This window comes from Haliotis asinina, chromosome 3, assembly GCF_037392515.1.
Source record: "Haliotis asinina isolate JCU_RB_2024 chromosome 3, JCU_Hal_asi_v2, whole genome shotgun sequence".
In the NCBI taxonomy this organism is placed as follows: Eukaryota; Metazoa; Mollusca; class Gastropoda; order Lepetellida; family Haliotidae; genus Haliotis; species Haliotis asinina.
The window spans coordinates 26105552-26177640 of NC_090282.1; the positions used below are offsets into that span (position 1 = coordinate 26105552).

The 72089-nt window shown below is 39.5% G+C and overlaps 1 protein-coding gene across 1 annotated transcript; it reads right to left on the bottom strand.

The window, feature by feature from the left end:
* Window positions 1–19611: 19611 nt before the first annotated feature.
* Window positions 19612–49111, bottom strand: LOC137276704 (neuropeptide receptor 15-like). The gene is made up of 2 exons (XM_067808324.1): window positions 48611–49111; window positions 19612–20650 (listed from the first exon to the last, which is right to left on the bottom strand). Exons 1-2 carry the CDS (start codon window positions 49084–49086, stop codon window positions 19927–19929), a joined length of 1200 nt encoding a protein of 399 aa, XP_067664425.1. The 5' UTR covers window positions 49087–49111; the 3' UTR covers window positions 19612–19926.
* Between the last annotated feature and the right edge of the window lie 22978 nt (window positions 49112–72089).

A 72089-nucleotide genomic window follows, 5' to 3' on the forward strand; every position in this document is an offset into this window, starting at 1 on the left:
TATCTGGCGGAGCAAGAGAGCACTCGAAACCATTATTTCCCGATCCATGATACTTATCAAGAACCATATGCATCTCCCCGTGTAAAAACGTGATTCGAACAAACAGTATCGGTCTACGCCTCTTAATTGTAAACCTTTTGGAAATGAAACGGGGCTTTATCAGATTGGACGAACGCATGCTTGGATATGGGGAATAAACACTATATCTTATGGAGTTTTTTTGATAAGCGCTGGTGACACAAACAAAGTTACTTCACGAGTTGCACTTGGTTTCTTTTCTAGCTGCAGGTTATTTTTAGAAACGTCCATGTGTTTGCTAATTAAGTGCGATCGGATATTGCTTCAGAAAGATAACCATTACTCGTTAATAAACATGGGTCTTGTTAATAGACATCGGTCTTGTTAATAAACATGGGTCCTCCTGATAGTCTTCTTGCAATATCTTCTTGCTGACGTCAATGAAGTATGTAAAATATTACAATAGTGGCGGCTAAATGTTTACTAGGGTAAGTCAGTTTCACTGAAAGCATGCACAATGGTTCTCATTACAACTAGAGAACATTATCTTGTTATTGACGTAAATCAGTGCTTACATAATAGCCATGATTGTACAACAGACTTTTAAGGAATATTTCTTCGAAACAGAGACAGCGCTTTGTAGTCGACCTTTGTCCTTCGGCTTGACCCGAGGTAGACTACAGTGCGTGCCTTTGAACCCTGTGCTGATCGTAAGAGTCAAGCACCTTAGGCTATCCGTCAACAACGGGTTACAAGTCATCTTCAGAAACCCATGCTTGCCGAATGGCGACTTGTGGGATATGGTGGTTAGGTTCGGCGACTTGGTTTATGCATGTCATCGTTTGCCATTTGTGCTGACAAACTTTATGTCATTCCGGTCGTGAATTGAAAGCCAGCAAAGAAAATAACAAAACAAATCCAACCTGAAAGGTGAAGCTATTGGTAACACTATTTCTTCGAAACATGTACAACTGAATGTTTAAAAACTGTCTTAAAAGTATCGCAAAACATATCATTATTACGTTCTTTAATGTCCGATACGTTCTGGCACATTTTTAATCATATGGAAATATGTTAATATCGAAATCCTCCTTTCCACGGAAAGTGGCGAGCAGTACATATGCATATTCTTTTTCACTGTCGTTCAGTTTGAAATCACTGCTTAAAATGAGACGTTTTTGATACTTGCTGAAAGTGGTCACGCTCTAGGCCTTTTGGAATCAAGTCAAACTCAGCGGCACGTTGCTGCCTGCTTTAATGTTACTCAGAGTGTTGTTAATGGATTGTGGCAGAGATATCAAGCCAGTGAGTCCGTGTGATATGCAGGTCGACCAGGTCGTCCCAGAGTCACAACAGTCCGAGATGACATGCACACGATTAACACTGCATTACGTAACATATACCTTTTCCAGCAGATCTTCGGACAGAACGCTTCATTGTTAACAATGTAAGAACATCCAGCAACACCGTCCATCGACGTCTAAAGACAACCGGATTCCACTGTAGGCGACATGCAGTTCGTTCACAACTAACACCATGTCACAGGCATGCGCATTTGTGATGGAGTAGACATCATGGCCGATGGAAGCAACGTCAGTGATCCTCACAGATGAAAGCTGGGTGTCGAGTGGATGGAGCGGTCAACATGGTCGCCAGACATCAACCCACATGAGCATGAGTGGGATGACCGCACGTCACCCAACACAAGGGGATCTCTTAGGACTCCATAGACTTCTAGTAGAAGAATGTAAAGCGATTCCGCAAGCTGTCATTATGAACTGAGAGAACATTAAGAACAAAGTGCACCTGTCTTGGACATGCGAGGAGGGTAATTAGGTTCTGAATGACCGATCGCATAATGTTTCTCATTTTCACTTCTGTGGTTGGTCTATACAACTGCTGTTTGCTAGTGCTGTTTAATCTTGTCTGTATGTTACCATGTGTCACGCTTGTTAACACATTAAACATAGTGATGAAACTCTTAGTTTTATGATTTCTGAGAAAGCTTTCTGCACATGTGCTGTATATCATTTCACCCTGAATTAATTACGCCTAATATACAAGCCAAAATGCACCAATGCATCACTTACTAGCCTTAAAATACGGTAACAAGGATATAAATACACACGTTATCACATGCACTGATCGAAATGTATGTCACAAAATATTGGCCAACAATTCTAACGTAATTTTCAGTACATTATGGCTGTCAATTGCTGCCCGTGGTTTCTCGGATCTTCCCGTGATTTCCCGATATACCGACTGCTTCTCTACCTGTACCTTCTTGCCCGTACTTTCGTTGATGCCCTTTACCACATGTCACCTTCCTGAGAGAACCCGTCAATAATTTGTTGTTATCTGTGACTTTCTGACGCCGTCTGTAACCTAGTCTGTCCGTTGTTGTCCATGGCTTAACTTTATGTCAAAACATTGATGCTTTGTCGTTAACATAGGTGTCCTGTAGCAGCTTCAAGTAATTTACTTCTGGTCATCGTGCCTCTAATTTAACTCAACTTGAGTTCCCTGAAGTGCATGAAGTCGGAAGCTGCTTCCTGATCGTTCGATATTATTTTGTCCAAACATGAAATAAGCTATAAGTGGATTTAACTATGATAAAATATCAAATAATTCACTCATGTAGTACGCAGTGCACAGTTGTGAAAATAATCACGACAGATGTGTCTGAAAACAAATTTCCGCTAAAAATTAAATAGCCTCTCCGAAATGCAATCATAGATGTAATTCGACATTTCTGACATTTTTTCAGAGCAATCATCGGGAGCAACATGCTCTCCTCGCTATGAAGAAGTCTCGCTGCTGTTCTTGTGTTAGAATAAACTATATTAGATTCGTGTAAATCCATTCCAAATCCATTATAACATTCGATTGCATGAAACGTTTTATACATTTCTAAATGTATAGTTTAGGTTTCATCTTTTTATGTTCTAGGCGGGAAAAGAAAAGCGTTATTTTCGGCCATGGTTATCGAATATGCTTCATCGCAACGTTTAGAATAGATTATTTGTCTCCTAGTCTCTAAATCGGCCAACTCAAAGACATTTGACAATGTCATTCTGTGCCACACAGATATATCTACCCGTTATATATTTTAAACATGCACTGGTGAAAAAGCAAAGATATACATTTCGAGTGTCACACAATATTATCATCGTGATATCTAGGTGTAATGATGAGGGAGGAAGAAATACAGCTAAAAGCACAGATCAGCCACATGTGCGTTTTACGTGTTTTTGCACTTATGATATACGACAACGGCCTCCGAACATTCGACAATGCAACAGACAACCGACATATGCAAGGGAAATACCTACAGGCTGGTGCGTACTCAGAATGCTTGCACAATGACATAACTGACATTTTAGGTATCGGGGAACGCATGTTATTGAAATAATAATGAATGTTACAAATAAACAGAAGGCTTCACTCACACCAGTTTTTCAAAGAGAACTGTCTGCATTTGTGACAATATCAGTTTTCCAACTTTGCTGTATCAAATACGGAAAATGGTTATCGGTAATGGTAAGTCAGTGTCAAACAAATTGGAATCTAACAAGTCAAACACACCAACGAATCTGACAGTTTTCGAATACACATCAGAACAATACGCTACATGAAGATGCTTCTAGATCAGTCCGTAATGGCCTGATGTCAATATTGGACATGAAATCTCTGAACATGAAATACAACGTAAAATTCGGAAACCGAATTGTTACTGACGGGGGATCTTTGAAACAAATCTATGCTTTCCCGGTGTCAGAATTTAATAAGATCTACACAGTGAGTGGTAAATGTAAATGCTGAAAATGCCGTCTGTGCCGCAGAGGCAAAATAATATCTGACAAACTTGTTTGACTGCAAGAGCAGGTCCATGTCTCTGGGCAAGGGTGGCACGAACTGCCGCAGAGGGGGTTTATGTGTAGTCGTCTGAAATCTGCCTGCCTGGATCGCCTAGCGAAGAACATTTCATATCCTCCTATGTGTGAAGAAAGATGTAGCGTAGTGGATGGGTAGCCTAGTGGTTAAAGTGATCGTCCGACACGCGGAAGATCCGAGTTCGGTTCCCCACGTGGGTACAAAGTGTCAAGCCCATTTCTGTTCCCGACTTCATAGTAATAATGATAATATTAGTGCACATTTATAATGCGCTCTTTTCCACGCTTGGAGCATTGCTCAATCAAAAGGTACAATAGAAGGGATGACGACAGAGTTAGTATGATTCGTAGAACTGGCGCGAAAGAGTTTGGTTTTGAGACTTTGAATGAATCCAACGGAGGAGAAAGTTTTAGGTCTTGGGAAAGAAAGTTCCACATGTAAGGGGCATAGTGTTAAGAAAATCTCTGACTTATGGACTTGAGTTTTTATTGTGGCACATAGGCTGATAACAGCTCTGATATGTATGGAGGAGATTGCTCGTGCAGTGACTTATATGTCAGACAGACTTTTGAACTGGATTCTTGCTCTTTTTGGAAGCCAGTGGAGACTTCTAAGAACAGGAGCCATGTGTGATTTCTTGGGTCACGATTCGTGCTGCCGTATTTTGCACCTTCCGAAGTTTGCACGTTTTGGAGCTTCTGCTTGGTTCCTAAAAGGATCGAATCAGTTTTATTACTGTTCAGTTTGAGTTGTTTGTGGTCATCCGAGATTTCAAGGACTTGGTGCAATCGAGAGCGGAGAGCTTCAGGTGAATTCCGAGGATGAAATTGGTTGTAGAATTGACAGTCGTCAACATAGGCATGATGAAGGAGAATGATGTTGTGAGATCATTGTTGAAATTCTGCCACAGTAGAGGACGAATGGCACTGGACCTAGAACAGATCCATGAGGGACACCATACCGCAAGTTAACTGTGGATAACCTGTCATTTCCAATCAGTAAAAGTTGTGATCATTGTATATGAAGATATCCACCGCAGCGCTGTCCCGTCGATACCACACTGATGCTGGAGTTTGTCAAGAAGAAATTTGTGATCGATCGTATGGAAAGCTGAAGACCAGTTCAGTAGCACAAGGACTCCAATGTTGCCGTGATCAACGGCAAATGTCAGTGATGACTCTTAGCAAGGCTGTTTCAGTGCTATGGAACTTACGATCAGCTGACTGAAAGTTTTCTGGAAGAGTATTATTTGCAAGGTGACGTTTGATATGAATATGAAAAGCTTTCTCAATGATTTTAGACAGGAACACCAGGTTTGAGACATGTCTGAAGTTTTTCAAGTTTGATGAAGTCAGTTTGTGCTTCTTGCGGAGAGGCTTGACAAGAGCAGTTCTAAGAATTTCAAGAAATGCTCCACATTCAAGATTCTTGTTCACGATGCTTGTCATACGTGGACGAAGTACGTGCGCTTAAGAATAATTTTGGTTGGCACCGGGTCTACGGTGCAAGTAGTGGGCTTCGATGAAGTGATAACCTGACGTATCTCTGCGTTCGTGAATGAGTGAGATCAGTTAGGGGGTGCATACTGTACTGATCGCCGTTGCACACGACGTCTGGGGACACTGTGACACTATAATGTCCATCTTTGTCAAGGAAGAAGTTATTAGCGGAGTCAGCAAAAGCCTTATTAGACCTTCGCCCCTTGTAGTTTGTTCAAGAAGGTAAATGTTCTTTTGGGGTTTTCATTGATATTGGAGAGTTCTTGGAGGCAGTAGTCCTTCTTGCAGTTACGAATAACAGTTGTGGTTGAATTCCGGGTTTGTAAAGTTGACAGTAATGACTTCTCTTTCGAGTTCTTTCACCTTATTTCATTTTTTGTGTGTTACGCGCAGTGCGTGTTACATTTCTATGACTTGAGCGTATCCAACACATGCGTGCAGTCAGTATGGAGACACAGCTTAATCAGATATTTTCATTGGTAGATCTGATATATCAACCACTTTAAAATGGACCCGCTGGTAGTACATCTATGCAAACGAATTATGTTTTGCAAAAACTGCATCGTTCGAACATAATTTACTGACACGCTGTAATTATTTAATTTTCTTCAGTAGAATATGCGAAATATCAACCTTTTAAACATAGGCCAACTGGTAATAGAGCTATGGAAACGAATTGTCGTTTATAGACGCTGCATTGCTGTAGTTTTGATAGAAGTCGCTTTCAAATGTATTTGAACATACCAGATATCCGAAACGGGGCTACTCATAGTCATTAGTATCGCAAAGGTTCCGAGTTTGATTTGAAACACAGCCAAATATATAAACCCATTTTCCCTTGTGTCCCCGCACTGGCTGCTGCAATGAGCTTCGTAAATCACCCAGTTGCACTTATGTTGGTCAGCGAGTTCAATCAGTGTTCAAAGTAGCGTTAAACCCTAATAACCGACTGACCAGTGTCAGAATGTAGGACAGGTCACGAACCCCCTCTTTCATGTATGATTACCGTGAATCAAAGTCATCCTCAATCAGGCTGCCGTCGGCACTCACTAATCACATTCCAAACAAAAAGCGCACCGACTCTGTCTCTGGTGTGTAATAAGCGCTATACCAACACACATGAAACACGAGCAGTCTCGGACATTCAGGTTAATGATCCAATATATGCCTCTTTCAGACATGTACTATGTACACACAGTGCGTGGGATGCATCGTAATGTCTTCGCTGTAACATGTAATACACATGTAGTAACCAATAATTCTAGAAGACGTCCTTCCGTGGGCATTGTCCAATGCATCGCTGACAAACATTGTTAATGTGCCGTTATAGATACAGATTGAATATTGTTATGTATACTGAGATATTCTACTCCCCGCAACTGATGTATGGAATTTTATATCGCAAACTTAACTGCAAGCATGTATTTCATTTAGTCAACATTAAAACTGTGTTACAGTGTTGATGTTCATATAATAACAATAGCTTGCTTGTAATGCGCTTTCAATGTATAACATGCTCAAAGCGCAAGACATAGAAGTATATACAAAACAGACACTAGGAGACAATAACAGACTATTCAGTTAATTATTGTTTGATAGGCTTATCTGAAGAAGTGGTTCTTTAGCAAGGATTAAAAAGTAGGAAGTTCTGTACAGTCACGTAGATATAGAGGTGGCAGGTTGCGGTTTGTATACGTTCACCGTTCACCAGTCCTGAGGATAACGAGGTGACGTTTATCCTGAGAAAGTAGGGAGCGAGATAAGCGGTGCTGTCTGAGGGACTGGGCCAGATACGAAGGGATACAGACGGCAGAAAGTGAGGTACAGAAGCGTAAATTAAATTCTTGAAATTGACTGGGCAGCCAGTGTAAAGAATGAAGGAGTGGAATAGTCATCAGAGTTACGTGACCGGGTCACTACTTGTGCAGCGGCGTTCTGTACAGGCTGTAGGTTCCCTATCTTAGTGGTACTAGCTAATCAATCCTGCTAATGGTTAAAGTCAGGAGAAGAGTGGTGGCATATTCTGCGGTGAGATATGGTCGGATATGTCTAATAGTACGCATTTGAGCAGAGCAGCTCTGAATACGTTTTGAAACATGGTCATCACGTGACACATCTGAGTCGATAATGATAATATTTGACCTTGTCAGCAATGTGGATGTTTGTATTATAGAACTCAAAACATGAAAGACCACACTGTGATCTATTTTTCTGTGGCCCTTGGACAGTGCATTTTTTATCACTATTTACGTTTTGTTTGATGTAATACAACTACGCCTTGATGTCCTAACAACATGTCCTAATTTCCGTCAAAGCGCTATGCGCCAAAAGTGGCCTTGACTCGATGGATCTGTAGACGTGAGAGTCACCAGTGTAATGGTGTCAATCCGCTTCATGTCTTTCCACGACACTCCCAAGCTCTTTCATGTACAAGGTGAACAGAACTGGTCCCAAGACGGATCCTTGTGGAACCCCGTGCGTAAGGTATGTTGGGTCAGATGACAACATATCCATGTTTACACATGACTCCTATTGGACAGGTACGATTTGCTGTGATAGCTGCCGTAGGGGGTCTGGAGGGGATCATGAAAATCATGTTTGTCTAAATGTTCAAAAAGCTGTGTGCATACTGCACTCTCAACTAACATAACTGAGATTGGATACTGGCCAGTGGTCGGTCAGCAGATCAAAGTTTCAGTTGGGCCTTTTCGGGAAGGGCTGACTTAAAGGAAGGCGGCACTATTTCATATTCAAGACTAGTGTTTTTGGATTTTTGTAAGAAACGGAATTAAAATATCGATGTTATCAAGGATGATGGGTGTTGGCACAGGGTCCAAATCACAGGAAGTAGGATTGGACTTCCTGAAATTTTCAGCACTTCATCGCAGGTGAATTCGTTGAAGGTCACCAGTTTCTCCGAACAAGTATCATATAGTTGATCAGAAGGCTAATTTGTGTCCGTCTAATTTTCGCCTGAAGAAAGTGCACTGTATAGCTGTATAGCTGTATTACACATTTTGATGTAAAATCACATAAAATGACGACTAATGTCCTTCTTCATTAGCGTTGGAATGAACTCGCAAAACACGCGTAATATCCTTTTATACTGCTGATTTTTCAAAGATCAACGGCCGATATGTTCGTACGTGATCCTGTATTCTAAAATAAAGATGCTGGTAATTATTCTCGTTAATCATTTACTTCCGTTACAAATATATGCCGATGAAATTACGCTTGTAACAGCTTCTGGATCTTTGAAACGTGACGTAAATGATTGGTGTATCTGACGGATGATCACATAGCTTCTGTCTGACATGACATTGTGCTAAAATCAATCCGAAAATGTAGGTGTTAGAACTAACTCACTTCAACAGCTGAAGCAAAGCGTAAAATGCTTGCTGAATTATGAAGCCATGCACTAATATTTAAAGGGCGAAACGCATCACTAATGCTCTTTTTAAGATTTATAAATGTCCACGTGTCAATCAGATTATGCCCAGAACATATACGAAATTTATTTATACGAATACAGTCAATAAAGCACCATGTGATTTGATGGAAGTATATCATTGTTAATTCTCTGTTTGCATGAGACACTCTGGATGGGTGATCACTTAGCACCAGCCGCTTCCAGTGACGACGGTTTCGTAGTAAGTAGGACCTTTCGATGTTCCGGTGCCGATTTTGTCTTATGGTTCACATTTGAGTTGCACCTATAAACATCGCAAACATATCGTTACATAATGTATGTTTATCTCGGGAAGACACAACGTAGCTCATATGGACGTCACCTTTTGTGTTTTAAATTTTGAAATATAAATGATGTGTAATGTTCTACTTTGTAGGAAGCTTTTTCCAAATAAGCTTTTTGATCGGTAGTTTACTGATCATACCAAAGAATTGACTTTCATTCACGAAATAGGTACAAGCTAATGTACTATTTGTATCAAACACCGTGAAATATTTGTACACTGTACAATACCATGGTATAATCCATATACGGGATCAAGGGAACCATAATACATGGGCTATAAGATCATGATGCTATTAACTGAAAGCAATCTAAATGATTACACTGCCTGCACTATCTCTGACATTCAACGTGCCTCACAACAGATCCCTGTAAAAAAGCTTCCTTCCCAGACTAAACAAAGAACTTTGTGAAAACATGTTTTTTGAAAACGATTGTGTCTTGACTCGATGGGAACATTCTTCGTGTACATGTCCGACCAACACCTACCCGCTCTCTGATTTATGGGGACACATAAACGCTGGCGGAAATATTGGTATTTTCAATTTACGAGCAAGTCCTGAGAAGACCGCCCGGCTGATGTTCAATGCTAAGCAATATTCCCTATCAATAACCTAAATGGATGTAGCATCATGATTGTGGGAATCAGCGCCTCGTGTTTTTTTACCCATGGTTGGGCAGAAACTAGCTAATGATGTTTGCACACCCCTGGATCTGTCGTTGGAAATGAGGAATTTTAGATCTCTCTGTCAGGTTTATAGCCCAGCTGCCGGATATAGCGGACGTTCACGTAATGAAATGAAGTAATGCCGGATTAGCCCGGTCTACTTGCCTCTAAGAACTCTCGGTTAGATTACGTGCACTTCCAACGTAGCATGGGCTCCTGCTTGAAGCAGGGGTTAATGCGTCGTCGTCATTTGTCTGACAAAAACCAATATCGGACCGTCCCCCTTTGTTGCGCTGACTGTCGTGTTCATGTCGATTGTCATAAAACTCTAATAGCTGATGCTCTCATATTGGCAAACATGATCAATCTGAAAAATATGTTCTTGACGTAAGGAATTTATTAGAAATAGGTGTGATGCTTCATAATCTTTATCATGATGTAAACAGGCGTTTTCCGAAAGGAAAAAAAACACATCTTAGAAGTAATAAAATAGATGCCACTTCCGTTCCTCTGAATCATATGGATATGGATGTTTATGCTTATGTTTTGGCTGAGTATCTTGGAAATGTGTCGTCATAATGTATAATCAGTCTAATCACTTTTATCCCACTGTACCAAGTTTAATCAGAGTGAAATAATATTATGCCAAACCACTTATTGACAAGATCACGCAGATTGTAATCCTCAACAGATCCAACGAAACAAATGAGAAGACATGTGGTGCTCTTCGGCTCTCGTTGATACGCTAGTTAGGAGTCCAGTCCCCAAGTGTTTTGTGTCATTTCATTCCTCGTTACTGGAATGCTCCAATACGAACGAAAGCTTGAAATTTCCAAAGGTTTTTTTTCTTCTTTTTTTATTGCTGAAAAAGATCTGGGTCATCCTTGATTGATACCTAATGTCATTTGAATAGCCTGGACCTATGTCATGTCATGATTTACATGATAGACCAAGGCCTAATTTACTGCTGGGACAAGGCGCGTCAATTAAACATGGCGTCTTTAACACGACCCATTAAAATCACTGCGTTTCCTGTCTATATAACAATATAGCAAATATTGTTGAAATTGCATCCGCAATGTATGAAGATTACCATTGCTTTCAAAATCCGATTATGAGATTAATTTTCAAACGAATATAACCTACACGTGTTAAAAAGTCAGTGCCAGAGAACACACTTTGTGGGTTATACGGCGAAACAGATGACGTTAGACGAAACAGTTAGAATGATAACTGTTAAAATGAATTAGTGAAAGTCAGTGGTGATACCAGGTGTTTACGAAAAGGGCAAACAAGTCCTCCTAACGGGTGTCCCTAGCCACTCGCCACGACAAAATCATATGAACCTGTTGCTTGACACCGCACAGATGATTTGTGATAAAGCTGAAATCGAGCTTTTTGATTTTTTTTCTGGGTTTGTTTATAGATGTGTCACTGGGCATCGTAAAGGCTTTGTACCATTCAAAAATAGGGGATGTTCCAGTTTGCGGGCATACCACTGGCCAATGCCAATGCATATGAGAAACAGTAATATATATCCATACATAGAAATATGGTGACCTACCTTCAATCGTTGGAAATCTATAGCCCGTGTTTTATATTGTATTCTGCTTTAATTACTAGAATATTTTGCTTTTCCATGCTAGCTTTACACCCATGTATGTGATACCCTACGATTGTTACTGTCCATTGTGACAGGTTTCATTCTTCAATGTTTTCATTTCATGTCTCTTACATAAATTGTTTTCCTCAAGACATGGCTGAGATATTGCCGATTTTAATTCATTCACTCACTCACTCACTCACTCAGAGAAAACATTTCCAAACGAATGAAATAAACTCTCACATATTCCGTAATTTCTGTTCAAAATCTGTTTCCTCCTAGATTTCACCATTTGCAACTTACCAATCTTGTAAACTGCAGTACATGATGTAATATGCAAACTGAAAAGCAAATGACAAGTTCAGGTTGTTTGTGCTCGTTGTCCGTCAGGAGCACGATGACTAGGTAGCGAATAGCTGTCATTCACCTCAAACTAACGCCGATTTGCCACTCTTTCGGATTTGCCACTCTTTCGGATTTGCCACTCTTTCGGATTTGCCACTCTTTCGGATTTGCCACTCTCTTACTTAAGACGTCACTATGTAGGCGTGATCACACGGTCGAACTGCACATTGTCTTTCAAAAGATATTGTCGAGATTTTTCAGTGTAATGGAAGTACAGATGACGAGAAATAGCGGCCATACATTGTGACGTAAAGATTTGCAGAGTTAACACGTTCGATAATGTTTTCATGTTGCTCGTTCAATAGCATGGCATCGTTTCTGTTGTGTTAAAGCGTGGCAATCCTACGTATGTCACTGACAGGAAAAATCAGGTTTCTGTCATAGTAATGTGCTATTTTCTGTGGAAGCTAGGGATTTAATGAGATTGTTCTACCTTCCATTCAGGTGATTGTTACAAATAATTACTGAAGTGACACTCCATAAACAAGAGACACAATCATAAACAAGAGACACAATCATAAACAAGAGACACCCATATAGATGTAATGGACATGGAGGACGGAGATGAATAGGGGGATGACCCACTTGTCACCTGATGTCAAAGTGCAGGAACCCATCATGGCGATTTAATGGCGATGCATAGACATCCATAATGCCGAGGAGAATGGAACAGGCCAATTTTCTGGAATAAATGCAGTTATCTGTACTTTTCCTTGATATGAACGAGGGTAAGATCAATCGCTGCATTACCATTGATTTCCTTTTACATTAGGATCCGCTCCCAGGAACTCTAGATCCGTCTGCCGAAGTATCTCAGATACTGATCCTTAAGAAATACTTTAAGGGCTGCATGATCGTATGAGGTGCTGCTTGTCACGGTGCCAAAGAGGGTTCTGGTACTTCCTGAGAAGATTTCAGATTTAGCTGAAGTGCGAAAACACAGTCGATGAAATGTAAACTAAATGAAACGAAACATTCAGTTCCAAGAATCAACGGTGCCCAGGAAATCCAACACCAAAGAAACAAAAGCCTTCTATCTTGTTTGCGTATTTGTTAGGTTACTTGCTAAACTCTGATATTAACCACCAAGCGCCAGGCTATATTTGTTTTTGAAATACCTTTGTCTAACCAGAGATAAAATGTTTCGTATATGCTCATAATGGTTAGCAACAGTTATCACGCACACAAGGGCCATGTATTTTCCTTCGTTAAACCGTAGTCCGTCATTTCCATTATAACATACAGCAAGTGGTCCTGACAAAGCTGAAGTAATATTTCAGTCAGTTCGTTATTAAGTTTAGTCGGACCTACAGCACACACAGGTAGTGCTAGTTTTGCAAATCAAAACTGGGTGTCAATCCGTCGACGAGACGACACTGGCACCCGTTAAACTCGAAACCGTGTTTTTTGTATGCATTTGAATCGACATATATGCCCATACTGGGAAAATCTGAAAAATCGAATTTGGCCAAGATGTTTCATTTAACAGCGTGAGGTATATCGATGATATCAGATCAGCCCATAATGGTCGAACAACCAATTTCCTCTACAAACTCACTCACATGAACTAGGAATAAAATAATGCACGTGAATCAGTCCCCTTCGTTTCAGATTTAAGAAATACAGTTCGTTCTACCACCATGTATAGTGTAATAAACCACACTTTCGCCCTGTACTATTATATGGACGCTTACGTCCGAGTGCTTTAACGATATAATAGTACAGGGCGAAAGTGTGCTTTATAACACTATACATGGTGGTAGAACGAACTGTATTTCTTTTCTAAGATGCCGTATTTAATAATTTCTAAGCCTAATTTCGAACAATGTATGACAAACAAACGCGGGTGTCTGTGGCCTAAATTAAGAATCCGCTCACAGGGCTAACTGACGCGCTGTTCTTTTGACGTGTCAGCCCACTGCGTTAAGACAAACGTTACGAGAAAAACAGCTGATGAACAGTTTGGTGAAGATTTATGTTCGGGTTAAATATTTTCTCTAGATCATTTTAATTACATCTGTGATTCCCTTAAACCATACAAGGCAATATGACCCTCTCATTTCTACTACCAACGAAAGTGTAGATCAGTACATTCAACTGAAGCTGACTAGTCATGAGACATTCCACGATTGCATTGTGGGAATGTAAACATTACAAACATGACCGTGTCTCTATAAAGTTTTGAGTCGAACTATGAGACATTTTATCCTTCGGAAAACACAAACGTAATGTTTCCACCAGTGATGTTGCTGTTTGATGCAACTGCAAATCAAGAAACGGGATGCAACGAAGCAGTTTACTGTGGGAGGCTGTATGAGGCGATAGCAATTGACATCCATCGTGACGTCGGTTACATTGTGACGTAATGCAAAAAGGTTCGATTACGAGGGGGCAAACTGGAATGGCGCAGTGACGTCAACACACTGTGACGTAAAGCAAAAAGTGCACATTATCGTTTGATAAAGTATTGTCGGCGCCTTTGATCTTTCACCGAACCATCTTAGAATTGTATACTAGTATGTGGTATATGGCTGCAATACTGCCGATGTGATGTTAAATATTAACTCACTCACTCACGTATATGTGGTTAGAACAACCCAAATATTGTCTGTCTGACATGAATATTCCCAGGAATATTTCAAAAGGTGTTATATGACTCCGTGGCAAAAGTTTGATCAAGTATACCACACTCAAATCCTGAGGTTTCGAAATGTTAAATGGTTTAATGTGGAGACCACTTCCACACTTGACCAGTCCGTAGCACGTTGAAGTCTTTGTAATTCCTACTTTGGATTGTACTATATGTTCCCCCGTTTTCTCCTGGCTGACAGTGACCTGCATCGGCGTTAGTTTGTGGTGAATGACACTTGTCGGGAAGAATAAGGCAGCTATTCGCTACCTAGTCATAGTATTACTGGTTACTTAGAGACACATGACCCGTGAAGGTCCCGGGGTAGAATAGGCCTTCAGCAACCCATGCTTGCCATAACAGGTGACTATGCTTGTCGTAAGAGGCGACTAACGGGATCGGGTGGTCAGACTAGCTGACTTGGTTGACACATGTCATCGGTTCCCAATTGCGCAGATCGATGCTCATGTTGTTGATCACTGGATTGTCTGGTCCAGACTCGATTATTTACAGACCGTCGCCATATAGCTGGAATATTGCTAAGTGCGACGTAAAACTAAACTCACTCACTCACTTAGAGACACATGCATATGAAAGAAGCGGCATCTTCCTAGCGACACTGCCTTAAGAGAATACCATGAAAAAACTACACCCACTGACAATTTCTTTAATTATATTAAGCAAAATTATTATTTATATTGCAAGTGAGTGCAACATTCCAGCGATATGGCAGCATTTCGTAAATATTCGAGTCTGACCAGATAATCCAGTCGTCAACATCATAAGGATCGATCAACGATTGGGTTACTATCCCGATCATATCGCCTCTTACGACATGCATGGGTTCCTGAAGATCAATTCGAACACGAATCTTCTATGATCGTTCTTTATTGTAGCTCCAATATGTATTGTAAAAGCTGCGTAAAACCATACCTACTCAATCACCCAATCGATCATTCAGTCAGTTCTTTATCATGCTTGAAAGTAGTATTTCTCTTTAAAGCTATGGCAAATGAGAATGTGTTAACGGACGAAATCAATAATCATTATGGCATTCCATGTGAAGAACATTTCCAAATTTGATGCATCAGTGACTAACGTGACATGTCCAAAGAAGTTTACCGTGGTTTTTTTTCAACAATTGCCCTGCCCCTGCTTGAGCATGTAAGAGATATCGTCGGGAAAATTGGATACGTTCAGAGACAGCTTACTGTTTCACTGACAGTGCTGATTATGGAAAGGTTTTGATGTTTTTCATACTTGATATTCCCGAAATGGGATGTCCTTTGTAGTTCTGTTTCGCAACATACAGTGTCTAAATCGGATCTTGCGATCTATCTATGACCATTGATAACTCCATTGTGTTCAGAGTTTCCAACATCAGCAAACGTATGCCCAGACAAACGATGATCTGATAATCTGATGATCTGTTGGAATGTGTGACGCACGTTATGCGTTGAGTCCCTCGAACCCGATGGGTTAGGCACCTGATAGGCATAACCAGTCCACAAAGTCGGGTATCTAACCCACTAAGCCACCTTAACAACTATGCACAACTGGTAGTCTAGATCACGCTCTTTGTGAGCACCTTCAGACACGTACAAACAGTCCCCTTTCCCAAGACCGAAGGCTTACAGTTGTAGGTAGTATTTGTATAAAATATGTCGTAAATAAAACTAAAGATGTCATGGTTTCCACAAACTCTGAAACATGTCTTTGTGTGCAATGTAAAGCCATGTCATACATGAAAATCAGTTTGAATGCTGTGCTGAAAACCTCTATGGTTTAAATTTGGAATATGTCAAATAGTAACCTGTGTAAATAATCTGGGGCTTGACAGTTATATCCATTTGGGTTCCTGTTCTGGCGAGAAACCACGCTCTGGCAATATCGATTACGAGACAGAATTCAAAGCTTGTCTAGACTTTAGATTTGTTATGTTCAGGGCGCATTTACAAGAATTTTGTCTCGGGTGAAATTGTGGTATTGTGTCATTGTTGAAACATTTCATGTCCTTCTTGCCAGTTTACTTCAATATTTGTCAGCCTAAGTAACTTTTTCAGAGCGGCACCGTGACATGAGACATGTAAATCAATCTGATGTGGAACATAATACCCTACTTACTGTGATAGAACGTATTAATGTTTCGAACCAATAGTGAAAACTAGAGCTTACATAAGGCGCCCATTCTTTGAATATCGATTTAGGCGAATGCTCATAATTCGGTTGGCGGTTGTACATGTAGGTCGAGTGTTACTGAGACACATGTCAATTCGTAATAGTCAGAGTTTGGAACTGCCAATTATAACACTAATATATCCTAAATTGAATTCGAAGTCTTGCTATCTTCCTGATTAGGAATTCGATCCGGCCCAAGAGACTACTAATGAATTAGAAACCACATAAACAAATTATGGAAAACGGAACCTATACATTCATCTGTGCATTACTAAATTGCATGCAGACCAAACCACAGCGTTAGAAATATGTCCTATCATAGCATCGTCAGTGTAGGTTCACTAAATTTTCAGACCCTTCTTACATTCAACTCATCAGTAGGTTTTACGCACATACAAGTGAACCCCATAATGTATTTTTTCATTTTCACATTACATTTTAATTGTGAGAAATACATCGAACACCTGGAGCATGCAAATTACACAATTTCAGCAATGCTTCCAACATTATTACGTCGGTAAGGTGCCTTGTTCAATGCCCAAAAGAGTCTGGTGTCTGTTGATGTTGATGAAATAAAGCTAAAGGCGGTGTAAATTCTCACTCACTCAATCTTGTGGATTATATGTCAAAGGTAACTGAGCGAGCGGGGATGCCTGGTTGCGATAAGCCGGCCCTTTCATGAAAGTCACTCCATTTTGCTATGGAGTCCCATGAAAGCGTGTCAGAGATCTATGGTCATTGATTCGAATCCGCTTGATTCCGATTATGTTGCTGGTATGTAAATTTTATTTTAGAACCGTGATCGTACCTTTCACTGACGCGTTGACATGCAGGACCTCCATCGGGCCTTTTCCGTAACTATATTCAGCTGCAGGAATTGGAAAATGTTCAAAGCATCCATAAATCAATCTCAATCACTCCTAAATAATTATGGTGTGATCAGTTTCTCTGACAAAGCTCACAGGGAGTTATCATTGTACACCAATGGCATGGAGCGTCGCGCTTGCTTTCAGGCAAAGGCCTTCTCCGGGTTTTTACGTTTTGCGACTATTTAAGCGGAATTAATGGCACTGATTGACTATGATATCCGGTATGGTTTCATAAATCTTGTTGTGAAGGCGTACCTGTATTTAAGGACACGACATATCTGTGGTATTCTAGTATTTTACTGTCCATCGTCGACAGGTTTTTATAGTGTTCATATGTTCCATTTTAGTGTTAAATATTCTCGTCACGATATGGCTGAAATATTGCCGATGTGACGTTAAATATGAACTCACTCACGCACTCACTCACTAAGGACACGACTCTGGTTGTCCGTTTACAACGCTATTCCGATATTAAGAAGGTTCACGAGACCAACGGTTGCACTAACTTGAACTGTTGTATAGCATAACCAACAGTAAAAGAGAATCTGGTGCTGTGGTAATCACGACATAAAAGTATCACTATGTGAATCTATGTGAATGATTGAACATTTCTGAAAAATAACTGAGATAAACACATCAAATACTTTTCGTTTCTTTTAAATCTTTTCATATTGATAGACTTTTCCCAACATCTTGTAGGGAATATATCCCAGGTTCGTAGACGTGCAAAAAGTAATCCAAAACTGCTCTGAGCTTATTGCTTTCGCCAGAGCTTCCTTCATGTTTGCGTACATGTTGAATTCTGATGGAGCGACTTCCAAACAGACATGCTGGTTATATAGGAAGACATGCGGAGTTTGCACTGATTTATACGCTGGTACATTGTCCTGGTGGAGGAATACACCTTTTCCCTTTGTCTTAATCCCGTAACTGACTGAAAATTGCGTCATTGTTTTCTCTATCATGACAACTACGAATTCCATAAGTTAAATATTCCAATGATGGGACATTCTTTATCTTCTTTGGCTGATGAGATCGCGACTTCTTCATTCAGAGACTGGCTGGGAGATTTGAAACGAACCTTCATCCATACTCACAAATTGTTGCAAGGCCTCCTGGCTATGCTATCACAGAGCTGGATTAACAAAAGACATATTGTACCGGGTGTCTTTTTACCAGGATCTTTTGACCCCAGCGTGTCGATCTCTGAATGTACCACAGATTAGTCCAAATTCTATAAGTGATTAATGTTCTTCACAGTTCAAAGAACATGTGTAGATAAACTTGAATCACATCACTTTAGGTCCACAGTCTAAGATTAAATGGTTCCCCGAGTCCATGTGAAGCTCAGATCGTATAAACACGAGGGTCCCATTTCACTAAACGATCGCATCACTGCGACTGTCTTAAGTCTAACATAGCGGAGTAGCTCTACGATATCTTTTTGAAATAGGGTCTTGAAATAGGGTCTGTAAATGTAATGTTCTAACACGTAAGGTTCATGGAAATGATGTTGAAAGGGTTACTGTTAAGACTGAAGTCACATAAACCCGACGCAGGTCGATACACTGACGCATTTATGTAGGTGTCATGGCCGTCAATGGGAAGCTTCGTCTGTTTAATGTAACGTGACCATCAACACATTTATCATTTAAGCTACACAAGTGAGGTGTTTGACTTGTGCACTCAAAAACACAGATGAATAATGTCGTATGTCAAAAATGTTTCATGCCATTTTAATGTGCTTAAATCAGAATAATTTGTTAAATCACGATATGTTAATGTTTGTATTTCCTGAAACATAAACACAATACATGCGACTATACATTGGTACTGAGGCCACACAAAACACATTTGATATAGGACAAAACACTTTTGAAAGTTTTGTATACTTTTATAAATTTCCCTTTCTCAAAGCAAAAGCACGTCAGGATAAATTATTTTCAAATGACACCATTATCTATTGAATATGTGCGTCATATTCGACTGAAGTGTCTAAGTATGAAGAGCACAAAAAATATAATTTTACATTCATAACTAGACAAACATAACAAAATCGATGATATTTTAGCTTATCACAAGTCAGTCTCGTGCATGAATTGTGCTTGCAAATCGGCTACCACACAACAACTATAACATTGTCCAAATATTGCACTATAATTACACGTTCATTCATTTTCGAAATAGATAAATCATACAACATACAAGAATAATGTATTTCTAATGATATACCTTTAAACACTAACATGACAATCCCTGCTGACAAATGGTGTAAGCTACACCAGACTGACCCATTTATCGTTGTGTTCAAAGTATGTTAATAACACAACAGTAAACATGATCAGATTTCATTGTGTGTCTCGAAGATGCGTCCTCCAATTTCTCATTATGTACAATCTTGTCCACGTGAAATCTACACTCTAGACATAGTGGTGCGAGATGTGCTGTTTCTTCTAGAAACAGCACGGGAGTCGAAGGAATCAAATCTTGTCCTCCGGTATGCCTTCCGCTCCATCCGATAGCAAATAAAACACAGACATCGCTTGAAGTTCCGACGGAAGTTCTGGCTAAATATGCTGTAAAGCACGGGGTTAGCTGCGGAATTCACGTGGGTTATAATCATAACAAAAACAAGGAATGGCCAACTTTCTGGAAACGGAGTTCTCGAGAACGTGTTGTATAAAAGGTGAATTTGTTGCGGCGAGTAGCTGATGAAATAGATAAGCACACTTGCAATAAGCATCTTCACAACGCCCTTTCTTGCCTTTATTGTGTCAGCGGATCTTTCTGTTTTTGAATGTGCATCCGGGCGCATCTGGAATCGAGTGTTCAGTTCTTCTGTACTTGCGTACAGCCTTCGACCTATCACTGCGTACAGAACTATTTGTATGATCATGGGTTGAAAATAAAATAACACCGATTCAAGATATTTGAAAATAATGAAGAACTGGAAGTTATTTCCTGGAAAGATGATCCGACACAATGAAAGTCCTGGTACTACTGGTGTGACTTGGTTGAAGAGTAATGTCGGCAGTCCACAGCCTATAGCGACGGGCCAAATGAAAGCTATGACGCACAGGATCTTCTTCCGTGTACACACAATATGCGCCTTAATGGGAAACACTATCGCCACAAACCTGAAATAGACAAAAACAAAAGTATTTGATATGAATTATACGATTGTTTGTTATTTTGTGCCGTTCTCTGCAAAAGTCTTATCAAATGACCTTTAAAATATCCAGTCTGTACCCTACAATTCTGTGCTTGACACCATGAGCATCGATCTACGTGACTAAACTTATGATACGCTGAAATGCATCAGCCAAAACAGCAACGCTGATCACCCGATCAGGTCAGTCGTTACTTAAAACAAGCTTGTAATTCTTGTAATGCATTCATGATTTCACCACACACTTGATCAGAATATAAAGAGCTTTACAAAGTAGATCATTATTCAGTGTGACATATCATATATATTAACAAAATACTACGAGCAAGGATCCTGTATAACTTTCATCTACTTGCTTTGCGGACATACAGTCTATACGCTTGCCAAAATCAATCTTTGAGGGTTTCGAAGGCAGGTTGCCCCGACTATCGCGCCAAGTTTGCCAACGCATTCCACCTGTCTGTAGGTGTATGCAAAGTGGTGCACTTCGAAGATCTGTCCTGTTTCAGGCTTTCCACCATGACACGCCATATGTACTTGTCATTATGGTATATGCCATACAGTGTTCGTTGATATAATACTATGCTTTGAACAATAAAGGACGACATATAGAAAGGTAAAGAAAGTGTACATAGATACAGATTGATCTTCGTTCTGAACCAATGAAAGAGACAGGTGGCGTTTGGGAGGAGGGATAGTGGTGCTGAGTTTAATGTCACAGGGATATTGGTAATCACATTCCCAGTAACCAAGGAACAGTGTCCACCACCAGTCGTGTCCATGTCAACAGTAACTTTCGTACTGAATGGACGCATACAGACGCTGTACATCTACACATCGTACGATGTCGTATTAATCTGGTTTGAAGCATTAGAGAGAGCCTTAATATACCCTGAAATGATATTTGAAGAAATTACAATGACTATGTAAACATGGGATTTGGAAACGCAGTTACTTGGCGCTGAATGCATTAAATGTATGCTGAACCAAGCAATTACATTCGCGAAAGTTGACACGATTTGTGAATACTTCACGGAAAATCTGCATTACCATTATAATACGATGGTCTCTTGGATCCTCTCTTCCGTGACTAGAATGCCTTTGTTGTCTCCGTTTTATTATCTTACTCTCCAGTAACACATTAGCAAAGTACGTGATATGGCCAGGGATTACTGGGTCCACCGCGTTGTCCTACATTACTGGCAATTACGCCAAGATGTCTATCCATTTATTACATACGGCTGCGAGTAGGGAAACAAGAGGAGTGGAAGGAGTCCGTTATAAACGAAATATGGTTATGTAACAATTTTTGTTTAGATTCGATTCTACAGGGACTGCCCTTTCCCCATTACAGAATCATTTGATTCATGCAACATGCCATTTAATGTCTACCTAAATATAAGTTATGTTCAATGAGAGTCATAAGAGTAGACATTGCATATATCTTCTGTACAAATACATAAATACATAAACACATCGATCGAGGGGATAAGACATAGGGCAAAATGTATAGTGTTAAAATATAGATCTTTTCAAAGTGGAATATGTATGTGTTCAGTTGTTGTTTCTCAGTCTGAAATGAGTGCATGAGTGAGTGGGAATAGGTTAAGCTTTTAACATTATTCTAGCGATATCACGGCGAGGGACACCAGATATGGGATTTACACACTATGTGGGGAATAGAAGGCTTTAACCACTGTACTGGCCTACCGTCCGGTCATTAAGACATCTGTGTTATATGTTTCTTTGTTTTTGTAACATAACTGACAGTTCCTAAACAATGTAGTAAAAGTAATTGTAACACACAGTGTATACTGTTCAAGAAAACGTGAATGAACTAGGATACATTTATGCCATCTTGTGAGCGCATACTGACTCATTGGTTTACTCTATATTGTCATGACAGGGCTAAAGCCGTGACGTCTTGAAGTGCTTGTAAGGCCAAACTTGTTGACTATATATTGGATTTAGGAACAAAGGCATTACTGAAACGTTTAACATGCCCATGACTTATCTTTGTCGAAGGAATAAACTGAAACGAGAAATCAAACATATCAGTCATCGGGGCATAGCTACCGTCACAGAAAAAGCCCGGTCTACACACGAGTGTTGCTAAAATGCTTGGGCAAGCCGTCAATACTATCTGCACATGAAACTTTGCACCCTGTCGGCCTTCCCGAAAAATCTGGTGTGTAAAGTATGCGCACCTAATCATTAGCTGAACAGGTAGAATTGAATGCTACGGAAGCCTATTAGGGCCACGGTGAAACATTTTTGGGTGTCACTATCTCCTTCGTAGGCCTTAGTATCTCCTACGTAGGACATACTATCTGCCACGTAGTACTTAATATATCCTTTTAAAGGTTCGGGTCATGAAGTGCGGTTATTAAATTGAAAAATGTTTGGTTATGCAGGACATTAGATTGTAGAAATGCACGTCAATGCATATTTATGACACTAACGCAGTGTTAATACACGGTGTTATTGTGTGTGTGTATGTGTGTGTGTGTGTGTGTGTGTGTGTTACGTTTGGGTGACGTGGACCTTGATCTAATAACGCTCTTGTGCGGTTTATTTTTTCGTAATTGTTTACAAGTTGACTTGACTATGGTGGAACAGTGTTGAATGCGACGCAAGGCAATACGGAATTAAAACAGACAAAGATTGTAATCATAGCTGTATAGTACAACTATAAGGATATAAGTACGCATAGACTGCCGCCGACAGACACGTCTGTGCACGCAGATTATGACTAATGTGCAACGACCTCTGAAATGTCCAGCGCATAATAGAAAAATGTAACGAAGTGCAACAAAGTGAACTAACTGCAATGCGTAACAATAGGGCCAACTGAACGCAAGGCAGTAACGTACAACAGTCGGTCCAACACATGAAAGTAATATGCAACAATTATACTAAGTCTACTCACTTACAACAACCACTATATGTTATTTATGTATACATCGTTACAACGAAGATGAATTTCTCCACCAACTTCGGGGAAACAACTGCAAACCTTATGCAGATTAATTGCACGAGGATGATTCATCAAATTGCTGAAAAGCATGTGCAAATATCGTGCATGTGAACTGCTGTGTTTTCGTGTTAAGTTTTGGCAATAATTTGCCATTCTTCACCGAGCGTAATCATTTGTTGAACGCATGACAATAATTTTGTCAACGGTATTTGTTATTTGTTATTATACATTAGTTCATGTGTAGACAGTACATTTAAACAGTAAGGAATATTTTGCAAAGTCTAGCTTAGAAAAGCTGACTGAAGTATGCGGCTACATTTACACTAGTGCGTCTAAACTTTTGGTTTGTAGTATAGTTGAAGTCTACTGATGAAGGAAACAGTAGACTCTTAGAGTAAATGAAACACATGATAGTAGACTCTTAGAGTAAATGAAACACATGATAGTAGACTCTAATGGTAAATATAACACATAACCGTAGGCTCTAAACGTAAATGAAACACATGGCTGTAAACCCTAAAACAGTGAATGAAACTGTCAAAAAGGAAACGGATTCCGTGACTGGGGGAACTAAGTTGACCCTTTCAGATTAATGTATAATAACATATATCCTACTAAGTCATGCGCAGGTGATATTAAGTCCTGTGTAGGTGATATTAAGTCTTAAGTAGGTGATAATAAGTCCTACGTAGGTGATACTAAGTCTTACGTAGGAGATGCTAAGTCCTGCGTAGGTGATATTATGTCCAACGTAGGTGATAATAAATGCTGCGTTGGTGATACTAAGTCCTACGTAGAAGATATTAGGTCCTCCGTGGGCGATAGTATCTCCTCCGTAGGAGATAATGAGACTAAAAAGATTTTTCACCGTGGCCCCAATACGCTTCCTTAGAATGTCGCATAGATTAGTAATAAAATTGTGTATATTGTTTAAGAGTGAATTGTGATACATTTGTTCCAAATTGTGAGTGCCCATTGGCTTACATAATATTCTACACTGTCATGACATGACTGACGTCGTTATGCATTGGTGTGGTTCTAAGACAGAATATGCTGACTGTATATTGATTTCAGAAACAAAGATATAATTTTGAGAGACAAGTTTGACTTACCCGTGACTTATCTCTGTCGCAGGAATAAATTAACGTGATATATCAAACACATATGTTTACAAGATGTGTTACATTTCACTACCACCCAAACATATGTTGCCAAAAGGACATACGTCAATCTGTATTGAGCTTCATGCATATATGCTTGATTGATTATACAGAATAGTGTGTGCGTGCTTTGATCTGGTCAATACGAGATCGTTAGGCCCGACAACAGGGACAAACACTCTATCAAGGCGAGTTTGGTTTAGACATGTAGGGGTTATCAATATTAGTTATTTCGAGTAATTCTGGTTCAGTCATTCAGCTCTACGACACCATCAGTCCCCTCACGTCTTGTTGTTGGCAGATAGCCAGGCTCTGAGGACCACTCTAACTATGGCCAACGAAACTAAACAAAACTATACTCTCATGGACATTTTTCAAAATGCAGCTTGTAGTCAGCAGTGGCTAACATTGTATGTATGTCTACAAAAATTACACGGAACCATCAAAGTTAGTGATCATTAATATTTTGGGGGTAAAGTTGTGATAACTTACGATAACTAACAAACGCTCCCATCGTATGAAAAGCGTGTAGATCGCCATGTTAAGAATGCTTTCTCCATTAACCCTTTAATGACTGTAACTGGGCATCAGCAACATTAACACGCCGCCGTCGATCATATCAGCAACTATTTGACAATAGACGTCTATTGTCAACTGAACAAGCGGTATAAACAGTATAGCGGTACTCGCAGTATTTGTCACAAAAGTGAAAACCCCTTTGTTGAAAATAAAGACTTTTTATCTGTGACAGACAAAAGCAGTTTCATACATGCTGGTAAACAGATACATATGCTCTCAATCGAGGCAACATGTTACACCGATTCATTCTAATAAATAAAATCTCGGCCTCAAAACGTCGGTAACGTATTGAATATCTAGGTTATATTCGTTCGTTCGTTCAAGCCGACTGAAGAGCATCACGGATGATTTTACAGTATGGTTCAAAATTATTGAGAATAGCTAAAGCATTTCATATTATTAAACGAGAACAAATCAGATAAAATTGAATGTATTGTGAAAGTGAACTGACCTTTTCATGTTGTGTAGGTAACAATTTAATATTTTATCAAGTCTCCTTGAGCTTCACGGCACAGTCTAAGACGGGTAGGCATACTTCCTATCAGAGAGGTTAGTGTCTCGTGAGTTATGCTGTCCCAGTATCGGACCACTTCTCTCTTCATGTCTTCAATTTTTGTCAACCCCTTTTGTTTCACACATTCCTTTATCATCCTCCAAATGTTCTCAATGGGATTTAAGTCAGGACTATATGCAGGAAATGGTAATGCAGTCACATTTTTCTCCTGAAACCACTGCTTGGCATGTTTTGCGGTGTGTTTAGGATCATTATCTTGCTGCAAAATCCAGTCATTTCCATAAAACACGTGCACTTGGAAGGAGAACATTATCTATTATGTTAGTGTAGTGTTGACTTGTCAGATTTCCCTCAAACACACACAGCAGGGTCGTTCCTAATAAGGATATCCCTCCCCATACATGAAACTTTGGGCTGTATTTAGGTCGTCGATACAACGGTGCTGACGCAGACTTTGTCCATATTTTCACATTATTGGGATATACCCATATTGAGCTTTCATCAGTAAAAATCACATTTTCCCAGTCAAAGTTTTCATGTGCCAAACACCACTCAACACGCCTGTCTTTATGTTCTTGTTTCATGAGAGGAGAAGGAATTCCAGTCTTTTTCTCCCATCCAAGATCAATCAAATTTCTTCTAACTGTAGATTTTGATACAACTGTTGATCCCCTTTCTATCATTTCATACCTGATGTTGGAGATGCTTGCCCTTTGCTTTTTAGACGCTAAAATTCCCAGCCGGACGCGATCTGAGAAGTCCAATTTTCTGGGTCTCCCTGCTCCTTTCTGGTGCCCAAAATCCTTTCCCTCTTTAAAATTCTTCCTAATCCTATACACAGTAGAAAGAGGAGTTCCTGTTCTCTCTGCCAATGTATTTACATCATCAATTCCTTGATTACACAAGTCAAAAATCAACCTTCTTTTATCTTCAGCAGACATTGTTGACAGTGCTGAGGAAAATGACGTCTGCTACAAATTCAGGGGAGGTAACTCTAATTGTACTATACTCAGTAGGCCAAGATGAGTTACCTCCCTTATACCATTACTTAGTTTTAAGTATCAGTGAATCAGCTGAGGTGTTAGGATAGCTCAAAGTAAGAAGAAAAATTCTCAATAATTATGAACCAGACTATATGTGTATAATATGGGTTTATGCATGTACCAGCAGTCTATATCAAAACTGAAAGGAACATCCAGCATATTTCAATGACCAATAAAAATAATAGTTGGTGTTTTGCAGTTTTAGGTTGTCACTCGTGTATGTTAAAAGGTGCATTAAAATTACAACTACGCTCTAACCACTCAGGACATGGCAATGCTAGACAGTGGCACAGCTATGCATTTACCAATACACTACATACCTACTACAACTACTACTACAACTACAACTACTACTACAACTACTACTACAACAACTACTACAACAACTACTACTACAACCACTACCACAACAACTACTACTATTGGCTATTTATATAGCGCACATATGTCCATAACTATAAACAACTAGTGCTTGCTCAAGGCGCTGGTATTTCTTTCCCTCGATCTTTGGACGTCAAACTCAACGTCACATCGTATTATCTATCTCAACTCCCCGGGGTGTATATAACTCTTGCCGCCACTTGGAGCACCGAGTTAATTGTGACTCTCTCATCCTAACGAGCTACCCAGTTCACAGCTGGATAGACTGGGACACATAGTCACAGTACATTGTCCACGTTTACTGCATGTTGTTGCACCCGCTACTAGGTATTTGCACGTATTCGTGGGTTCTTTTAAATTGATTACACAAGGCCGTGTACTGTACACTAGGGGGTGTGACAACACTGAGGGAGTGTGCACATACTCAAACGACTCCGATACCTTGATTCTCTGTAAATAACATATTTTTTAATCACTGTCAATTAATACTTAGCCTGCGACCTCGTTGTATCGCGGTACTTAGCATATCCGTAATCGTCAATGGAATTTGGAACTTATGTGGCTTTTTCATCGTGAAATCCGATTACCATGACATTTAATCAGCACATTTGTGTAGAAAATATTATTTTAACTTTGATAGTGTTTCAGCGAGAGCCATTAGACGAACGAGGCCGGTTAATAATTACCAAAGGAGCTGACTCCATCGTATCGCGGTAAACACTAAAAGTCGGATTGCAAAGTGAAATAGGGAAAGAAAATGAAATTTCTTTACTCACTTCAATGTGAAAAAGGTTGAGATATTTTTTGGCTATCCAGGTTGCACAAAACTGTGTCCATAATGACACATTATCCCGGGAAATCACCAGGCTTCCAAAAATAGAACGCACAAATGTTCAATCAAATTAGTTTCACAGTCATTTAGAGAATTTATTCACAATGTGAACAGAGAAATTCACAGTGGCGCCTCACAGAAGTGATGTCAGTGCAAAATGACAAATGGGTCCAGTGCTGACACTTGTCACACTGAGCCCACTTTACTATGACAAGATAGGGGTGGGAGCAAATGCTTGTTGCAAGCTAACAGGATCATACTGTCGTCTTGCCTTAGCAGGAAAATTGAGTTTTCTCTTAGCTTTGCGACAATCCTGAATAGATATGGTTTTTTAAAATGAAATTAATATTTCAAAAATGATTTCCTTTTTTAAATATTTGAATAAAAAAGAGAAAAGAATATTTCAGAAAATGTAATATCTTAAAATTATTTCATTTTCATTGTAATGCTCTTTTATATTTCATATACTGTTTGATTTTATACTTTAGGCATGATTTCAACCATATTTCAATGCAAAATATGATGTTAAATCATGAGAGAATATGAATAAATAATTATGTGTATAGGAGTACAATACAATTCTTTCTTAATTTCTATTTTGTTTAAGTGTGCAAATTTGCTTTCATTGATCAGGGATCATATTACAATTTTTTTTCCTTATTTGTATTACAACTTTTGCTATCCAACGGTAGATTAATACAGCTCCTAACGTCACTTCCATTACCTTATATGGCATCAATAAGATGCAGGCGACCTAGTTCAGATGAAGTGGGAAGGGTCATAAACGACACGTAAATATTATTGCAAGTATTTCATGTATGTGGTTGAAACAGATTCCAAAAGATTCCAGAATGTAATGTTAACATTTCTCCTGGATAATACTTACGAAGATTTGATACATCGTGCTTGTTTTCCAAAATGTAAACAAGCGACTGACGTCTGACTGCCGATTTACATATGCAAATGACCACTAGGAGGCGTGTCTCGAGAGGAAAACCGGAAATACCGTTTGCCGCGATACAACGAGGTCCGAGTATAACTAGTTTCACCGTGTTCTTGTTCTGTAAGTTTACAGAATCCAATACTTGAAAGTGGAAAATGACTATATTCTAGTACTGAGACATAATTCATCTTTAAAAAGACAGGCGAGTATCAAGGCATATTTCCATGTACGCTAGATAGTTTGCAAGCCTTATATTAAGATAGTATTAGTGCTTGTCTTAACAGTTTGATCAACAATCATATGTAAGTACGGGGTTTGTTTCCATAAAGGTAGCTATGCCCCCGAAAACCCACGTGCGAGTTTCCTATTAGAACAAAACAGTTGCTGTAATACGCTCGTGTAAAACTTATGCAAACAGGTTTTGTCAACGTGATATGGATGAATGGAATATTTCGTCACAGTTTCCAATAGCTACACGTACTTCTCATTTCATATATTCTATACCTTCCAGTATTAGTGCCACCTCATGTTGTTCCCATGTACTGCGCCGGGTTTTCTCTAATTTTTCAATCCTGTCCAAAATCCGGGATTTCCACTCGATTACACTTTCATATTACTGCTGGAGATCCCATACAACACAGGGAGGTCATGTTCCACTGGTTGGATCCCGCTCATTTAAAGTAGATTTCTGGCTATTCAGCTGCTGTATGAAGGCAGGAGATGAAATCTCTTGCCCACTTAATATCGGATTTTTAGTTTGTTTCTGGCACGTCCTAGTTAATCCTTATTGATAAGGTACTATAGATTGGTTGACCATTTCCGGGCAGTATATAAAGGGTCGTTACCAGCCAATAATCTTTTCTCCTCCTGATTACTATCGGGATAAGTAAAGAGACTACACATGTGCAATGTCATGGCTTCAAAGTCAAACTTAATTGGGACTCCTTTCCAGTTTACAGACATTAATGAGCAGTTTATTCCATAAGGGCCACGTCAATCAGCATGTCAGTCAGTTGAAGTACGTTAAAGTGAATACAAATTGTTCTGAAAAATAAATTACATGACGTGAATGTTTAAATTAGGATCTTTCAAGGTTTTTTACGGAAACATTTAATGAATCTAGACTCGCGTAATCAATTTATGAAACGATCAAACTGTCATAACAATGGCATTTAATGTTATCATAGCATAATTTATTATTCTATTTTCCCCTTCTCGAAGCGACCAAGGAGTGATTACCACAACTTGATATGCTGAGCAACGTTATTGGTTGGGATATTTCACTGGGAATATGTACTTGTTTTGGCACATGCATATATTTTCTCAGTCTTAATTTCAAATTTGTCTTGTCACATACTGGGGCTTTGCAGAAAAAGCTGTTTATATTATCATGCGTATGTTACTTCTTAAGTCCCATAGTCACCTGCACAGGCTGGATTTCATGTAATAGACTACAAGGCACATACATAAGGACTGACGGCAACCTGTGTTATAATCCAAGTTGTATTATTTGAGTTTGATAAATGTCCTGTCCAAAAACTTGTGATTGAACTATTTGTGCAGTATAAAGAAACTATGTTATTAGCAAGACAAATTGAGTATAAGCCCATCCGATCGCTTATTCTTGTGACGTTAATACGAATTCTCTGAGCAGTATGTCTCTGATTATGTATACCAGAACGGTAAACGTGTTTGTGTAACTATCTGGTACGTGTCAGTGCCAGGCGTCATGGTTAATCGTTATTCACACGTGTTTCTTTATAAGGTCTTCACAGTGATGCATTTATATGCGTTTTGAGATGCCTAATTAATGGGATCGAATGGACAGGCTCGTACCCCAGACTGATGCCCGTACTGTAGATCAGTGGATTGTCTGGTCGAAGAGTAGATTCTACCTGGAATATTGCCGAGCGCGGCGTTAAACAACAACAGCTACAGTAACAGCAACAAATCTGAGATACAATCCACTCATTCCATCATATCTAAAATAATCCATCCCTCACACCATGAAACTCAAGTATGGGCAATATACAGATACACAACACCATAAAAAAATAAACAAAAAAAAAGAAAAAGAAAGAAACCAAACAAACCAAACTAACAAAACAAGCAAGCAAACAAAAACCACACCAAACACTTAGCTGAAATAGTTTTCACATTCATATTGTGGAATGATATGTCGATTTTTTACGGTCAGGTGCGCTGTAATTTGTGAAGGGTGTCATCTACCTTTGACAAAACGCAATAACAACCGACCCATATATTCAGCTTTTAAGTTGTGGTAGCGATTACCCTGACATTCTGTTTATCTGACAGATTCAGTCATTTAAATACATAGTATGAGCATATTAGCACTATTTACCCTTGTGACACATTTAGGATAAAAGTTTAAGAAAAGGACACAAAAACAAACATTTTCCGAAATAAGGAATGTCCTCTACTTCTCGTAAATAGTTTGCTTTGACGAGATTCCGGATAAAGCATTACTAACACGTATGGTGGATATCCTGTACGACATCCACAACCGTTAGGCGTCTTTAAGAACATTTTGACAGACAGACAGACAGTTTATTTGCGTAATATCGTCCTAGTGGACTATAATACAGTTATACAGCTATTTAATCGATGTACAGTGGTCAAATGGGTGCAGATCTTAAACACATTTAATAGCTTTTGATAAAGGTCCTAAAGCACATTTTATCACTTTTGCATGTACGTTTTGAACATGTTTCATATGCATGTTGAGTTTTTTTTAGACCAAGTAGAAAAGCATCGCCTTCACCTCATGTCTTCCTAAGTCAGTGTGAACACTTCCACAATGAGAGCTACAAAATACAAATTTCGCACTAACTGACATTACACCTCAGCCTGTTGTTAATTGAACGACAAATTGCCTGCAACATTTTGAAACTTCCATCTGTGAGTGAGAGATCTGCATGGGATAGACTGACTTTTGAATTTTATGCGTCATGTCTTGCAGACTGGAAAGCTGAGGAGTTTTTCTATTCTTTTATGAAGGGACACACAACGCACCAAACATCATGCTTCATCTACTGTCAAACGACACAATTACTTAAATCAGCCATTCACACGTCCTTCATTGTAAGAGGTGTCTTTGAGACAAGGTGTGAAAGGCTAATTGATTCCTTTCTTTGAGGACACATCAAAATTCCCCCAGGTACATATTACAGATAGGATTCTCTGAGAAATGAAAGCAATATAACTTTCATTAGACGTCATCAAACAACCTTACTTAATCATGGACTTTTTGTCAAATAGGATCAATTCCTTTAACGCTTTGTATCCTTCCAAGGAGGTAAAAACAAAGTCATTTACCTTAACACCAAGAGTTATCCGTTATATTTTTATTTGAATAATGAGTACAAGAAAACCAGGTTCATTTAACAAGCCATTCGTGAATTCCCATGGGGGTATTTGTTGACTACGGTGTTGACTAAGGTCTGCTGAATAAATACATTCTCAGTCAGAAAAAGTTTACCTGGTAACAGGTGTCCAAAATCGATAGACCATTTCCTTACCAACTGGTATAACTAACTTTAGTGTCAAAATGTCGAATGAAGATAAGTATGCCATATCTTTTTCGAACTGCTTTGAGGGAGGCTTGACAGAATGTGATAACTATATCGAAATGTGCATTCGTGAGTTTGATTTTACGCCGCTTTTCGCAATATTCTAGCACCATCACGACAGGGGACACCAGAAATGGGCTTCACATATAGTATCTAACTGGGGAATCGAACCTGGGTCTCCAGGCTTATGAGTAAACGCTTGAACCACCAAACTAACCCACCGCCTCTAATTTGGTTAGAGAGAAGTCCAGAGATTTAGAAAGAATTACAACTTTGAGCTTATTTGATATATGTCATTTGTAAATTGATATTTTGGATTATGAAGTATTTCGAAAATACTGAAGAAAATATATTAAAGTATTTAACAAAATTCATAATCGAAAGCTCTTTCTGAATACTTACGTTTTTTTCTGGATATCCCCTCCGCGGGTCATTTTCTGTGAGATCATTTCATGAAATAGGAGACGTTACTACCAAAAAGCTCTCGTTTTCTTGAAATTCGTCAATTTGGAAATTAATGGTGGAAGAGACTTCTGCCAATATATATTTTTTGTTTCGGCGGAGGATATTGCGACATTCTGACGAGCCTACTGTTGTCATATTTTGTTATCATGGCGCCACACTGACATTGTTTGTTATCACCACCTAGTACCATTAATGTACATGTTAATTATTTATTCTTAACTATCGTTCATGATCATGGTGTTGTCACAACCACACATTGATTGTCTGTTGTAGATACGTCTTGCGTTCTGCATCTACCAATGTTAATGATGTATACTCTTACACTTAGGGGAACGTGAACTTTGAAGTCATGTGCATTGGGTGTCGTTATGAATATGACGTTTTTCAGACAGGTCGATGAATCACTGTAGACCATTTTTCCGATACTTTTCTTCCATCTGTGCATGGTCAGGGTTCTCAGGGTCAAATAACACACTAATGACTGAAAACTGTAAACCGGAAAGTTTCATACTCCACTCACCTGACAAGGGGGATAACAGAACGAACAGCTTTGCTTTGAATGAAATGCACGTGGTGATGCATTCTCAAAAAACATCAATCATTATTGTATCAACATTGATTCAATCCCATATATCTCCCAATTTCGACAATCGTACATTGAAAGTATAGTTTTTGGAAGAGTAGGTCACAGCATATCCTTTCATCCCGATTTTAGCAATGTTCCAGCACCATCACGACTGATAACATCAACAATCAGCTCACCTCATTGTAGCTACGCCACGGAGAAAAGTATCTGTGTCTAAACACCAGGCTACCCGACATAGGTAATATGAAATTATTGAATTTGATTGATCCAAAGCAGGGACAATTACTGTACAATTACAGTTACCATGTATCACACTTACTCCTAGTCGATGCGATTTCATTTTCCAATTTTAAATGTAGAAAGGATATCAAGTCTCACAGATTTCAGATGTCTAGAACAACCATCACACCTATCTGCATTTCTAGGAGCAGAGTAAAGCAGGTAAAAAACTCCTCCAAGCACGATATCAGCACAGTTACAGATACACTTGACACTTCAAGACCAATAAATCTGAATCTAAATTCTTGATTGACAACATTAACGTATTTAAGGCACACGTGGAAAACATCAGGAAGACATTTCGACCTTCTAAGACTGTTGAGATGGTAATTTACTGAGGATGTTAGAACATTAGACGCCCAGATCCCGATAATTGTCTGGTATGCTACGAGGAACAAGAATACATCTCACAGAAAAACATGTTGGTTGAATTAAATACACAACAAGATGCAACATGATTTACTTCATTTATTTACACACATGGTCACTATTTTCATGACATAGAAACATTCCAGGCTGTCGTTATAAATGCCATTATAAACAAACGCTGAATGAAATTGTTGAATCATAGTTCTTGTATGCATAGATATTCAATTTGAAATTGAGCACCGTTATATGCATACAAGGACGCAGAGTCCTTGACCACATCAAGAATACGCACATATGTTGCAGTCAGATTCCTGCTACAGAAAAACCTGTAGGATAACAAAGGAATGAATACATCGGTAGTTTGTCACGCACATGTGGAAACGTGGACGCGGCTTTTTTTGTATTGTTAATATTGTACACACCTATATTTTCATGTTGTATCTTAGTGGCAACACAGTGATTAATAAGTCAACATATTGTAGTTAAGGCTAACTGATAATCTGGTTCGAGTGAGTGAGTGAGTTTCGTTTTACGCCACCTGTAGCAATATTCTAGCAATATCACTAGTAATTGGCTTTCCCCATTGTATCCATGTGTGGAATCGAACCTGGGTTCGGTATGAAGAGCAAACGCTCTCACCACGAAGTTCGACGTCTACTTGGTATTGATGTCACCAACGGGATACTGGTTTAAATTGCAGCCTTAATGGTCTGAATTAGAAAACAAAAGGAACGTTACGATGATAATCTTGATTTAAAACAGTATTTGAATTCAGTTTAATATGAGTTGAATATTCCAATGCAGTACATGCACTTATTGATATACTGACAACAATGAAACGCTTCATATCTATACACTTTACTACCCTATACTATGAATATGTTTGTATTCATGGTAAAGAGGTAATTTGGGTAGTTAGATATAGGATATAGGATATTTATATAGCGCATATATCCACGCACTAGTGCATGCTCTAGGCGCTGGTATTTTTACCTCGATCACTGGATGTCAATCTCAACGGCACATCCTATTTCAATGTCCACTCCCCGGGGATTATACAACTCTTGCTGCCGCTATTGTGGCTCTCTCATCCTAACGTGGTACTTTGTCCAAATTTACTGCACGTTGCTGTACCCGCAACTAGGTGTATGCACGTGTTCATGTTGCCACAATCTGGTCATATACCAACGGATCCGTGGGTTCTTTCAAGTGCGCAAGGTTGTGTACTGTACACTAGGGGCTGTGACAACACTGAAAGAGTTTTAACACAAAGTTGACTCCAAGGTTTTTACACCCGGTCACAGGTGGGCTCGACCCCGAAACCTCAACCTCGCTGGATCACTAGCCTGGCGCCTTAGCCAGCTCGCCACCATGCCCCCGCACGAAAACATCCTCAAAACTATTATACATATAACTAGCTTTTCTGTCTTATCTTTTCACCTTAACGTCTGTTATGGGAGTAAGTAAACATATCGGGAAGAAATCCGCTTTGCTAGACTAATTTAATACCAACTTGCAGAACACAGACAGGAATCCATGTTTTAACTTTTTGTGCACGTGACTATTATACAACTTTCAGAAGCTGAACACTACTTTTGCAGTCACACAAAAACAGTGATGATGATGATAATAATAACGTATGTCAACAAACGACATTTCCAGTTGAACGTGTATGAGGTATGTCGATGTGAATTCATAGCAAACTCTCAACTGACTGTGTCTCATACTGTATTGAGCTTGTATAGGGGAACACTGGAGTGAGACGAAAGAAAATAATGTAATCACTGACCAGATTCAGTCATCAATTCAGTTTCCGTGGTTCGTGTGTTCGTGTGTTCGTGGATGAATGGTATAGAAGCTACTAAATACAGCATTATCGTCAGTCCACGAAGAAAGATAGGACATGGGTGGTCAACTTTGTGTTCGCTTCCACTGCTATCATGTGATTTTGTTTTACTAACGTCTTACGACAGGTATACAAATGATAAATTACTATAAAACATATTTTCCCAATACTGAACCATACGAACCGCAGCAAATAATTATTTCTAAATCAGTTTGTGGGAAGAAGTAGAGCTACGTAGGTATATATGTATTAATAAACTCATATAAATAAAAACGAATAAAAATATCACACAGACTAAAATGTATCAATATTTGTTCTTCAATAATAAATAAGATCTTGTTCAATATATAAGTGTGGGGTTACGCTGGTAAGAAAGTATTGATTAACGCACTGCAGGCTACAGATAAACGTTAATCTAATCTTTGGACTCTACGGCCTGCACCACAAGCTATATTTGATATGTACATTACCTCAATCATTGTACAACCTGTCAGTCAAACATAGTCATCTGTCACTCACGTTGTATATTACTTTATTAATCACTTTTTATAAACGTTGACTGATATCAAAGATCGTACGGTGGTTTCTTTACATTTAAAACAGATATACGCAGAAAATTGTCTTTTTTCTAATACATTTCTGACCGGGCATAATTTCATGGTGAATAGTCAGCTTCAGTAGGTTTGGTTTGATATAACTCTGTAATTGCGAACAGCAATCCCACATCATAAAGATGTAATAACTGTCTATTTATTGATATCTCTTTGCATACACCATCTGTTCTGAGGAGGTCATTTTCTTGAACCACAGACGGATTAATCACCAAACCAGTACTTTTCTGTTCGTAAAACGAAGCAACCGTCTCTCAAAGGACGGACTTGCGAGTGATATGCCGCCATAACGTTTAAGGTTAGCCTTTGACAGCAAGACGAAATCATCCTTGTGTGATAATAATCGAAGAGTGCACTGTTGTGATTTTACTGTCTATTTTATGCCATTGAATGTGAAAAATCATCTTCAAACATCATTACTTAAAGATTAGGTAGGACCGTAAATTATCTGTTCGAGGCGGTATGGTATTAGAATGAAGGTCATAACGTGGTGTTTATGGCCTCTGGTGGTTTACTTATTGCGCATGGCTAACATGGAATATGCTCTAAGAGATTGAGCATTACAGTTTGACGATGAGAATCAGCTTACGGAGACTCGAGACTGGAGAATCTGAAAGCGTTGACTATCTGTAGATGGATATTAGGGTTCAAGGAATGAATCATTTCTTCGTCGGATTGTGAAGAATGTTTTTAGAGCTTTATTATAAATGACGGAAAAGTAGACGACAGTAACTGATAACCATGCTTTGTCACTTTAACAGAACTTGATGAATAACTATGGTTATTTGGGGCGTTGATTCACAGCAATTCTGATTATGGAATTACAGCTTTCACATTTGCGCAAATGCTCTTACAACAATTCAACATCTCAAAGCCAGAGGATAATCAGTCTGAAGTATTAACTTGATACGATTGGACAATGAGGCGTAACAAGCAAAACATATATGAAAGGATAACTGCCAGTTTGTGATACTATCACGCGTCCGTATAAAGGAAAAGCATGACTTGCTCTCTATACAGATGGTAACCAAACCTCAGACATAAGCTTTCAAGATTAAAGTGTTAGTGAGAGGAGGTAGGAACACATGCCATATATATTACGGAAAAGCATTCGAACAGAATATATGACCTATGATCAGAAGAAGCCATGGCCTAACAAGGCCTTTGATGGATACGAGTACCTTTGAGAAGCTGAGTTATTAACGAGAAATGTATCCAAGGAATTGGAAAACATTTTTGCTGTTTTAGAGGACATACGCCATTGAGAAATGTAGGCACCATCAGTAGAAGCAGGAATATCATACTGGATCTATGGGGACACCGTCGAATGGTACACAATGGATACCAGCGATTAATTGTTCAAGAAATATGTTATAGTATCTCATGGTCATGCCGAACATGAAGTAATAAACGTGCTCACTTGAATTGAGAACCCCCTGACATAAGTTGCATTTCTATTATAAATGAAAAGGAACGGTGCCAGACACATGGCATGTTCAACCAAATTACAAATCGTCCAAACAAACACCCCCCAGACTCAGCAAACGGAGGACTTCAGCGTTACGACTGAACCAGACCTGTTGTGAACGGGTGACCCTGTAATCAACTCAAGCACACACTAATCTGTTATAACGGCGGGACTTGTAGACATGTGTTCCGGCGATGATTTGATTCCAACCACTTTTGAGAAAGCGGAATTTATTTTTCATCCGCCTGTCAGAATCCTGCTTGATCAAACATGACGTCATGTCAACGTCAACGCCGATAGAGGACAAGGAAACAGTAATTGCATTTTCGTTCAGAGTTCTATATCTGAGCCAATGTGGGCATGTAGGGTTCATTCTCGACGCCTCGGTAGGCTTATTTATAGTAGGCAGTGCAACATGTCCTTGAGTGGTTTTGTGAAGAATCAATGTAATGACATAATGGAGGAAGATGGTGTATTCATGGCTAGAACGTAATCAATTCTGCTTAAGACACTTAAGGAGCCCACGATCAAATTCCATATTGAGTTCTTTGAACTGAAACTAAACTAAAAAGAAAATGAATTTTGGTCTTAGTAAAATAAATGCATCGCCTTAATAATTTATGATACATATTTATCATTCAGCAAATATAAGTGGTCAGTACTCGTTTTGTAGGTGGCCTGAAATGATATAATGATGGCTATAATTGCTCTCCGAACTCTTCGTTACCGCACTGAAAGTAGGATGTCGCAATTGGAAAATAGATGTAATGTCACAATGGAAGTATACTTCATAGAATATAAACAGTATCTTTCGTGAAATCTATCAGTTCGGGAAATTCCGCACACCCCGATTTTGAGAGAATACACTGCGTGATAGAGTATGGAATTGAATCACAGCTCAGAAAGAGGAAATTAAGTGAACACCCACTACTACAGAAAAGAAAAAGGTAGAAATTTCGCATGTGTTCACAATAGTTAATGTAGTTTCTTTCAGTTGTTTACGACAACATTAGTTACCGTCATATTTCATAAATCTAGGTCACTAAATCGTCATATCTAAATCGATGCCAGTATCGAATGTTGTTTCAACATAATGATTGTACGGAAACGTTCCAGTCAGAGGTGCGATTGGTTTCAGGGTCTGCTAATAATGACCATTAGGACTGCAACCTTCCCTGAATATCATCTCAACCATCTTGCTCATGACACTGGTGAGGTGTTTTCGATGCAGAGCTTCAGCAGCTCCTGAAGATTGACTCCTTGTCTGTCCAGGTTCTGTACGTTGTGCTTCAGACACAAGATGTGTTCCATTGGACATGGACAGGCTAATAATACAAAAGGAGAGAATGTCGGTAGAACATACCTGTGTATGCTTGATCACAGTTCCGATATGCCTGTCTGTCATACGCACTAAGAAGCAACCCTAATCAGATCTTCCTTGGTGTTTTCAGCCTTCATCCAAGCCTTGCCAAATACCATGCCAAATGGTCCATGCAATGTTCTCAATAGCCTTCTTGACTTCACATCTTTGATGTAATCTCCGTGATGACAGTCTGAAGGGCTCTCAAATATTCTTCAGATAAGGTGATAAGGGTTGTAGCGTAACCAAGCGAAAGAAGAGGTCAAGATCCTCGCGCTCTGACGTAGCACGGATCCGTCCATGTCAGATCTTTCTGGTCCTTTACCTCATTACTTTGCCGACGTCACTGCGTCAATCTGCTTGTGATGAAGGTAACCAAACTGACAACCAACAGTGAGTGGAACAAATCATGCCTGTTATTCGTCACCTATCCACCGTCAGATAATCATCGCGAGCAATGTTAAGCAAGTCCACAGTCCAGAACAATATAACATTGCTCTGACTGTAAATATCTTATTGAATGAGTTCCATTCGTGGTTGCAAAACAAGCAAGCGCCTTAACCGTAACCCAATGAAAGGTGAATTACTCACATAGCCCTCAATGAAAGGTGAATTTATAAAATGAATTCACCTTTTGATGGCAATTCTTCGGTGAATTTATACACGGAGTTCGCTTGTTGATGGCAATGAAAGGTGACTTTACAAGGATAGTTTCCCTGTTGATAGCAAAGAAAGGTGAATTTATACAGGGAGATTGGTTGTTGATAACAAATGTAATTAGGTGAATTTATACAGGAGGTCTGGATTTATGCGAGAGTTCACCTGCAGCTGTTGCTTACTCGTTACAATTCCTGCATTTGTCGTAATATTTGGAGTTTGATTTTATGTCACAGTCTCGTTAAAGTTGAAGGAAATATCAGACGTTTATCACGTTTGAAAAATTCACGAAGAAGGGTAGTGAGTGAGTGTATACAATGTATTTATCGTCACATCGGCAATATTTCGGCCATACCGTGACGAGAACAATCACCTATCATCAGTAAATTCATAAATTTAAAAAAATAACTAATGACAAAGAACAGTAAAACAGAACGATGTCATCACAAAATTATAAACGGGCTATACATCACTAGCAGCTGAAGGTAGATAAAAACATTTGAGACCATGGGGACTAACCTGCATACCTTTTGCTACCTGCATGGACTCTGGTTGGATTTATAGCATCCCACGAAGGATAATAAAACGTATTTTGGGCTAGCAACCAAACAACGAGTAGATGTGAATGAACGATTTGAATACCAGCAAACATGAATACTAGATTACGAACAAACGCAACCACTAGTCTTTCATGCCAATTAACAAAACGTCAATTATTCGACTGATACGTAATTTTGAGCCGTTCAAATAAAATGAAACACATTGCGTTTCCTTAAGCGAAGCAATATATTACCAATGTCTAACATTTAATGTTTTTAGTACTCTTCTAAACCATTGTTTTGCGTTGTGGAATTATTGTTTTTCACCACAGCACCATCAAACCTAAACCTGTTAAGAACATGCGGCTTCTGTGTGAAAGATTCTGTGAGCAAGCATTAAGCATATACAGTTACATCTGAAAATTGCATCTCTGATCAAGTGGCTTAATTTCACTAAAACAGTAATTCATCGAGGCATTAAAGAATTAAATCAAATGTTGTTAATCATATTACCGCGCGTGCCACGTGGGGGACTGAATCAACACTGTACTTGTTTAAAACGTAAGGATGTGCACCTAATGGATTTCTGGCGCGCCGTCGACCATCTATCCTTTAACATCAAAGAATTACAAGGATGCAATTATTTTTTTCCTACCGATTCTGCATATCTTAATGTAATTAAACCGCACTGCACTTATAGAATTCAATCCTCGTACTGTAAAGAAGGTTTAGCGATGTTCTAGTCTGAGGGCATTACACTTGAGTTACTTTTTCGAATGAGTTCCTGCTGCTTCAATTACCAACAGCAAGGTTCTGCTCCAATGGACAATTTCAATTTCCCATATTATTACTCTCTGCTCTTAGTGAGTTGGAGATTCGAACATGGTTTAGACGAAAGTTGTGAACTCACTCAATTCAACCACCTTACACTGTGTCTTGTGCAGTAAACAGTGCTCCTCCTGTGGTTAGATGTACCGAGGGTTCTTTGGAGTTCGATAGATTCGGACTAACATTGCTTCAGTCTGATTATATCGGCATATGGACCTTTGTGCTGAAATTGTCCTATCATACATCGATTGTAACTTTGGGGCCGACATTACAGTTAAGGGGGCGGGGATTCAAAAAGTCAATATGTAACATGGTTATATTACCGCTCCGTAATAGCTCTAGGTATGAGTCTGTGAGCATTGTGCTAACGCGCTAAGCAACATTCCCACATCAAAGCGGAGAATTTATCATTAAGAACATTCAAGCATAATATACTGATGAGATCTTTCTTTATCGGTCATGTTAACCACAAACCATTTCATATAGAAAATGAGAATCAATTCCGATCTGATATATCTGACTGAGATACATGACAGTGCACCTCTGGGTACAAGGAGTGGATCCAGTTTCCTGTGATATTGCGGGAACAGCTCAACTCCTCATACCACGTACGCATATGAGTTAACGACACTCTTAGAAGATACATGTATATTCGCCTATATAATTACAGTAAATCATTAGGTCTCCAATATATATTCTGCCAGTGCACATGACAGTGTCTGTCAGGTCTGCCAGTGACCACTGAGAACAACAGCATCTGCGGTGTCAAGTCACGCAAAACTCAATGGTAATCTTCTAAATCAGCCAACACTTTTGCTCTATTCATCGCCTGGCAGTCGCTGTTAGTTTGGAGTCCCAAAGGATCGTCCTGAAACTGTCCTAAATTAACACTTGTGTGATGGGTTCGTCTCGTTTAGTAGCAGTGCTCTGTTTAGACCTTGGCTACTGCCTACGAGATAGAAATTGCTTTAATTTGACACGTACCAGTTGCCGTCATTAGCATGTTTCTCGGGGAGCCTGATTCGTTAGTGTTTTTCCCCTAATGTAATTGCGAAATAATGACATCAGGTAAGGATCGATCTGGGATCCTCCTTGTGTGTTCCTCGTGTCAAACAATCCACAACAGAGCCAATGTTTAAAAGTTGAATGATCACAAAGGGATTGTCGATTCATAATTTGACGCATGGTATACGTCAAATATGTGAATTTGTGTCAGTCTTGTGACTTGTATAAGTCTAATCTAATCCTACTGTCTACATTAGATATGTAGAACATTAGTTTCTTTGAGCTAAACACGCTCTATAGAAAGGCTCCTTTTTCATCTTCGAAAGCATAACATCCTCAGTGCAAAAGTATTTTTAAAGACGTATATTCTCTTTTGACAATGTCCACGATTTGCCCCCCAAATACCTAATGAGAGTTCCCCACCGATTAAGGTTATCACCTTTTGTTCTAAGTTAGTATTTTAGAGGGATGTGGCTGGGAAGGAAATTGTCAAGTTCTTTTAAATCATACAAGTGTTCATTTTAAAACTTATGGTCTCGTGATGATCGAGTTAGAATTGGTCCTTAGTACCATGCTTGTCGTAAGGTGCGAGTAACGGGATCGGATGGTCAAGTTCGTTTGACTTGATTGACACATGTCATCGTAACCCAAATGCGTAGATCCATGCTCATGATATTGATCACTGGATTGCCTGGTCCAGAATACATTTCTTACCGACCGACCACCATATATCTGTAGTAATGCTGAGTGTTGCATATGACAACTCACTCACTCTAAAAGCTGTGACATGACTAGGACTATGTTTACTAGGCTTCATAATTACATATGGCGATTTCACGTGATACTTTCTGACTCGGCAGTACCTTGTGACAAAATAGAAAAGCTCATCAATATAGCCATACCGCCTTACTGTGTGTTTGTATGCCGTCAGACATGATGTCGGTAGAATGATGTAGTAGTTTAAGTGTTCACTTGTGACATTTATCATTGTCCCTTGGGACAGTGTGTCAAGCAGTCATTAGTTTAACGTTCTCCGTCCAGACAGTGTTACAGTACCATTAAAGCCGTGTCCCCAAATCTCATGCTTACACTTAGACCAAACAGACACCGGACATACGATTGTACGTGTGTGTGCGTGCGTGCGCTCGCGCACATGTATGTGATGGGTTTGGCGTGAATCGACCATTTTTAACTTGACCTTATATCTGTAAGATAACTCCTTGCAACAGCCATCAAGACACGAAACCAGTTGATCCATGCATCATTGTCAAAATGGTCTGCCAAGACATAACTCGATAGAGTCCATGAAAAGCTGGCATTAGAAATACCTCCTTGCCTTTGAGCACACTATATCGTAAAAGGGTTTACTGTCACAGAGTGACATTCGCTAAACGAATCCACTTGGACAAATGAGTTCTGGAACTTTTTAAACTTTTCAGTGTCCCGCCCTCAGAGCAATCAATCCACAGAGAACCGCTGTATACAGTGTACCATGCTTTGAACATCGTTCTACGCCAGTGTCAGGTAACAGATCTACCAAAATGTCCTGTAACATGTTACGGTTGTAATTCTTTAAACCCAAGCCTCGGTGAGAAATGAGATTGAATATTGCCAAAATGCCAAATTGCGATACAGCATGATGTGTGTTGCAAATTGAATATATATTTCGATATATTCTTGAAAGTGTAACACATGGTTTAAGGTGATGAAATTACAGTTTCCTTTCTTTTGAAACAATGCCAGAGGCCACTGTCAGAAATTAGATCTGATTGTACAACAGATTAACTGAAAATGTTTTCAAAGTGGAGACTTCGCTTTAATGTTTGGGACCTGAGGAAACGTTTGTAGCGGCATTCGTCATTTTTTAAATCTTAATAACGCGGTTATGGTAAAATGGAGATACACTTACTGTGCTATGTGTTCGGTTTTAATCAAATTTAGAGCTATTATTATTTCGCCATATACCACTGATTTTCCAACAAAGTATGTTTATCTCAAATTTATCATGTCTGCGTGATTAAAATGTAAACACAGTACATGCTGTCTTGGAAAATGAGAGGTATATAAGGTGATTATATAACCAATCACAATCCAGTATTTAATGAAGTCATGGTAGAATTTGGTTTGTTTATCCTTACAACGAGTGCCGGTACCAACATACTTCTTTTATTCATATGATTTAAGTACCACGCAAATGCAATTATATGACCAGTAAACTTTCTCAGGACTATTAATGCATAATGACATAAAGAACATACAAATGTTATTAGTAGTTTTAACTGCATCACGAAAATTGCCGATCGTATCAAGTGAACCGGTTCGCGAAAAGTGTACTGCCATATATCGTACTGTGAAGTTCGAACGGCAATATACTGGTTAACCGGTATTATCGCCCATCCGTAGTACGAACACTGTTTGATGGATGGGTGTTTGAGTGATTGATATTGCTTTAATAACATGAAGTGTTACTGTGGGAATGTTCCGGACATGAAGTACCATATGAGAGAAAGCTGATAATGATCAGTCCAACGTGAAATAACGAAACGTTGCTTTTAACAAAACAAGCTAACACATGGATATATCGATAGTCTGAACAATAGCGCCTGGTTCAACATAGCTGTTCCTACATCAATAACAAACAAAACATACAGGGTCTGGTGCAATCGAATCAAATGCTCTCTCTCTCTCTCTCTCCCTCTCTCTCTCTCTCATCATCGTCAAAATGATCTGCCAATACACAACCTTATGTAATACATCTCTCCATATGTACTATATTTGAATTTATGTATATGAACATATATATAATGAAACGTGTGTGACTGTGATAGGTCAAGTTGTACACACTGCTTTCATATGGACACCATCTGTTTCATATGGACACCATCAAACGCCAGATCCATGCATGAGGGCAGTAATGAACTTTCGATCTTCTTGGCATAGCCTCCCAGCAGTAGAACAGGCTATGTAAGGGTTACGTTGAAATTAACTTGCCAGAAACAGCTAGACACAGAGCTGCTATGGCCTTATCTTCCTTATAGTGGATTTATCATTCGGCCCAATAAACCCTCAGTAATGACGTAATTTGCAAAGTATAAATCTCATAAGAGGAACCTGTCACTATAATTCAGATGCGTTGTCCAAACACCGAACCATTAACCCGTTTGTGTCTAACGACATGCCACCGTTTTCCGAAGTTTCCCGAAGTTTCCCGAAAGTATCTTAAATGTACTAAACTACTATGCTAGACTACGCATGTCTCTATCACTCCACTTTGAATCCTTTAAATGTATTTAGAACAATGTTTAACACTTTAGTCACACACATTCTAAACTCCATGTGATAGTATATGGAATTAGATAAAAGAATGGAATGAATGAAGAGATCCAGCTGAAAGCTAAAATGTTGATCCAGTAGCTCAAACCAACCTTAACCCAACATTTTTAACCCTTCTGCTCCAACAAGGGTTTCTCGGCCAGAGAAGCTGACAAGCCACACATTGATGACATGAGAAATGGACCAGGCACTCATCCGTCAGTTATATATAACCAGGACATACGCTTAACCGACAAACCCCAATTCAAGTCAGCCCAATGTCGTTCTCAGTGATATAATGGAATGGATAGTCTCTGTTTGCTAAATATGACACGTCGTTCTCATGTGTTTCTTTCCAACTTAGATGCATACTTGCCCTTGCAGATAATATTCGCAAATGATTTAGTTCGTAAGACGATTCACAAAGCGTCGAATGGCGTTCAATAATTGTTTATCCGGAATTTATCTGCATATGTATGCATCCTACTGGGGAATATTGAGACCCAATATCGCGTGACATGTCAGGGATGAGATATTCATATCCTTACGTAATCCCGAAAGAACGCGCTAACGTCAGATTTATCATACGCCTTGATCATCGTGTCAGTAGTGTTTTTGATAAAACAAAATGTTAGTCGATCAGCAGACTGAATTCATCTGAATCTGAGTATCAGAGAGGAACCAACAAAGAGTTAAAGGTTTGCTGTCGTGAATGAAAGAAGAGTCGTAGGATTGTGTACCTACGAAGTACAAATAGTCCGAAATTCCGAATACCATGTACATTACTCGTTGTAAAATTATAAAGAAAGAAAACGAAAAGGATGTGAAGCACAAACCTTTGACAAACATAACGAACGACAACCACTGTTCAGAGAACGCCCTATAAAGCTATCTACATGGAGCATTTGTCTGTTTTTCAATAATGCAGCAATTCCATGTCACCGCTCTGCAATCCCTTTTCGAAAAAAGGTACGATTATTGAAACTGGAATGACTAATCACATGAAATTAATCTTTGTACAAGTTCTTGACGCAAGGTTAACTTTGAAGAAGTACTCGCTGACAAAAACAGTGTATTTCACTTGAACCAGACAACCGGTCTCTCTGAACAGGAATATATTAGATTATCACTTCTCTTTGTCAACCAATGTGAGTGTTCTGTAAACACGGACTGTGTAGTATGTGAGATATATTGTTTTATTGCAAACTCTTAAAGGTAATAAATTGAAACGGATATATCTAGAATGAAAATGAAACTTTTATAAGCTATGATGTTTCATACGCCATAGCAAACGGTAGACCTGAACCCTTTAAATATTCGCATACCACACGATTCCATGACAGTTTCGATCTGATTCTATGCACAATGAATGTTCTGCTTTGCTGGAAAGGTCTGTCCAACAGCTGTTTAAATGTAAGCTATTCTGGCAAGGTATATATCTCTTCTGTTTCATGGACTACACAATCATAGCCCCTGCAGCGTATTAATGCACCATCGGTTACCTGCAGACACTGTTCGTTCGTACTCATTGTGAATACTATACGTGATTTGATAACGAAGAGTAACAGAATACGGCTTACATACGGTTTTAATCAATGATTCTTAGAACTACAAGCGCGTATGAAAGCGATTCCAAGAACGACTGAGGGATTAATTTGTAGGTTCTTTTAACAGACACCAGTAATGAATATCAGCAATAACGTCACAGAGTTGATGCCACTGTCTGCTAAACCAGCTAATGAAAGAACTGCACTGCGTACTAATTACAGATAATTAGAACATATGGTACCTTTGAAAAGAATATATGGCGACCTATTTCATGTAAAGCCCTTCTGCTTGGTAAAGCGTGTCTATGATATCCTCGCACATGTTTACTTTGTGCTCCGTTGAAAGGGTTTAGTGTAGCATACTTAAATACGTGATCATAGTTGTTGAAAAGTCAATAGAACCCGATGACATAATACCATTGTCGTAAAGTATCTTAACAATTTACTTATGTTTATGAATCTGCGTTCTGTTGTGCTCTCCGATATGTGGTTTGGTACATACATGCATGACAAAATATCCATTGTATTATTTATTCTGGCGTCAGTTTCGTTTCAAATGTTTTTTAAAGCAGAAATAATGATGATACATGTGAAAATGGTATATTACAGCACAAATGTGCATATATCGAATGTCAGATTTTCGATTGTCACAGTGATGCACAGAGTGTGTATTTATATTGTATACAGCAAAGATTATGCCCATGTGAAATTAAACATTTATGTCTCTCACTGTATCTTATATAGCGATACATTTACATCCATATGTTTAGCAGTTGTGTCGTTCAGTACTGTCTGTGTGTACCTGGTCATATCACCCATACACTATTTAGTTTGGGTATTGTGTATGTTCACGCATAGATGCCGATTCATAGTCAGGTAAGAAATAAACGCTAGATCGATGCTCACCATGTCAATCACTAGATTGTCTGGTCCAGGCATGATTATTTACACACCAAGCTGGAATATTGCTGAGAGCGGCGTGAAATAAGAAACAAACTACCGCTTTGTTTATTGACGTATATCTATGTTCTACTTACCTTTCAATGCACACGGACACCAGACAGAGCACAGAGGCGTAAAGGGACACTGTCATTATAAACCGATTAGACTTGCAAGCAATCGGACCTAGGATCCAACCAGTCCTCATCATGAACTGGATAATTTCGGGTATTCCAAACATCATGATCAATAAGTCCGCTATAGCCAGATTCATTATAAACAAGTTGGTTATTGACTGCCGCATTTTCCTATCTAACAGAATAACAAATATGACTAATCCGTTCCCGACGACACCAATGATGACAATGACAAGAAAGACGACAGACAACCCTACAATTGTCCACAGGCTGGTTGTAGCTGGAGACATCGGGCCAAGGTGGGAACCAGTACCCACATCAGAGCTTGTGATGTTTGTCAAGTTGTCATCAGACATAAACATGACCACTGGAGTCACATTGGATGTGTTCAGGCCTGAAGGTGCTGTTGTGTAATTAAAGCTCACATTCATAGCCATGTTTCGTTTTTGAATATACTTGAAGTCGGAGTCCCAATTCCTATTAAACACACACGTTGTTAAATAACAAAGTTGTTCGATCACTTGAACATTACGTGGTCGATAGAAAACTGCATTTCAAAAACAACAGTCTTTCACAACCACAGCAGGACTGGAATGTTTTCGTTACTTTTAATAACTCTCCTCCACTGTGTTCCCTGCACCACATGTTACATCTCGGTATTTGTCAATACAAATTCACAAGCGCCTGATTTCGTATCAGTCGTGTTGACATTGTATCTCCCGAGACCGCTCGCCACACATGCAAATTGCAGATAAAGGACGTCCGTACCTCAACCACGTGGGCAAGAAAATTCGATGAAAGGGCTGGTGTTGTGGCCTTGCTGTGCTACTGTGAGCGCTGAATTTTCACCGTGTTGTAACAGAGTGGAATTAAGGCCTAACAGTCCAACACTCCTCTGGTAGTTAATCATACGGTGATCCTTATTGCACTGATATTATCCGTATCCACGTTTAACTGACATCAGTAAACTTTCGCTAGCACGTTAAAACAATAAATAAGGCTTGTTTGTTTTGTGCGTCTAACACTAACCAGATCCCACGAGAGTCTGTCGGTTACTCTGAAGATCACAAAACCTATATTACTGCCTCTTGATTACGTGCTATTGAACTCTAAGGTAGAAAAGGCCGAGCATTGGTCATCACGTGCCGCTTCACGGCGTGTGTGTTGAGGCAGTGTCCAATAGGACCGAGGCGGACCTGAGCCAAGCCCGGCCATGCCCACCTTCAACTAACATACTGTCAGCGTCTCTTTCCTTCCCTCCCTTCAACCTCCCCACTCTGCAAGACTCTCAATCAGGGCGTTTTAGTCATGTACATAACACTCCGCCGAGGGCGATTACAGTACATATAGATTTGCGGTTCGCAATGCGTTTGAGCTGGTGATAGTTTCCTAAATGCTTGACATAATGGATGGCTGAAATCGCACAGAACCTTCATTAATTCTGAAGACATGCTGTTCATTAATTCTATCGGTGCACGGATATGAGATTTTTAATATTGCCATGAACCGGTGGTATAAGAATGTTTTTTTAGTACTTGTTTATGGCGATTAGAAGAACTTTGTCATGCGAGATGTGTTAACATTGTGTTTCTCTCTCGATCTGCCGGGTCACACGTGATGGTGAATAGATGAACGCGTATTTGATTTATTTAAATACTCCCGAATATTTGAGTCGTAGATTATAAGTTATTTGTCGGTCATACAAGGAAAATGAATCTTGAAAGTCAAAAAGAATAAGGACCTGAAAGCCAATAGAAACGGTTTCATGGTCTTAAATCAATCTAGTTTATAAACCTTAAATGATCGATGCCTGAAGTACAATGTATTGAAAAGATCAAAATCTCTACGAGATCATCAGTTAAGACGCCAGCTGCACAGCAACCGATATTTGTATGACAGTTACCCAATTCGAGGTGGAATTTAAAAAAACAAGGTTTCGACGTAATGTGCACTGAAGTTCAGCGACCCGTGACTAGTCTCGCAACGATTCTCCAGTTAAAGGCAGTCGTTTGGTGACGTCACATTGAATACGTCCAATTAGGTTTCTGCAACACTTAATGCCGACTGGCTAAATCATGCAGTCTTTGTTCCACACAGCGACATTACGGAGGTGGTGTGTGGGGACATACAAAGGCAACGATAAGACCGTGACGTGATTGGAGATATAGGTTCTGGCGATGTCATTCTGATAACGGACACCACGTATCAGTTGTAGCAGAAATAGTATCCAATGATAATTGGACAAAGATTGTCACCAATGTAACGCTGAAACGTTACCGATGACCAGTGGTGTTTTTTCCGACCCACAAATACCTTCCACATGATATCAGCCATTCACATTTCACCACCTAAATGTGCCACTCCCCCGTTAGGAACCAGCGTCCATCGGTGTACCATCAGCGTTCTGCCAGTCAAGTCGCTGTCAACGACGCACAGTACGGGTCTGTCTAAATTTTTGGGTCTGCCGTAAAGTTGCAACTCTCCACAAAATGGATGACAACAAGGGCAGCGTCTTCGTTTAATGCTCTTTATGAGAAGAGTTTTAAGACCGCCATGTGACTCTTGATCACAATTGTTTTGATCACGGTCACAACAATGTACACATCAGAAAAGGTTTGAAAATGCTTCAGAGACAAAAACGATGTCAGAAGCTGTTTCGTACTATGTCGGATGGTATATCTGACCGTATTTCTTCAGGTGAAAATTTGCCTTGCCTTTGCCTTTGCTTCTGACGACCACGTGATGGAGTCGAAATCGGACAATAGGAATGGAAATAGCCTGAAAGCGGATTATAATGTATGATGTTCGTACTTATAGCAGTGGTGAAGGACCATACAAAACATACGACACTGTTCTTTATCCGCTCATTTAATAATAAAGGTTTATTTTGTACGCATTAATGAATACCTCGTGGTAATGCAATATCTGTATAGTTAATGCCGTAATGGACCATCTTTAGGTAACGACACTGAATGCATCAGTCAAGATTTCAAAACGTTTCATGGTAGGCATGAGGGATACCTTTACACGGTAACAAATGTCATATCAGAAGCAAATTCATATTCTGACCTATGCCACATGCTCCCATAATTTCTGTTGGGACAATCGAATAGGCTCAGCTTTAGTTTAAGACGGGTGCTGGATGCAGTATGGGGCAGGATACGGTCACCTAAGCTAGAACCATCACTATTTGATAGTGATTCATAAACACAACCTACAAGCACCTTAGACTCGCCAAGGACGGATCGCTTTATAAACTGTATACCCCTAAAGCAGATTAGAAACACAGTTATTCACTGCATGTAGTTATAATTACATGGCAATTTAAACATACATGCAGTGAACAAATACACTGGACTATAAATGGCATAATCAATATATGGGTAACAAATATAAGTGCAGTAAGGATCCTGCTACAGCCGTCATGTTTGGTCATCTGCTGGAATACACATACATATTTGTCACGGAATCTTATACCTATCAACACTACTTGTACGTGACCTGGAGTGCCAGAAGGGCTGTGAATCTTGCAGCAAAGCCGGGTACATTCCCAACGTGAAGCAGATAGGGAGGTACCAAACCAAAGGCACCAAATTCAATTTCATCCAATCGATGGACTCTCTCTCCGTTGAAACAGCGAGCTAGTGGCCGATATTCTTGAATATTTTGCTTGGACAGTCATTTCTGTGCCGCATTGAACCCTGAACAGAGTATATACTGACACTGAATCTTGCATCACTGGGTCACTTAAGTGCGACATGAACTGGTTTCATCTTCAGTCTTGTCATCCTAACATATCACAACTAGATCATCGATACTAATAATGTGCAACAGTGCACTGCAAACGCTCTGAGACAAACAGGCTCTTTTTCATCACCCTTTCCATTCACAATGATAAATACCAAAAGTACAACAATGAGGAATACTGTACAAGTGTATGTGGTTTGTACATTTTGTATTCTGCCCGAAGACCTTAATGTCGGCATTCTCCCTCTTGTATCTGACCTGCAGCTTTGTTTGTGGAGGAATGACCTTCACAGTGGTGGTCAATAATCGCCTTGTCCTCGGTTAACTGACTGATGCTCCCTCTTTTAGATTACCACGTGTCAGGTGAATATTATATTTCTGTTGCCAGAGGACAGGGTCACAGTAGTACCTTCATGGCATCTAAAAATCCCAATTCGACTTTCTACCATATAATTACTGTAATTATCCCTTCTAACAATATATCTAAAGTAGCCTAGTATAACGCCCCGGGTCATTGGACAGGCTTTAAACTCGTGTTCAGATAAACGCAGTGTAAACTGGAACTTGACCTCCAGTGTGAATAAATACGGCCGTTTACATACGGATGTAATAAATTTGAAACCAAAATTAACTTTTCTCATCTAAAAAAGACGAGACAGAATTTGTCACGTAATTGTCAATCACTTGGAGACGCAAATATTATTGACAGTCGAGATCATCTTCTGAAATATATTACATGTTTATATTGTTCATACAATATAGATATTAAAGATGACATATTAGGTATGTTTACCTTGGCTTTGTAATCATATAGAGGCAGTCTTGAATCTACATTTATATTAATTGTTGATAAAAGTCAAATGTGGCAGTTAATCAATATAATTATTCTGTTACGATACTACATAGACAGAAAGTCTAATGTTGATTGTGTTGAGATTGAAAATACCCTTCCCATAGCAGTACCAGGCCGGACGAAACTCATCTGAGCAGCGCCAGTCAGGCCTAATTCCTCATAAAACTATTATTACAAATGATATTAAACGACCTGGAGAAATATCGAACTGGATTTGTATTAAGTTTATATTTGAACGATCCATCAACCTTTTCATTAAAAAAATCAGTCCGTTGCTTGTTTTGTGCAATATAATTTGATCCATGACATTGATTTGGCTTATTATTGATCATGAGCTGTGGTCACAGAATACGATGTTACTTTCCAATTGAATTCGTCTTGAAATCCATCAATATTTGTTGAAGTCGTATGCGTTTAAAATCTTGGCGAGAACAACTTGGCACAGACAAATCTTATCCATACAAAAATCCTAAATGATGCAGGTCGTCAACTATGAACACACCTTATTATTGGCGTTATCATGATCCAACAGTGTTGATCGATGCTCTTGATATCAATCATAGTTTTTCTGATATGATATTCGTTTTTGTGTTTTTAAATATTTTTGTCGCTGTCATAGAGGTGGCATATTGCCGATTACTCATTTAAACAAGAGTGACGAAACTCCAAATAACCCCAAAAAGAAAACCGCTTTGTAGAAATGTAAGTTAAAATGGCAGGCATCTGGATTTAAACCCACGTTCTGAAGATTAAGGCACTCATCTGGATAAAGAATGATAGGGACTGTGATGTAAATGCTATCTTGGACACTGTAGTTTCATAATAAATGCAATGTACAATGTATATTGTTTTGCAACGTCAAAACCAATCGTTGTTGTAATTCGGAAGTTTGAACACGAAAGATGCTCAACATATTTACAGCCAAGTATGACAGAGACAAAAGTGTCATATAAATGCCTGGATATAATGGAGTTGTCAGTCGTTTTCAGTTTGGGTCAAAATGTTGTTTCTAATCAACGAAGTCCATTAAACGTGACTCATAATGTGGAAAAAAACCACCAGTTTGACTTCCCATTCAAACAACTGTGTTGGATAATGTCTTGTTTGGGATGTCTGTTTTTGGAAAATGTAGTTCGGTAAACTTCGGTTTGTCAGGGAGAATTTAAATTTGAACTGTACGTATCTGTATTAATTCACATTCATGTACGTGATTATGCGGGCTGTTTATAGTGGGCAAGCATGCACTTCAAACAGAACAGCAACACAAGGGGAAATTAGGACATAATAAGTTGCTCACTGGTCTCGAGGGGAGCATGGGAACGGAGTCTGGGAACAAAAACAAACAGCGAGGGTATATCAACCCATGGTCCCCGAGGGACCAGTGAACAAAGTGTTTATCTTACCGAACACCTCAATGTAAATTTGGAACTGTTTGTAGCATGGGTATCGGATCATACACTTCAGTCAACCTGTGTGAATCAAACGTTCTATTCCTGCATCTCGCTGTTTTGTCCGTAGGTATCGCCTTGGTAAAATCGCCACGATGTAATAATTACATTACATAAGGGAATTATTCCCTTTCATGATATTCACAGGGACTACATTTGAACGTTTTGTCAAAATTTATGGTTTGGAATGCGAGGCAAATCTGTTCGTAGCCATCGTTAGATTTTGCAGACGACACACACATCGATTTGCACTTGCAAAACATTGGTAATTTCCGTGCATTCTGCGTAAATCAATGTTATTCCAGCTAAAGAAATAGTACCACGCGGGGTACACTGAAATGTGCCTCACTTGTAAGTAGGGTTTGAAATTGAAATAATAGAAGAGCTTAACCAATCAGAAATCGACATTCATGTGTGAGGTAAGAAAAATCATAGTTTTATAATTCTAACTTATATCTCTGAATAGTAGCAATCCAGGTTATTTTCAGCCTGATTGATGGTAGTAGATATTTTAGAACTGATGCCACTTCGCGTGACCATAATTCATAAATAAGTCAATAACCATGCCACGTGACCTCAGTGCACTGTAATAATTATATACTAGTGACACTTGTCTGAGAAACATTTGTTAAGAAGAGTGAAGAAATGAACAGGTAGACTTCAATCTACACTGACATTTAATGTGTTGCTTGACGAACGTAATCTTAAGTCGATTTTTAGCTGGTTTTGCCATTGACACCTCCTCGGCTAAATAATTAAATAACCGTTACCGAGTGCGTAACTGGCAGAATTTGGGATAGGACAACAAAGTTGATATTGTTCAAATATTGATCAAACTAACTATTGAATTGATTTGGTATTCTTTTACCAAAGACCAATGGCATATTTGTCTTTGTGATTGAGAATGCACAAATAATTTTCAAGATGACATTAAAGCCTATCACAAAGTACAAAGATAAGAGGATCCAGTGCCATTTAACAATGTTTTTCGACCAAACAGATGTCAGGGGGCTGGATTTACCATGAAATATAGCATCCAAGTAATAATGTCCAACACCGAATCCTCGAATCCTGCCATCAAGATAATTGTTGTTGGGAAATCTGATCATCTGTTCGTACACATAATCAGCTCCGGTGTTTCTGGCGTTACAGGAGTGTTATCTCCTTTTACTGCAATATATATGGGGAGCAGTATTGCGAACGGAAACGGACAATGTATAAATGAATGAGTATGGTTTTGTGCCGTATGAGTATGTTTTTTCATACATTGTACTCATGTAGAAAATCGAACTACAAGTCAAAGACGGCATCGTCTTGGTGCAACACGCCATCTGTAAGAGTAAGAGTAACAGTAACTGTATTGGTCAGGACGCTGGGAGATTGGAAGGCAGAAAAAAACGAAGAACGAGTCGCTTTTTTCCTGAAATATAATACCGGTACCATGCAGGGAGAGTGTCTCCATGCAATGACAAATTAGGAAAATCCAAAGCGAGGTGACATAACAGTTAGCGTGGGTAAGCCTTTTTAAAGAAACATTGATGTAGTCCAGTCTGGAAATTAGACAAGTTAATAATACAATAATTCTACATCTTATATATACTAATTGTTGGGAATGTTGCAAAATGTTGCAAAATGCAGCCAGTGATGGCCCAACTGGTCTTTAGCAACCTAAAATAAGAGACGATTCACGGAATCGGCTGGTCAGGCTTGGTTGGTGTATGTCCCGTACCCAATGACGTAGATTGATGTTCATGATATTCTGGTCCAGGCTTGATTAATCACAGATTGTTGTCACAAGCTGGACAAATCCGGGGTTAAACAGCGTAATCCACATTACTACGACCTCCAATTATCAACACAGGAACAGTTACATCAGCGACCTGAAACATAAACAGCCATCACAGGCACACCTGTAGGATGACATGTCATGAGTCCGCACCGTCTTGCGTCCAGATTACACGTTCCAACGTCGTGGAAACATTTAATATCATGTGCGTTAATATAACCTGTACCGTAATAATTATATTAGGTGGTTTCTTTATCAATTTCAGCGATCCTAAAGGAAATTATATTGATCGTACATTGCAAATGTACTGTAAATATATAAACGTTTGTTGAACATTTCATCCTTAGAATAACAGTCCAAATATTGATACAAATGGCATTGCCATGTAACCTCGACGTTTAGCAGGAAGGTTCCATCATGTCACGATTAGGCAAGATAAACTACAAATGCCATATTCCTATTTTCGTGCGTAGTGATACCAAGCCGTGTCCCTTCCAGACCACGATGCTACCTTTATTAGCACGGTTTATTTGTTCAGTGTCTTTGGAACTAATGCGCATTTCGTTTTTATGCCTGATCGCGAACCCAATGGCGATTAGGTTGGTGTGTCTTCTCGACGCAGTCTTGGAGAAGACTTAGAATGCCAAATCACGTGGGTGCTTCAAGAGACACTAAAGCTCTAAATTACAGGCAGTTTGGACTGTTTCCAATAGAACATGGCTACAGTGGTAGGGCTTCCGATGGGAGCCTTTGCTCACAGAAACCGTATTGCAGAGAGAGTAAAATTAGCACAACATAGACGTCTCAGGCAGAATAGGTAAATATCAGGGTGTGGTGCCATCATCTCTCGACCCTTAGTGCAAAAACATCTAAGATTACAGTAATGGTAGGTAAAGTAAAGACAGGCATCGATTACTATAAGGGTGGGGTTGTAATGCTCTGTCCAAGTTACAATTTGTGAAGAATTCATAAAGTCGTGTAGTCTGTGGGTATTGGGGTGAATTAAAACATTTAAACACTAAAAACCTGATACTCTAATACTAGTGTAAATGGATGTCATGTACATATTGTATTCTCTATATATGGAATTGCTTATGAAGGACGTATGTGTGACGTATGAAACATACATACAGACAGACATATACATACATACATACATACATACATACACACACACATACACACACACACACACACATACATATATCGGATCGTACACTTCAGTCAGCCTGTGTGAATCAAACTTTTCGAATCTTGCATCTCGCTGTTTTGTCCGTAGATATCGCCTTGGTAAAATCGCCGCGATGTAATTCCCTTTCATAAGATTCACAGGGACTACATTTGAACATTTTGTCAAATTTTATGCTTAATTTATATATAATGTTCCAAGATGAGTAAAATCTCAGTTTGAATTTGCATTTTTGCATTCCGTTGGTATACGTTTCTAATACACTGGAAAGGATAACTATGCAAATTTCGATGTTAGGGAAAGTCACATGTTAAAGAATCCTCCTCCTGCAGTTAGGAAGGATGTTTCACACGTGGCTCCTAGCACAAATATCCTCGCAGTATTACTGTAGCACTGAAGCCATCTCTGCTGGGACGTGAAATCGATAACATAATCTATCTGAACCCTGTGACGTAATTAGGCAGGTCGGTTTGATCTCTAGCTGACACCGGTAGCTAGGTAAAACATTATTCAACGGACAGGATATATCATCCCAGGGTAATATTACTTAATTGCAGTCAGTTGCCTGCAGAAGGACAAATCACTCAAGGTTATTGCTATGTGAATCATCAATAATTGACTGCAAGGTTGTCGGAAACGTGGGCAGAGAAAGAATAACTTATTTTCTGATATTACCTAGTTGATTAAAGTTATTCGTTTGGATTTGATACCTGGGCCTACATTTTCGAAGCTCTCCTGACGCTAAGATTGTCGTAATTGCCATACCCTAGCATTAACCTATCACTATCTTACAGAGCTTCGAAAATCTAGGCCCAGGTGTCATCAATGGTCGTAAGTGCAACTTTGCCTTTTACACTCAGCTGAATGTTTCGTCGGATGACCATGACTGGTTACACCATGCGATTAATTATGTCGTGTCTGGATAAATAAAAGCTCCAATAAATCCTTTATATAATCGCACGAAATATCTACGTGAGCACTTACAAATTGTTATGACAACTCATGGATCAAACGATGTTTCGCGAAATTAGACGTCTACTGTCATACCTTGATCATGAGTGACCTATTATGTTAAAGGTTAAGAATCTGTGGCCTATATGATAGCATACGGTTTACCGTAATGGTTCTCGTTTCAGATGTGACAGGAAAGAGTCCGGAAATGATCTCACTGAATGACAATATATGACGCGCGGGATGTAATAATTGAGCCAGGAACAAACAAAGAAGTCACTAGTATCATCAACATGATGATCCGCTAAATATCCGTGCAAGACTAGCCGACTTCTCATACAGTGGCCTCTCATTGTTACTGGAGAAAGGTGTGATTGTAGTGAGTCACAAAAACACGAGGAACCCGTGTGAATGGTGTACAACAGGGGTTTTAGTCACCCAGTGTTAAAACATATCCTGAGCATCTGACCTAATTCCTACCAACACGTATGCCTTTGATGTCGCGGCGCACCTCCATAAAGACTGCATCTGAAGAAGATTGACTTAAACGCTACAGTAAATGTCTTGGTCATCTCTGTTAATGCCACACAGCCGGCGTGTAGTCAGCAGTTTAAAGCATCCTCCCAGACAGGCAGCATGGTGGCCACACAGCATAGTGGGTATCGGCATCGCGTTGGTCAGTGTTCTCAGGAACGAAGGTGTAGCTATTTTGTCGGATTAATATCGGAGTGACCAGCAACTGTGCTTTATCGCATAACTTTATAACATATGAAAGTTGAATGTAATAGGACTGACATCATAATATTATTCAAATTCCTGCCTCGTACCATGGTTTCTTTCGGCAAAAGCGACAATTTTACATATATGAGTCCTGAAAAAAGCAGCTTCCGTCTGGACATAACCACGTGAAGACATCCAAAACACACCAGGAAATCTGAGGTCTTGACTAGTAGGCACATCAACGTATGTCCTATATAATTCAAAATGCGTTAAGTGTTTAATTTTTCTTCAATTTTCTTCAGTTAATACAGTTACCTTGCCTAACCACTGTCTTGGCCACTTACAATATCTATTTCTAATTAGAACTGTGTGAGAAACGACAGCCTCTGGTAGTACAAGTCATGGGCCATCAATGATTTTCAGAAATACATAAATCATATAATGGCCCTTATGCTGTACGTTTCACATGATGAATGTAACGCTCAAACAGTATTATTCATACTTAAGACACCCATGATTACCATCCATGAAACAAACAATGGAAGCAAAATGTGAGTGGTTAAACAAGGGACGTTACTGTATAGCTCGCACACTCAAATATTCTCGCGTTTCGCAACACGATCAGTGAAAATGAGAATATCACGCTCAGGAACCAATCACTGATCAGTCTATACAATATATCGTGTTCAAACTGATCAACAACGCAAAGTGAGGCAATAACTATACTTAGCTTTATTATAAATTTAACACTTGTAACATTGCACTCCATAATGGAGGACGTAGGTGCAATATCATGAAACTAGGTGTTATTATCCAGTTAAGATTACAGACGATGGAGAGTAGAATTCGGTCTCGTTCTCTTGGACAAATAATGCACAGCGCCCCGCGAACTTCACGCCAAGGGAATAAAAAGTAGTCATAAGCGTGAGTGATCACTGCATCACAGGGATCTGCTGTTTAACGCTGCAGTCTTGCACCTACATGATAGCAGTATGTAAATAATCGAGAATGGGCAATAAAATCCATTGATCCACAGCTTCAGCATCCATCTAGACATCGGCTACACGCTGACATCTGTCAACCAAGCCGGAGAGCTTCTCATGATGCGCAGATTCACAGGTCCTCATACTGTGAATTGCCGGACTACAACCTGCTGTACGAAGATTTCCTGCAACGGTTTAATAATACTGCGGCATTTTGTTGATTATACGATTTTCTGGAATTTCGATCTGTTTCAACTTCACAGTTACTATACACCTAGTTAGGAATACAGGTAAAGATAACAGATAATCTGGTAATAAAATATTTCAATCGAACCTGGCAGACAGCAAACAGAAGAATGAATGCTTTATCTGTAGATAGATAATATAGTTTACAAACTTGTCCGACTTCGAGCACAGTAACCAAATGCTGATGGACCCAGATAGGGATGTTGATTAATGTGATAATGTTTCATCTCGTCAGACCACGGAAATTGACAGAGAATTCGAAACTCGAAAGCTATTTAATCACTGGATCACTACAGTTATGTGTAAAAAAAGAATAATTTTACTGTGTGCACATGTATCATGGCTTTTCCAAGATATTGCACATACATGTATGATGATTGAAAGAAACCGTGTGTGAATAAAACTGTGTTTTATATTGTACAATACACAAACCTGTGCACTTAAAAGAACCCACGACCCTATATGACCAATGGTGGCCACATGAATACGTGCGAAACACCTCATTGCTGATTCATCGACTTGGAGTAAACGGTAAACAAAATAATGTGACTGTGTGTCTCACTCCAGCTGTGAATGGCCACCTCTTGAGGATGGGAATGCTGCGATCCCCGTGTGCGCCTAGTGGCTGCAAGAGTTGCATGATCCCAAGGGAGATGAGATTGATAACTGCTTACTTTGTTCAAGAAAGTTCTGACTTCAAGCCAGAACTATGACCGTAATACCTCCAGCGGTATTGTTCTTATGGATGCACGCTGCCAAGCATGGCCCTTCTGAAACAGAGCAAGCTGTCGCAGTGTTTCCTTAGACGGTTAATTAATGTTAAGATAGTGAGTGAGTTAATATTTAACGTCACATCGCCAATATTGCAGCCATATCGTGACGAGAACATTCTTGACGTATATGTATTATGTATACTGATGGAAAAGAATAAGGGAACGCTTAGATTTATTTAGAGAAATAAGACATGTTATCATGAAGTCTCAGACCTCTTGACCAAATACTTCTTAAAACAATGCTCAAAAACACAACCATACAGTGCCATTTGCACGTGCAAAACATGCTAAAGTGGGTATAAAGATCTTGAAGCTTGGTAGCATCCTTCACTTAAGGAAGAGTAAAGGTTACAGAAAGGTCTACAACAATGCCAAGACAGTACCTAACCAACTAGCAGAAATGGCAAGCGATCGGGAAAATACAGGGTGGGATGTCAATTTGCCAAACTGCTAGGGACATGTAAAAGTCAAAAAGCGTTATTTAACGTTTGTGGAACTTGTTCCGTCAAACTGGTGACGTGAAAATGAGACCTGGTCGTGGCCCAAGTCCAAAAACAACTGCTCGTGAAGATCGACACATACGGCTCCTTGCATTGCGGGATCGCTTTAAATCCTCTTCCAAAATCAACATTGACTTCAGGGCTATCACTCATGTAAGAATAAGCGACCGAACTGTAAGGAATCGGCTGAAATCAGCAGGGTTACAAGCATGACGTCCCGTATTCGGAGTCAACATGACACGCCAACACAAGCGTCTACGACTGGCATGGGCTAGACGTCATGGCGTCCGTCAGTTACGTCACTGGAGGTATACAATGTTCAGTGACGAATCACGCTTTAACTTAGACTTTGCAGATGGTCGAATTCGTGTCTGGAGACGTCGAAATGAGCGATTTCTTCCATGTACTGTCAGACAACATGATCGTTACGGTGGGGGGTCTGTTATGGTGTGGGGAGGGATCACCTACGACGGTAGGACTGAAGCTCTTCGTGTAGATGGACGCCTCACAGGTGTTCGTTACCGTGATGAGGTATTGAGGCCAATAGTTGTTCCCTTTCAACGTCGAGTTGGTCGAAACTTCGAGTTCCAACAAGACAATGCTCGCCCACATACAGCCCGAGTTTCGATGGAGTTCCTTCAACACCACAACGTCCCAGTGCTTCCCTGGCCGGCCAAGAGTCCGGACCTTAGTCCAATTGAGCATCTTTGGGATGTCATAGGCCGTCGAGTCAGGGGTAGGGATGTCCAGCCACAAACACTGGACGCCTTGTTCGTTGCTCTCCAAGAAGAGTGGCGTGCTGTTCCAAGGGCGGTAATCCGGACCTTAATCCAGAGTGTACCCCGCCGATGCCAGTCTGTTATCCGCAGACATTGGGGACACATCAGATACTGACTTTTGCTGTCCACAATGTCTTGTATTTGTAAAATCGCGCTTTAATTACACTGACAGTAAATACATACATCCCCATACATTTCAGCGTTCCCTTATTCGTTTCTATCAGTATATATTATAAAATAAGCTGTCGACGAAGGACAGTAAAACCACCAGAATATCCCAATAAGAATTGAAACTAGCGTGGAAGTTAAAACTAACAGTACTATTTGGACAGTACAATATAAACCCTGGCTATAGATCGCCACCAACTGAAGGTAGATCACCATACTAGCGACCATAGTGAGTATACTTGCCAATACCTCCGAAAACATTTCGTAAGAATCATGTATCGGAATATAAGGATAACAGCTTGGGTCTTTAGTCACCAAATCTTTGGGACGGTGGGGTAGCCTAGTAGTTAAAGCGTTGTATTGTCACGGCGAAGATCCGGGTTCGATTCCCCAGATGGATGTAATGTTTGGAGCCCATTTCCGGTGAGCATTCGGGTGATATTGTTGGAATATCTCTAAAAGCGACGTATACCTATACTCACTCACTTTGTTTAGGAAGTGACTTACGTGACTGACACTCACTTTGTTTAGGAAGTGACTTACGTGACTGACACTCACTTTGTTTAGGAAGTGACTTACGTGACTAACACTCACTTTTCACCGAATGTATTTTGCTCTTAAGCTTCAAAAGCACGACCATACACGGATGTCATGCTTTCATTCATGACAATAAAAGAAGATATGGCAACGATTGGAGTGAGTGAGTGAGTGAGTGAGTAAACCTTGCGCCTTTCTTAGCAATATTCCAGTCACATCACGACGGGAGGATAGTGTACCCATATAGGGAGTCGAACCCTGGTCTTCGGCGTGACGAGTGAACGCTTTTACCAAGCGTCACCTAAAAACGCGAATGATCGGCACTGATTGATGAGATCAGTTACTTATTGACGAACAAGAAGCTTGAACATAAAGAAATCATCTGTTTAGAGCAGTCATTGCATAGGGATTTAAATGCATTCCTCAAAGTAAAATAACGATTGAACGTGTTAAACATCGCACATGCTATCCACTTTATACGAAAACAGCAGGATGTATAGCATCAACCTTAAGCCTCGTAGTGCTTTCAACGTCAAATGTCAGAATGGTTTCCTTTGGCTCCCCCAATGCAATAAAGCCTCCGTCAAACCATTGTGTCTCAGCTGAGGTCTGTGACAAACAACAGATCCGCGAATAACACCAAACAAAGGTGACAGTTAAAGCCATGTATTTAAAATGTCAGACGTAAATAAGTAAATTATGTTTTTGATGATTCTTAATTTCTCTCTTTGACCACCCGACCTACGTTTTTATATATTTTACATGTTTTAAATCGATAGTAGATTATTGCCACTGACTGACGGACGATTGGGCAGTTCAATGGTTACAGCAACCGCTCGTCATGCGGGTTCCATTCCCCACATGGGTACAATGTGTGAAGCCCATTCCTGGTGTCCCCCGCCGTGATATTACTTGACTAGTGCTAAAAGGAGCGAAGAACCACACTCCCTCACTGACTGAGTTTGGTTAAAACAATAGTAAGTAGTGGCTATCGACACATATAGCCCGGTTTCCTGATGAAATAGATTGTTCATGCATTTCCAGAAGTGTATATTCTTTCTTATCTCGAGTTAATTGTTTTCCATATAGTTTCCTTGAGCCATACTGATATGTTAAGCATAAATGTGAATAGTTCTGCTCGTCATATTTCTGTCAATTCGGTTTTAATCTAATCGTTGTCAGTCGCTCTTACAGATTTTTTTAGCATGAATGGTGACAGTGCATTTCCATTGTATTCATGTTTTCAGATAAGTAACCTACAGAACCATTTCACTATTAATACTTTCAATAGAGTTGGATTCTTATAATCTAATTATTAATCTTAATGGGGAATTACATATCGGATTACCTTCTCACAAAAATACTCTCGAAAGGCAAAGGAAACCAAACGAATGTTATGTATTACGCACATTTAGTGATTCGCTCATTTTTCATGTTTCCGCTGAATAATGTCCTCACATACATGTATTTGCACTCAGACCGCTTCGGCATCAAGCGTGAGATGGAGGATATAAAAACCAATACATGTCATGGCAATTACTTCTGAAACACCCTCCAAGGGAATCAAGCGGAATAAAATTCAGCTTAGGTAGAAAGGTAGATCTAACTTTAGAAGCAAACTAACTTAGGTACAATCTTAAATTCAAATTCACAACCACTTTGTTGTGATGTCAAGCGTGATAAACATAGTCAGGATGGCTGATCTCCAAACCACATTTTACACTTCTTGTTGCCAAATTTACCTCCAAGCTTGCACTGAAGGGGAGTCGATGGGTTCATGTCATAACCAGTGAACCAAATTCTACACATGCATCGGTATTAGCTTACTGCTAACACACTGAGAGAAGTGCCTGTCTTATTTTTTTTGAGAATCTTCAGAAAATATGTCGTCTTCATCCATGTAAAAACATGTATAAGACCTTTTGTGAAGAGTTGGCGCTGAACTGAACCACTTTAAAATCGAAGGTAAATCGAATCAGTGCTTTGTCTAACACTGTAGATTAGGTTACATCGGGTTTGAATTAAAGCGCTTAAGAACTGTCGTTTATGATTATGATTGCATCACTGATATGAAAGAGGAAGCGTATGTAAAGGTTTCTGAGCCAAAATGATGCATCCGACAGTTAGGTAATGGATTAGCAAACACAGGGTTGGATCAGAATGCAGAAAAGTCAACATGTTCTTTCTGCATGAAGAAGCAAGCAAATGGGCAAATACACCTAATTTCCTGGTCCATGACGTAATGGCCGGTGTACACTGATGAAATTGCAAAACGGCTGGTGTTTCACAATGCATCCGTTATAGAAAACGCCCTTGAAATCAATTTGAAATTTTGAGTGAACGTTGTTTGGTTCCGCAGCAAGCAAGGTTCAAGGTATATCGCAAAGACTGCTGGGAGAAAACCGATGAAGGAAGGCATGAGCACCATTGCGGTAGGACAAGAAATCAGTCAAATTGCAGAGCTTGACCGCCGACCCGTTCAGTCGACCCTTACCAACTTGGCACCTACTTTCTCAAGGAGTTCTGTCTAAGCAGTTCTAAACCTTGAAGTGTTGGTAGCTGCGTAAATAATTGAATTATTTGGGTTTTACGTGGCAACATCACAACAGGAGACGCCAAAAATGGGCTTCACACTTGTCCCCATGTGGAGAATGAAACCCAGATCTTGGCCGTAACGAGCGAATACTTGGACACTTGGAATGTAAGTGTCATTATAATAAGGAAACCTAACTGGCTCTAAACTCCACGCCGCAAGGGCAAGCTCTAAGTCCATTTAACATTATTCCTGAGGAGGACATATGTGGCAAGGATCTATCATATTGCTTATTGTGGTGGAGCCAACGAATAACTGTCACGCGGACCCATGTGACTGTGACAAAGCCGGGGCTCGCTGGAACCATGGTCATCATCTTCAGTTGAATAAATCAAATTGCCGCTTACCTAATGAAATAGTTGGGGATGTGGGGTAGCCTGATGGTTAAAGCGTTCGCTCGTCACACCGAAGAGCCTGATTCGATTTCTGAAGTCCATTTCTGTGTTTTCAGGCGTGATATTGCTCGAATGTTGCTAAACACGGAGTAAAGGCATACTCACTCACTCACTCACTCATTAATGCAAGAGTTACACAGTAGTGTCATGACGTCACATCAATATATTTCAGGTGAGTGTTGTGCTGTGGAAATTTTAAAGACGTCAATACATATGAAGAGTGTACCATTCACACGTCCAGCGCAGTCATAATGCTTATTGACACTAAGGTTACCAAGAGAGGGTATAACCCATTTCATTAACCGTTAAGATCACAGGGTGTAAACTTCCGTTACACTTCCGTTTAAGGTTAAGCATTTCGAACTGCAATAGTGATTAAAACTGAGTTCAGATGTTGGTGCCAGACAATCTCAAAAGTTCTTCACTTAGTTTATGCGTCATCACATGCCTTTAATATTTCATTGTTCCCCCATTTTGAGAAACAAATCGATGCTTACTAACAAACGGATGGATCGACAGGCGACGCAGAATGAGAAATTTAAGAAAACGTTCTTGACTTTTGATTCAGAGACATTTAAAGATCAGCTATGGTGTGGAAAGATCAAACAGTAAAACACTGTTAGACTAGTTCAGGATTTCAATTTTACCTTGCTAGAATACTTCCATCTTGATTCCCATGGATCCAATCAATACAGCGTCAACATACATGACCATATGTAACGCCGAAACCGAATTACTGCTTTTGTTCGCATGTTTCCACCTACATGACGAAGTTTTGTAAATAATCGAGTCTGGACCAGACATTCCTGAGATGGACACTGCAAATATATACTGTACAGCAAAAGAAACGCTGGATCCTTTTCAAGTCTTTTAACAGAAGCTATTCTCTTACGACAGAACAGAACTTTATTTCACACTGCAAAATGCACATTGCAGAAAACGTTCACATGATGGCGTTTAGTGCTTGAATGTGTCATTGATTGCTAAAGACCAATACTTTTTCTAACAATGATCTTCATTCGACTCTAATTTACACAACTGATTGAGTACATGCAGCATTTGCATATAGTATGTCCATATTTTGAACGGACTCGGGCTTTGACATGGCCCTGTTAGGGCAACGTAGCCTGAAGGTAAGGGGATGGGACTTCATCCTCATATTTCACCAAATCTTGAAATGGAAAATAAATACCACAATACACTTCCTGATAATATAAACAAGTAACAAGTTGACAGTTCGGACAGTCCTTGGATGGGTGATCGTGTTTGGCAGCTTGATTCCTGAGATTTTGTAGGACTTCAGTCCCGCCCAACGAAGTACATAGAACGTGTGGTCTCTCGTAAGGCAAGTGAGTTTCTTAAAAATTGCCTCTGTTCACCCAGCAGAAAATGGGTACCCGATGGAAAATGGGTACCCGATGGAATAAGTCATGTAACCACTAACCTTCTAGCGCCTACCTGGCAGCTTGGGTTAATCGGGGTAATAATAATCAGATTGAACAAACCCAGTGCTTGTGTTCCCGGTTCCGTCTTTTTTCTGCATAATTTGATCTGTCTTGTTGTCAGACTGGTTTATTAGAGAGAAACTATCCGGCTCATTTAATCTGATGAGTGACCCCTGCCAAAGAGCACTCTAATGCCATGGCGTCAATGAGCTTCAACTACAAATCGTCCCTGAGGTCCTCGTCTTCATATTAGCTCCGCACTCCATGGCTACTCAAGGGTACAGAGAGTTTGTCTAAATAGTGCTGCAATCGATAGTTCAATCATAAACACCACGTGAAAATGTCATCAAGATCTACTAGAACTTGTTCCACAAGGTATTCATTATGGAGGCGAGTCTGCCCCTGGCGTCAACAATAATGTATCACTCTAACTCGTCTCACTCGGGATGACTTTAAGTTTGGAATTGCTTCAGTGGAGGGTCTTGTTGAGCTGAGTTGTCGCAGGTTGTGTGTGATTAATAAATTACGAAGTACAATCCAATAACGAGAGGTTAAGGTTATCTTAATGTCATTATGTAGCACCTTTACAGTAATTGTTACACCAGGTAGTGGCTATTACGCAGTTATCGTGTCTGACACTATCACTTCCACAAACTATACGTTGATGCAACATTTGCACTTGATCTGAAGCAAAAGCGCGTTCCTCTTGACTGATGTGTTTACCGACCGATTTTCGATGCATACTTTGCCCTAATCCATTAGTGTGTCAGAGAAATATTCGTACATTTGCTTGTTGTTCGATAGAAGTTTTGATATTTAAGACGAGGTCCAGCTTACCTTAGGCTTTCATTTCGCATTCAGCTAACACCCTGTGAAGAACGTTGACAAGCTAAAACCTCCTATAAATGTCACCGAGAACTCATGTGTATAACTTATTTATACAGAATATTCATATATACCCATGATTAACTAGTGATTGCAGACAAGCATGAAACTTTTGCCGTGTGCGGCGTCATCATGATACAAGTGAGATATACATGTGCATATACCATATACATGTGCATATACCATTAGAATAATGCAAACGTGACACAAAATGGAGTCATTGTGTATTAGTTTGATGTCTGACTGTGTATTTGGACGATATCTGTGGTTATATTTCAATTACTGTTATATGCGACATCCACCCAGGCCAATCTCCAGAACTGAAACCTTCTGAACCCCAAAAGTGTTCTGGAAACCAAAAGTTAGACAATTCCTGTTTTGATGCATCATATGTGTGTTTGTTTAAGACTTCCTTCATTCTTGTGGGAAGTTATTCCGCGTAACTGTTTGAAAGATTTTAATCCAATATAAATGGCTTAAAAACTGTTTTTACATTTTACAAATTCAAGATTTCATGTGTCGATTTGAAGTTCAGTGCAAAAGTGAGTGAGTTTAGTTTTACGCCGCGTTTTTATACACTGTACCCATGTGGGGAATCGAACATGGGTCTTCAGCGTGATGGGTGTAATCACAAGGCGATCCTCCATCCCCCCGATAAAAAGACGGGAGAAGGCAGATTGGCTAGGCTCAGAATTTCCTTGTCAGTAATCTTGTTTGCCATTTTCTATCACACCTTTATAACGGGCACTTTAAGATTTCCTGAAATTCAAACTATAAAAACCCCGAAGAAATACCGTTCTTGTATTTTGATAGTACAAAACTACATGTAACGGGCAGGGTTGAATATAAAGATACTTATATTGTTTACTAACCTTGTAAATCAGAAACTATTTATTCGCACGAGAAAATCCCCTGGTATCAAGGATAATAACATTTCAGTCAATCAATACATGTCTCGCACTAACTGAACTTTCAAGTTGCTTCGTAGTCTACATATGCCCAAATATGAGCTTTTTTCTAAATCTGACTAAACCCTGGAGCGACTACATTTTCAGCTTTTAAAACGCATGCATACTGCAATTGTTGAATACACATTTTACTGGGTTGAACCTTGCCATTCGGTACAATCAAAGTAGCTTCCAAAACACGACCCATGTTCAATATGTTACATTAGGCAAGTTTAATTACTGAAGGGGACAGGCCATTTTCCATTTGGGGCTGGAACGTGACATTCAAAATAATCGATAATCTTTTGAGAAGGATCTGATCAGACCAGATCAAGAAACATGTCGTTCACTGCTGGCTATGTTAGATATGACGTACTTTCGGAGATAAATGCACATCCCTGTTTATTTCCATCACCATGTTCCTTGTTTGAGAAAGGATTTAAGTTGATGAGTCTGTCTGTAGATTTCGTAACCAACTAAAAATATTTTTCTCAGATATTTCATGAAAATCTTTTGATTGGTATGACGTGGATTCGAATCAAAATTTGATTTGCGTGCAGGCGTCATGGCAGATAACGATACTGATTAAATCAAAAATAATTGTGTGGTGTGTCTTTCGTTATGCAAAGTGAAACAGTGAATGTCTTGCTCATACATTTCATGAACTCTTGACATTGTACTCAGAAAGCTGCACAATTTCATGATAATGTGTGAATGCTGTTTAATATCGCACCCAACGGTTATTGAAGCTCTACAACTGCAGTCTGTTCATCCCCTAACTACCAGTGAATCTTTCCCTGAGTTGTTCTGTTTGTTGCCAGACAAGGACGAGTTCCACACATCATCGCCTCATCTATTCGATGAAGACTAAATCTGAATCTCTTGGTATGTCCTTTGCACCCAACACCATTATTGTGGACTTCGAACTAGATTTGCACAATGTAGTGAGATCACAGCTGCCGAGCCTAGCTTTGAGAGGATGCCGCTTCCTTTTAGGACAAAAGTCTTTGGTTAGTTGTGTCTCTTTTTCATCATGGTACTCAGAGATCTTTCAAAGCATCACGAATCCGTAATTAGTCCAACACTGTTGGTAATTAAGCTGATTGGGTTAAGAGAGGCCAGTGTGGGAACACTTAAGTGTTCAGGGGCCACTCTGGTATCGGTTGTTAACAACGCGTGAAAACTCAGGGCCACTGTGGGAAAGGCTATCCCGGACGTAATTCTGTAATCCCACATATCGAGTCTGGACAAGACATCCCAGCAATTGACATCATGAACATCAATTTGGATACAATGATATGTGATAAGCAATTTTGTTTGCGAGCCTGACCACCTGATGCCTCTAGTAGCCCCTTTGATGTTGCTATCAAAGCTATGTTTCTTTCTAACAGAAGAGTTGTCAACAGATCAGTAGAAGTGTAAAGGAAATATTCCTTCATACCTGAAACAAAATTAAAATGGCAAAGAATCATCCATGTTGGGAAGTCCATTTTTTCTGGTCACATGCATTAGAACATTCCAGATTTCATGCGTAAATATCCTTTTCCGCTGCAAGCTTTCGTCACCTCTTATCCAAGTTTGCGTCATTGAAACCATTATCACACTACAATATGTCATGCTGAAAGTAGTTGTTCAGTAGATGATTTTTCTTATGCCAAAAATAACAAACAGACAGAACAAGTGCGTGTAGTATTGATAAACCAAGGTATACGAAAACATCAATGATTCAAGACACAACGATTTCTCGAATAGGTTAGTCCACCCTCTCAGACACTCATGTATATTGTAAGAAAAGCCACTTCCGTTTTCACACCATTACAGCTGACATGTTTCTTCCTTAACGGAGAATGCAATCATAAAATTTATCCCATGTGTATCATGAACATCCCATGCCATCATGTGTATTATGAACACCCCATGATATGTGTATCATGAACATCTCATGACATCATGTGTATTATGGACACACCATGACATCATGTGTATTATAGAGATCCCATGGCACCGTGAGTATTATGGACATCCCAGGACATCATGTGTATTGTGAACATCCCAAGCCATCATGGCTATTATGAACATCTCATGATATGTGTATCATGAATATCTCATGACATCTTGTGTATTATGAACACCCCATGACACCATGTGTATTATAGAGATCCCATGGCACCATGAGTATTATGGACATCCCATGGCACAATGAGTATTATGAACATCCCATGACATCATGTGTATTGTGAACATCCCATGCCATCATGTGTATTATGAACACCCCATGATATGAACCCTCATGAACATCTCATGGCAGCATCTGTATTATTAACACCCCATGACACCATGTGTATTATGGACATCCCATAACACCATGTGTATTATGGACATCCCATGGCACCCTGAGTATTATGAATATCCCATGGCATCCCGCGACGCCGTGTGTATTATGAACATCCCATGACACCGTGTGTATTATGAACAGCCCATGCCATTATATGTAT

Excerpts from the sequence above, each read along its gene's own strand:
- LOC137276704 (XM_067808324.1), bottom strand. The coding sequence starts at position 49,086 with ATGGCTATGAATGTGAGCTTTAATTACACAACAGCACCTTCAGGCCTG. Across the intron at positions 20,651-48,610 it reads GTGTCCGTGTGCATTGAAAG|GTTTGTGGCGATAGTGTTTC; the intron begins GTAAGTAGAACA and ends TGTCTATTTCAG.